Here is a 72,089-nt window from a genome sequence, read left to right on the forward strand (position 1 = left end):
TTCGGACCCAAGTCTAATGGGACCCACCATAAGAGAAACCATACCTGGACTTGATAAGAACTACATGAACCAGACCCAGGCCATACCCATTAAAATAATAACTCTATCATTTTTACATTGAAAATTTGTGGGTCTTAATTAGAACTCAGGTCTGGCCCTGGTCTGGTATAAAATTTCACAAACTATACCCGGCTCCATGTATTAATTGGACCTTTGCGTCCGGACCCAGGTCTTAATCGGGTCTTCTTATTTATCACCATACTCGGACCCTACAGGGTTTGGTATGGGTCGGGTAAACCGTACCAGTACCCCTTGACACACCTAATCACAGTATTGAAAGCCTCATAACTCCAAAAATCATATTTTTATGTCATAAAAGCTTGATCTAAGGTATGACCCATAGCAAAAAAAAAGCATACTAAGCACATCTATGTGGTGGGACTTTTCTTTTGAAAGAAATAAAAAATATTCCATAATGATCCGAAGAAATTAATGTACAATGGAAGATACCCGGGTGATTGAGTGATCATCCAAAATACCACCATAGGAAAATAAAGCTAGAAGATGAAGACATGACAAGGACAACCAGCATATCCTACCATTCAGGTCTGAACAATAAAGTGGGTCTTCAAACTTCAAATGGGACGGCCTATCCCAATCCCCAATCCAATACAAATCTGGATCCTGGCCACTTAGACTCCATCCTGCAACTCAAATCCCATCTGATCTTCATGGAAATGGTGCTGATACAGCAATCTGTGTCCCCGAAGAGGCGCTTGTTCCGTTCGAGCCAAACCTTTCTCCAAGTGAGGAACAACCAGGGGGCAGGGAGCCAAGATTTTAAAGTAGGGTGGGCACAAATGTATAGTAAAAAATAATTATTAATAAATTATATTAATAATATATTTTAAAAAAATTAAATAGTTATTCCAAAGCATACCTTTTACAGTAGACACCGTCAATTTTTCATATTTGAAAAAAAATCATAGTTGATTCATTTTGATAAAAAAATTAGCAATTGAAAAAAAATCATGGATCTCTCACTTATGCTAATTGATTAATCCTTAATATTCTAACCAAAATCAAGCATTTTATTATTCATGGATTCATGCTTAACGCTAATTAAAAAAAATACATAAAAACCTTAAAACCATAACTAAACATTCATACCAATTTATAAAAACAAAATCCAAACCCTAATTCCTACAAAAACCATAAATTATGCATTTGTACTAACTGATAAAAAACCCTAATATTCTACTAAAATCAAGCATTTTATGTCATGGTCATGGATTCGTGCTTAAATGTAATCAAAACAAAAAAGATGAAAAACCCTAAAACTATAACTAAACATTTATGCCATTATAAAAAAACTAAATTAAAACTGTAAACAGTTACAGACATCATTCATAAACATGCTTTCCCCAATTTGAATTCTAGAAAACCAAATTAAAAGCAGCTCATTTGTCCAAATAAAAAGAAAATGTCACTCCCAGTAGAGGGCCTGCATTTCATGCTACCTACCTCCCACTCAGCAATAGACAGAATTGCCATTAGTGGTCACATATTTGGACTGGTTAAGGTTTTTTCGGGACCCAGTGAATAAATCTAAACCAGATCCAACAGATAGGATGCAGATCAAACATATGTTACGAGCATCATGGTCCAAATCCTTGATCCAACCCATGCATGTTTGCTTCCAGTTGGATCAACTCCATTCTAGATTTAGTCTGCTATGACCAAGTCAGATAGTAAATTAGCCAAGCATACTTTTGTCAGATCTTGAGAGCGAGACCTGATCAGCTCACTTTTAAGTGGGTAGAACCTATGAAATGAATATGTCCAACTCTTTTACACCATGCTCCAACCAAATGACAATCTTGGTTCAGTTTTTTGGACCTGGACTTGACCCTAGATCCAAGTTCATACTAATCATGTCATGTATCCGGCATGAAGTTTTTTTTTTAACAAGATGACCATGTCATGCCTTGGTCAAGATCTGAACATTGTGCAACATATCTGTGAGTCTGCATCCGAATCTGAACTGGGTTTGTAATACTTGATAATTTTTTATAAAAAATTTATGATTATTAAATAAATTAAAATAAAAATTTGGTCTTAATGGTGGCTTGAAGTTGTATTAAGTATTTAATTTTAATTTATATTTAAATACTCATTTGAAACTTAATTGTGTCTAATATGGTATTTGGACTCAGTGGATACCCAAGTGTGGGATGCTTTGAACATCGACATTACTGTTCTGGCAAAAATTTTTGCCGATCAGTTGCTCATCAATTAAATTGGAGTTGATCTTGGTGTTTCTCATTTTGAGAGTATCAAAATCGACTATCTACATACCCAAATTAGTGTTTTATCATTGGTCGAAGTTCATACCTAATTGGAGGTAAAAAATCAATATTTTTTGGCACCGACTAAATTTTTTAGATGATTAATGTATGTTCAATTACATCTAAAACCACCACAATGATCTACGTTTCGAGAAATGTCGAATTGACTATTTAAAAGTTGAATTTAGTTGTCTTCATGTTGATAAGACTCTAGAAAGAATAGAATTTTCATCAAGGTAGAAGTCTCTTTAGGAGGACTTTAAAAAAATTTATAGAGAGGAGACCCCTCGCTCAATTTCAACCATCATTCTCTCTACCTTTTTTTCCTCAAACCCTAGGTCCAGACCTTTATTAAAGATTGGTGTAAATCCATTGATGGCGAAGCTACACACCAATATCCAACTATTTTCGATGATTTTTTTATTTTGTCGATTTTTTAAGTAAGAAACCTTTGACTTATGCATATGTATGTAGCACCAAAGGTGCATCCAATTGCTAGAATAAAGTTTTAAATATGTATTAGAGGTGATATCAGTCACAACCACGAGCTCAGACAACATTTTTAGAGGTCTACGAGACTCCAAAAGGTGTTTTTAACAAAAACGATTTCTAGGAAAACCTAGATCTTATTCATAATTCCTAGAAATCATGTTTAATATTTTTAGATTATGTTGAATGTGTATTTGATGTTTAAATCATATTGAAATTGATATTTATGGTGTTTAATTAAAATAAGTCTAAAAAAATAAAACCCTAAATATTGAAAATTGCTTTTGAGGATTTATGATTTCTTTTTGGAAAAGCAGGTTTAAAGGTTATTTGATATTATGTTTCAAGTTAAGATTCATATATTGTATGGTCTGAACCATGTTTATGTTATATTCATGATTTTATGCATGGCTAAATTTTAAATATCATAAATAAAATCATATAGTTTGTACCGATTAGAGTTTATGATAGTTTTTTTTTAGAAAAATAAATTATATGACTTTATTTATGATTTTGTGTTTGATTAATTCATTATGAGCCTATGTTTTATTAATCTTGCTAAATCTAATACATGTATGCATGATTCATATGTTATTCATAATTAAATTTTGTCTTTCTAATACGTATTTTAGTGTACGAGTGCTTATTTTTTAAATAAACTATTTATTGTGTATTTCAGATCCGATTTTATGCATTGAATTACTTCATATGCAGCATAAAATTATGGTGATATATGTTTAAATTGATATTAATCATATTATGGTGAATTGAATCATGAAAAACATGTTTATGTGGTTTACTTTGCAAAAATATGAAGTATGATGGTTTTCAGTGAAAATAGCATGTTGTCCTATGTTCACAAGCACATACACTTTTCAAGAACTTTATCATATGCCTAAATAGTTTTGCAAAAAATTCTCAAATTTTGGAGGGACTTTTCAGTCTCATATAGAAAGTTTCATAAAAAAATTTGGCTTCGTTCAAGGTCCGGATGAGAACATACGACCTTCAAAAGTCAAAATAAAATTTCATCCGAAAAGAAATTTTGCATTCAACTGCATTATTTTATAGATTTTATTTTTCTTAATATGTTCTATGATTATAACTAAAAATTTATGTATGTTAGACTACATATTAATGAAATTTCAATAAAAATTTGTTGCACAGATTCATTATGGTCTACGAGTTAAAAATCACAGAAGTTGGCTCTATAACTTGAAAATTTCTTGAGCACAACCTGTCCAAGAACATGAATAAGATGCAGTTCGTGAATTTAAATTCACAGCTCGGATGAAGTATGGACCTGATCTCTATGAGAAATGGTTTCAGATATGTCCATCTAGCTACAGTAATTTTTACAGTATTTTTCTCTTTTTATAAAGTTGTTGGATTGATGCTTCTTCGGAGTGACTAAACTGAAAAGGTTTGTTTGATAAACATAAAATCAATTTCGATAAATTAATTATTTATCTCTACTCCAAACTCTGATTAAGGCAAGGTTTGTGGCTATGTTTAACTAACATATATGTCTATTGTAAAAAATATATATATTTTCTTATTGCAGTTTGACCGTGACAGAATTTATACTGACTGTTAAAAATCTATCTCTATAATTTTGAGTTGGAACTCTTGTGGTATATGTGTTCGGGTTTTGAAAGAGTACCAGTTGGACAAGTATTGGTTTTAGAACTGAACCAGATGGACATACTAATGGTTAGAGACCACTGTGTATTTTAAATGATGTTTATTGTATGCAATGTTATACTTATTCTTATGCTAAATGATATTTGCAGTGAATGCATAATTTATTTATAGGCTTACATGAGTATGATATGCAACATATGTTATGACATGATTTATGAGCATCCATCACAATGATTAATTGTTGTTGTTACGTGCCATAATACATGAATTGCATGATGCATGATTGATTGTTCTTGTGTGAACTCACAATTTAGGAACTGATCGGTACTTGAGAACCCAAATTAATGTGTTGTATATACTCATGCAAATGTGCCTTATGTGTGGACGATTATAAGGATGTGGTCAAATGATATTTTTGTGTTGTAAGGCATGTGTGTGACATGCAAGTACATGAGACCTCTCAGTTGTGAGCAAAGAATTATGAAAACTCATAGGGTGTTGATTGTACACCAATTTATAAAAATATCATTGACCTATGACCTTAATAAAGATAACCCCACACTTGATGATTCTAGGTACCTTGACAGGGTACCAGAATACGCGGGATTCATCATCCTAAGTCTACCTTAGAGAGGGTACAAGGTACAAACTCAAAATATTATTGTTGTTTTATGGGGCAGAAGGTGTCACTTGGTCTCCAGTGACAAGAGTTAGGGGGCTTGACTACCAATTTGTTCTAGGTGGTATGTCTGTCTCTACAGAGTTTTAGAATTGATCTTGTTTGTGTTAAGCCTCTGAAGGTTTTTTCTTGGTTGTAAATTGCTTTCTTTAGATTATCAACTTTAGTTAGTCATTTAGGTTATTAATACAAAGCATAATAAACACTTGAGTGATCGCAGTTGAAGCAATGATGTGAGCCTAGATGTATCCGCAGAGGTGTAAGCAAGAGAAACAATGAAGTAGTTGAATATGTTCAATTTCTGATTATGTGATTACATTTACGATTGTATTTGTGTTATGAGGCTGCATTTGATGATGTTGATATTTAATATGTGATATATTATGATAATATGTCTTATGCATTTAACTATTGTAGTTATCTGTGTGATTGCATGATGAATGCTAATTGTTTTATGTATGTTCTGAAAGAATTATTTATTTCATGTGCATGTATTTTTTGTGTTATGTATATATACCTTGTTGTTGTGTTTTCCTACTGAGACTGTGAAAATTTGACCCTTATATCTTAAAAAAAACATATACAGAATAATTGAGCTTGAGCAATCGTGGGATGCTGCGATGGTGCCATGAGAACCAATTATTGATCTCTGAAAGACTTTGACTTTTATACTTGTTTATTTCATTTAAATTCAGACTCATGAACAATTGATTTATGAAATAAATGAGTTAGATTTGTTTATGGTTTGGTAAACATGTTTTTATATATCTATAACTCACCCAGAATGTTTAACCGATTTCAAAATAATGTTTCCGCTGTGATTTCGAATTTATTTAATAAAAATGTTTTATCAGTTGGATGTCTTACCTCGAATTCAATTCTAGAGAGCTAGTAAATGTCAGTTCATGCATATGCTGACTCTTTAAAGCTTGATTCGGTTAAGGCAATGTCATAGAAGAGACTCCGTATTTGAAAAATAAAATCTACATATTTTTGGGTTAAAATTTTGGAACGTTACAATGTCTAAGATGACAAAATAGAATATGGATTTAGACTTAACCTGATTATATGGGATTTGACAAGAAAAGGTTAAAAACAAGGCTTTTGTATGTAAAAAGTAAAAATGGATAAGATTTGATCTTGTTTCAAATATAAATCTCTTCTACACTGCCAATCCCAATATAAAATCTAAATTTAAAGTTGATCATATAAGCTCAAATGCGATCCAAATCTATATTTGGATCTCATTATAAGCCCAAATGCGATCCAAATCTACATTTGGATCTTATTATAAGTAGGGGTGGCAATCGGGTCGGGTTGGTGGGTTGGTGGGTCGGGTTGGCGGGTTAGCGTGTCAGCATACCTCAACCTGAACCCGACCCGTTTATTAAACGGGTCGGCTGTGGCAAACACGAACCCGACCCGTTTAATAAACGGGTAACCCGACACGACCCGCCAACCCATTTAATAAATGGGTTGGGTCGGGTAAACGGGTTTTCAGGTTCGCGGGTCGGGTTGGCGGGTTGACGGATCGGGTAGGCAGGTTGGCGGGTCGGGTTGGCGGGTTGACGGATCGGGTTGGCAGGTAGGCAGGTTGGCGGGTCGGGTTGATGGGTTGACGGGTCAGGTTGGCGGGTCGGGCAGACGGGTTGGCGGGTTGACCCACCCGCCTAACCCGTTTATTAAACGGGTCAGCCGGGTTGGCGGGTTGGCATACCCCCAACCGGAACCCGACCTGTTTAATAAACGGGTTACACGGGTCGACCCGTTTATTAAACGGGTTGGCTTAAGCCCAACCCGAACCCGCCTAAGAGGCGGGTTGGCGGGTCGTGTCAGAAATTGCCACCCCTAATTATAAGCCCCAATTCCTAAAATAGTGTGTAAAATTTGGATTGTGTATCTTATTTAAACAGATCCACTTGCATCAATTGGAAGTCATGCCATGGTGCAAATCTATCAACAACCAGTTTAGGTCCGACCCTTTGAGGCTCTCAAACAAGGGCAACTTCATCAATTGGCCTACCTAATTATAGCCTTATCATGAAAGTATGAACTTCAAAGTCATATGCTTGTCCATTCCCCCTTCTCGAAAAGAGTGGTATTTATGTAATATCATCAAAATTTCTACTGGCTTTTTAATCCCCACTAGTCAAAACTAAGTGACTATAGTCTCTTGCAACCTCTCTGACCATATTCTTCTTCTTCATTTTTTGCGCAAATTTTTTTCAAAAACATTCTCGAACTCGTTATTCTGGCATGAAAAATAGATCAGTTCGGGTGGTGTCCATCCTAACCCGATCTTTCATTGGTGGACAGTTTGGGTCAGGGTGGGCATTGCACACCTTGACTTAACCTCCCTTTTAGGGATTTTTTTGATCAGGGTGGTTACATGCCCACTCTAACTTCAATATGGCTCCGCCTCTAGTAACAACTAGGGGTGTCAATGGGCCTGGTTTACTTGGACCCAACCTGAACCAAACCCTATAGAGTTCGGGTATGGTGATAAATAAGAAGACCCAATTAGGAGCCGAGTCCGAACCCAAAGGTTTAATTAATTCACGAACCCAGGCATAGTTTATGAAATATCATACCCAACCCGAGTTTCGATTAAGACCCATAATTTTTTAATGTAAAAATGATAAAAAATATGATTTTATTTGGTATGGTTCGAGTTTGGTTCATATAGTTCTTATAGGGTCTGGGTATGGTTTTTCTTATAGTGGGCCTAATTAGACCCAAACCCGATACCATACCCAAAAATTTGGTCCAAGTCTAGTTCTACCTGGGTCCGAACCAAATACAATTGTTGACACTCCTACTAACAACCAACACCTCCAAACATACTTCCATCTCTTACCCCACCTTGAGAGCGGCATAGCAATGAGGACTTTTCCAAAGGGAACCTCGTCTACCACAGTTCACCTTGAAGAAGTGGCAGTCTGTAACGCACCCCCCATCGTGGAGGGGTTACAGAAGGAGGGGGAAACTATGCCCCTTCCTCTCCCACAAATCAGATCGTGGGAGAGGAAGAGGGGTGCCCCCATTTAATTCGAAAGGAGAGGGAACCGACACCCCATGGCTATAAAAGCCAGGGGGTCCTCCCCTTTCCCAACTCAAGCACTAGAGGAGCAGAGAGAGAGCGAGAAGCAGCAGAGGACCCACCGTCGGTCACCGACAGGTAAGTCCCCTCTTTCTCTCGTTATTTCTATTACAGAGGTTATCGGCAACCTCACGGTTGCTGGCGAGTTGCGGCAAAACAAGGACAAAGAAAACCCTGTCCCTGCATTATAGTTAAAGAAAGGGGGCAACAAAGGGGGTTTTCCTCTGTTATTGCCACCCACTAGTGATGAAAATGGGAAGGGAGGACCGACTGCTGCAAGGAGGTAGGAGGTCCGGCCGCTGCCCCCATCAGTGCAGGCACCAAGAAAAAAATTAAAAGAGGGGATGGTAGCCGTAGGCGATCGACGATCGCCAACGACACCGCCCCATCTGCAGAAACTACAATAGTTCAGCAACAATGGTGTTGCTAGAACTGTTGCAGAAAAAATGCAGGGCAGACTTAGTCTCCGTTTCCTGCAGACCGAGTCGCCACACTGATTGGTTTGGGCATGACTCAGACCAAGCCAGGTCAACGCAAACTGAGCCATGAGTGCTTTGACAGACCAACTCAGTCTTAACGAACTGAGTCAGGATTGTATACCGTGATAGACCGACTCGGTCTGTTAGAATCGGTTCAGGTCTTTTTGGCCATAGTAGACTGACTCGGTCTGAACAGACTGAGTCAGAGTTTGTTTCTTGATAACTCGGTATAGACAGACCGAGCTCGAATGATACTATGGGTCAAAACGAGACAAATCAGATACGTGAGGTATATAAAGATATGTGTGCGCGTAATTGATCGGATGTGGTGGAAAAATCAAAGTAGCAAAGACTTGATTTTTCCATTACAAATTGGACTCAAGTTTGGATCCCAGTTTGGACCCAAAACTCAAGTTAGATCTGATTAGACAACCCGATTTAGATTCAGACAAACCATTTCAAGCGGGTTTGGATCGAGAATACTGAATCCAAGAATCCAAATCGAAGTTGAGTTGAGGACCTAAGTGGTCCAATTTTAGTATGGATGTGGATCTTAAAGTAACATGAAGTAAAGATGACATAAGGGTCACTATTAATGGTTGAAAGAGCAAAAAGACTATTTTGCCTTTGACATGCCTACAAAATATACAAATCATAACTAACTGCTTCGAAGTTAGATTCATGTGATTCTTGAACCCATGGATTCTACTGCTTGAGTAGAATCTATTAGCAGGGGATGTGGGGACAAACTCTGAAAGAATGAAGTCAGAGTTTGACAGTTAAGTCTAAGGGTATTTTAATAATTTTGACAATGCTACGAGATATTTATTGATTTCAGATCAAAGGTTGTGTAAAACTAAAAATTTAGAATTTAAGCATTCCAGGTAAGTGAGCATTTGTAAATTCCTCCTTAGTTAATTAAAATACATGCTAGCTAGTTTAGGCATTCTTCAATATGATTTTAATGCTTCAAGTATGTTAGTTTTGTTGTTTTGCATGTTTAGGAATCTATAAAATTCAAGTGTGATGCTTAAACCTGATCTTGCAAAATAAATGTAGCACGGCATGATTGCATGTATGAGATTGATGTGTTACATAAAAATTGGGGGTAGAGTTCTAGAGTCTCAGGGTAGGTATTACCTTGGGGAATGCCACACTTATATCTTGGAAGGTGCATTATAAGTGTCATAAATTAATCTGTTGTGGGTTGCCATCCTTAACCGTTCAGAGATGTGAACATGTATTAAAAAGTAGTTACTCGACATGCATTGATGATTGTATAACGCTCTGACTTCAAGATGTGAATATTAAAAGAAATTTGTGTATAAGATGACTACACAAAATATGATGAGAAACTCTACTAGGAGGCATGGTCTGGGGCAATGTTGAGGTGTGTACCTTTTGAGCAACTTTTGAATACCTCAGATGTTCCTAGGTGACCCTTAGGGGTTAAAACATTGTCCACTAGACACATGTAGGATGTAACATGACCACAAAACCTTGGGGGCAGGTATAGCTCTTTGTGACACCTTGGGGGCAAGTATAGCTCCTTGAGACACCTTGGGGGCAAGTATAGCTCCTTGAGACACCTTGGGGGCAGGTATAGCCACACTGGCTCTTCGGCTAGCTACCGTTTGAGCTCATTTACTCCTGACTTGTAACCGACGAGCAACTGCAGCACTTGTGTTCGTAGTCTGGGTCGGTTTAGACTACGTTGTTGTGAGTGGTTCATATGTTTGGTCAACATCGTAGACTCTGAGTTGTCTACATGAGTTGCTGCGCTCGAGGAGACTATATCCAAAATAGTCGATTAGAGTAGAAGATGTGTTTGAGAATGATAATAGATATGCGGTAAAGGGGGTAAAATTCATAAATAACATGTGCGCATAAGTAACAAACTAAACTAAGACTAGGAGCTTAGAGCTCACTACAGTTGCAACGGTCGTGTCTATTTGTAGATGAAATCTTACTGGATTGTAGACTCACCATCTTCTTTTGGTTGCAACTGTAGGTTTAGGGACTGCTGCTATCACTCACAGGACTTAGTACGACTCTGCCACATCAGCCACACCAAAGTATGGATTGCTTCTACTTTTTATTCTGTTTATGCATTTGGATGGTCATTGGAAAAAAAAATGAATGTATGAACCTTTAATTATTAAATGAAAAAAAATCTGGCATGGTTTTGAATTGTTTTTTAAATTATTGTGTAATTTTCCTCTGAAAACTAACGTCCACGAACTCGAGCTCGAGAGGCCCCGGATCGAGTCGTTACACAGTCCCAAAACAAATGGTATGGTGATGCCTCGTGGTTTAGGCACATTGTACATCTCTACTCGCCAACTTCAACCCCCTCTTTTTACAGAGAGAGAGAGAGAGAGAGAGAGAGAGAGAGAGAGAGAGACATCTTGCATCCATGGTTTTCAACTCAAGTGTATACCTTCATTAGTAGCAAACATCTACCAAGATGTGAACAACAAAATTGACCGCATTATCGTGGTCCCCCATCTTGAGAAGCATATACGCATAACAAATTACTTCTATCGAAGACAAACAGCATGTGCTTATTTGCAGCCAACTCCAAATTTTGATGTTCAAATAGCGCATGTGTGTAACCTACAAGGGCTCTGCACATCTGTTCAGTGGATCAGCTTATGACATTCAGATTATGATGTTCCAACCTACAAAGGCTCCGTACATCTGGCTGGAAGCAGATCAGGTCATGCTGAAAACGAGCGTTTTTTGCTCATGCGGACATCGTGGCCGTCTGTTTGCATTTTGGATGAATGCCACGTGGTTTTGTTGACTTTTGAGCTTTTTAAAATGCAAATCGGATGGCCACGATGTCAGCACGAGCAAAAACGCTCATTTTCAGCATGACCTGATCTGCTTTCCCATCTGGCTAGTTGGACATCAAGAATGCACTACCCTACCCGAAGTTAGCATCCCTTGCCGCAACATCGAAACAATGACAAGACCTTGGCAAGCTCTGATTTTGAAACTCGCAATCTTAAAAAGGTTTTCAATTCTGACTTAAAACAAGAAAGTTAGTCTTGGCTTTTCAACGACTATAAAAAAGCAAGTTTTCGAAGTCAGAAATACAAATCTAAAAACAAACTGTTATGCAGAAAACAGTCATATTTAAGAAAAAAATCTCATAAAAAGTCTACATGGTTGAAAGGTAAGGACTTTTTAAAACCACATATTTGCAATTTTGAGAATAAAAAAATAGCAAAAATTAAACATTTCAAAAAAAAAGTGTCAAATTAATCTAAGGTCATTTTTCGCATGTACGATGAAAACAAATGTAGCATTGAAAAGCATTAACCGAGAGACTTAACTGTTACAGCAACACATCGCGACTTTAACGTACCCGGGGTTAATATATGTTAACACGCGTAACGGTTCGCTCTAACTCTCAATAATTTAAAGTCCACTAGGCACGCCTGGGAAGTGAGAAAATAGTAGAAAACAACAGATTCATTTTTAAAAATGAAAGTTTTCTAAAAAGTTTGATTTTTTATCCATATCTAAAGGGTAAAAGAATATCTTATCAAAAATTATTTTTGCATTAGAGACATCATCATTGACTGACAATACATCTCATTCCATGAGCTACTACAAGGAGGAGCTTCCTCCATCTTCATCTTCCTCTCACCCCACTATTTTCAAGTCTCAATCTCTCACGAAGGAAAGAGAAAAAAGAAAAACCCAAAAGAAGACAGAAAAATGCCCTGTGGAACTGAAAGAAACCACCTTGATAGAAAGTTCAGCTGAAGAAATAAACACATTTAGAATAAAAATTATTTGGACCAATATGGCCAACAAAGGAAACCACTACAAGTAAACAAAATTTGCAGTTTCTGTTGATGAAACTGTCCAGTGATAAAAGAACACCTGATCGTTGTTAAGTCCATAAATAAGCGTACACATCACATATTTCATATAAAAAAATTTCAACATATTGATTAAGCCCTTCAGATTATCCGCAAATGGGCCCTTGTTTTTCAGTATGCTCCTAAGTTGGAGGCCACACAGGATCCAGCATCTCAACCGTGGCTAATTTCACCATCCTGCTATCAGTTGACCCCCTCCTTATGCTTCAACTTTCCTAACCTGAATACTGTGAATTGTTTGTGACAGCCAGATTGGTTGCCGGCCACTCTGAACTAGAGCAACTTCTTCTCCTTCCATCACCATTTCATGGTCCTGAAATGTAAAACCAATGGGCAAGTTTACTAAGATTCAAATTTCAAAATATGCCTATGAGGTCATGGCACAATGGTTCAGCAACACGACATTACATGAAAATGCACATGGATCTTCCAGTAGTCGCAGTCTTTTGAAGAGATGAATATTGCTACAATCGTCCACACAATATTTTGTGATGTGTCAAAGCACAAAAAACTATGGTCCAGAAAATCAAAGGCATTTTATTTTCCCTCTGATCAGAAGTAGTTTTAGTGGTTCTAAACCATTACAATGCTGAGGGTACAATATCGAAATCCTGAACCATTTGGCCAGAACCAGAAAAAGGGATCAGACAAGCTAGAAGAGTAACCCCGATGGAATGGTATGTTGTTATTGTTGTTAAGATAGGTATCATTGTTGTTTTCGCTTGTAAAGCAGTTCGCAACATAAGGACACTGACAACACCACCAATATATTTTCAGTACTGCCATTATCATTAATACTACTACTACTATCACTACTATCAGAAGACATATATTGAGAGTGGAAAATTTTCAGCACAAGAAAGTTGGTCACCAGCAACAAAACCACGAATAATCCCAGATTGGAGTTTTTTCTCTTTTTCCTTTTTCGTCTCCTTGATTCACCCAGGTTTTTAGAACATTTGAAGAGTAATGAAACCAAATCACCAACAATGCCCATATCTAAACCTCAGTTCGAACTTGCCTCATCATCCAGGAAAGAAACCACTCCTTTCCCACCAAGAAAAACCGCTGATCTTTCAGGGAGTAGCACAGTATAGCAGTGACACACAAAGAGCTGGCAACAAGAATTATACCACTTACAATGCTTTTATATTAGATTTGATTCATTTGGGATGGATTTTGGTCACGGCTGCTCAGTAATTCTTTCATTTATTTCAAGGCACACAAAATCAGAGTATTCATTGCTATGAGGAACTAGAGAATGTTGGAAAGCTGATTTGGGAAGGTTTTTGGCAATTTTATATGAAAATATAGCAAGAATTGAACAAGGAAACGCGAAAGAAAACAAAAATAAGAAAAAAGTGACTTGTATACCTGTAAGAAAGACAAGGCCACTTTAAAAGTCTCTTCAGCGTCATCCAAGAATTCCATGCACATTGGGCACACACCTTGATATAAAGCTAATCTCTGCCTCACTCTCTCACTGCATGGACAATAGCAATAAATATGACACAACCTTTCAATTGAATAATGTGAAATAGATCAAATTAGGGCTGGCAAATGAGCCTAACGAACTGAACAGGGCATGTTTGGCCTTGGCTCGTTTGCCAGGGGACTGAGCTCATGACTCGGCTCGTGTTTGTGTTTAGCCGAGCTAAGCTCAAGTTTATGACGAGCCAAACGAACTGAACAGGCCATGTTTGGGCTTGGCTCGTTTGCCAGGGTCCTGAGCTCTGACTCAGCTCAAGTTCGTGTTTAGCAGACCTGAGCTCAAGCTCACGACGAGCTGAACAGAACAGAGATGCAAGCTGATCTTATCAGCCCTAATCAAATGATTTAGTTCTATGACATGGAGCTTAAACTCTGTACATGCATCAAGCGAAGCACCATGACACAATCAGCCACCTCAAAAGAGTCTGCGTCTGAGTTGCAAAAGCCAAGTGTTCCCTACCCTAAGCAATCAGATTTCATGTGTGAAATGCTTAGCATGATCTAGGGGAAATATATCCCAGGCATTATGGTTCTCAAAAGGTACATGTGCAATGATGGGCCTTTTATTTCTACTGCAATCGAGGAACATACTCATCAGTGAAAGCAAAAATGGTTCCAGAGGGACGATAGTGGCTCAGTAGGATCGCCATGTATCCAGTCCTTGTGAAGACCACAATATGTGTACGAAGAGTATTTGACATCATAGTTGCATGATAAGCAAACATGTCGCTCATATGGTTCTGCAAAGTACACCAGCTTGAATATATCAGGAAAAGGCAAAAGAAGCAGAGAAGCATGCAATTTTAAAGGAAATTCTTCAGGGATATGCCATACTGCTAACCTTCAGAGTCTGACCAACATTAGCAGGTGCTTCTCCAGCCAACATGTTGGATTCAGTTCTCAAAGCAACCGTATGCATTACCTTTACTGCCTTCAATGGATACCTGTATGCAACCCAAATCAATCAAAGATACGATTAACATATCTTACAGCTTCAAACAGAACAAGTAGAAATGGCAGTTAAAGCCATTAGACTCGGAAGTTCCTCAACTTAAGTAGCTTTTTGAGATGATAAAGCAACACCATTAGGGATGTGAATAAATAGGATTTGGATCCGATTTCTGACTGAATCGGACTTTATTTAATTGGATTCAGATTCAGTTTGAAGTTTTATGTCCATATTCAATGAGTATCTGAATATGAATATATGTAAATTTTTATCCAGTTAGCTATCAGCAGTCGACTCCGGACAATGATTAGGTAAGATTCAGTAATGACTACACTGAAACCAAATCAGACCAGTGTACATCACTAACACCCTTGACCAAGGTCAAATTACTATGAATTCAAGCAACTAGCAGAATAGGATGAGTTACTTCAATTAAGACAGTTGGAAAAAGCCATGGGAATGCAGACAAGTCGTGTTGGACTGAGTCATGAGAACATAGATACTTTCTCTTATGTTAACCCCAAAATATGACAAGCCAGTTCCCCCACAGGATTTCAGTTTACAAAAATAAAAGAAATCAAAATATAACCCAAGACATCTAGACGTTCAAAAATTTTGCTCAAATTGTAGAAAATTTACAAGGACATACTTCCCATGAGCCGTTTCCCCTGACAGCATGACAGCATCAGAACCCTCACGAACTGCAATGGCAATGTCTGAAACCTCTGCTCTGGTTGGAGTGGGGTGAACAATCATGCTTTCCAACATATTAGTTGCCACTATGACAGGTTTTCCCATGCTACGGCAGATCCTAATAATCTCTTCCTGCAAGTAGAAAGAGCCAAAAAGTTAATTTTGTGTGCAAAAACAATGTGCTGAAGAGGATGGAGATTAGGGAAGACAATGACTTAAAAAAAAGTACCAGGACTTTTATTTGTCCACAATACTAATTTTAAGGAAAGAGGCAATAACTATAGCACAGTCTAATTCCTCAAGCAAATCCTGCTTAGTACCACAGGTAACCGAAAGTAAATGCCGTTTTACTACATTTCAATACAATGGTCTGTTCAATTATTTAATTTGATGTAATTTTATACTTGATCTGATTACATAACATGTCGTTCACATTGAAAATAGTATGTGAGAAAGTAGGAGGGGGGGGGGGGGCATCGGGCTGGGCAGCCCGCAGGCCAGCCCGCCACAGGCCGGTTGTAGAATATAATATATATTTTATATACAATATAAAATATATTATATATTATATAATAGGCCCGGCGCGGCCGTTGGCCTCCCCTATGAGAAAGAAGGATTATAGAAAACCACAAAGTTGACTGTAGATGACAGATCGGCAGATCCATTCTTCAGATCCACCAGTACAAACATGAAGGTGAGTGCTGCATGGAATTTAATTGTACAAAAACTCAGGCAAATATACCAAGCAAACATAGAACAGAAACTACAAGATGAGTGTATGCAAATTTCCTAGTTATATGTGACAATGGGATAATAGATATTTTATCAAATGATATCCTTAAAGCATTGCAACTGGGATTGAAACCATTTTCTCAAAAAGTACTAGTATTAATGAAAAGAAAAATACCAGATCAAAGAGAGAGGTGCATTGTTGGAAAAGAAGCTAAGGTTCCATCACATTAAAGCATTAAACATGCTGAAAAGCATATTTCTTATTACGGTTTGCTCACTTAACCAACACAGTTGCTAGCTGTATATGTAAAAGAAATTGTTTGCACGAATTTCCATACCTAATCCCATTTCAAGCTAACAGCTATAATCTCCAGAGAGACTACTCTAGTGACATCATGCCAATACTTGATCCCTTGTTAAGTATTGAATGGAAAAATTAAACGGTCAAGATTGATCAATTTCTGTTTCTGACAGTACCTCAAAGCATTAGCTGAAATTTGTCCCATGTGAAAACCTATGTAACAGGGATTCGGCTAGCAGGGTGCCGCACCCATTTCGGTCCATTTTTTGGATTTAAAAAAAATAAAAAAATGCCCTATGAAATGGGCTGCGGAATTTTAAAAAAAAATCTTGGGGGGGGGGGGGGGGGGGGGGGGGGGGCTATAACCCCCCGCCAGGGGCGCCCCCCCTGGACCCGTGCCGGGGGGAACCCCCGGACCCCCCTCATTTCTCTCTCTATATATATACATTTTTGCCCCTGCCGCACCCAAGGTTTTTGAAAGTGCCGCACCCCCGCACCCATGTGACAGGTGAAAACAGAAAAATGTGCGTACCAGCAACACCACCAGTTAATCAACAATTTATCGGATGGGAGAACCAAGAATTGAAGGAGAAAAGATCAAGTACTTCTATGTTTATCCTCAGATGCTACAGTAAAACCAAAACTGAAAAGTAAAGCTTACCTGCAGTAGAGGAACCTCCTCAATGGGGAGCTCAGCTCCAAGGTCTCCTCTAGCCACCATTGCCTATTCAGATGCAGAACATATAAAATAATATAATTGTAAGTCAGCTGCTTGGTTTGACACATGAAGCATTATCAGGACAGGAAAAGTACACACTTATAAAAACAGCAGGGAAACATGGCAATCTAATTCAAACTCTTTCCAAATAGAGTCGAGTAGAAGTGTGGAAAATGAATATTTTTAAAGCAGCCGAAAACAGATGCCATAGAACCATCATGCAAGCATGCATCAATATCATAGTAAGTATCAACTTTACTGTCCACGGAACCTTCAGCCAGGGTGCATCATAATAACACAATGCAATGCTATACATGCAACTAAGATGCATCCTGAAGTGTATGCTAAATAGTGAACTCTCAATGAATTTGAATCTGACATATCATTAATACTTGTGCTTTGCTGTTTTCTTATCAAGTAAGGTCACCATCTATGCATGCTCCTAATGGATAATTAACTTATGAGATAGTTATGAAAACAATGCATACAAGCACAGAGATTCAAATGCATACCCCATCAGATGCAGAAATAATAGAATGTAAATTGGGTATAGAGTCTGCACTTTCAATCTTTACAATCACATGTATGTCAGCAGAATGTCCTGAAAAGCAACATAAAATTAGACAGAAATGATCTCAAGTGAAATACTGCCAGATTATATGCATCTGAATACTTAAATATAAAGCACCAGTAGGTAATTACGTCTGAGATAATCCTTCAATTCATGAACCACATCTGCATCTTTGACGAATGAGACAGCATAGAAGTCAACTTGATTTTCCACACCAAACTTAATATCTTCCCAGTCCTTTTCTGTGGTAATCAAAGCACTAGTTACTGTATGTTAAAGCCAAAAACTTATTCCATGAAAAATTTACCACTGAAAAAATACACAATAGAACGGAGATGCAAAATGACATAGGCTCTTATTCTAGCATGCAACATTATTTATTATACATCTTGATGATCTCACCAGTAATTGATGGAAGTGTTGCACTCTTCCCTCGAACATTAAGATGCCGCCTTGACTTGAGCTCTCCTCCATCAATAACTTCACACTTCGCTGAATCAGCTGTTTTTGACTTCACCATTAAAGACATCATACCCCCTAGAGACATAAATGCCCAAGTTAATCACTCCAAAAGTTTCAAAGATACATATAATTTTGCATGGCACTCTATCAGAAAAATTACCAAAAAATATCAACTGCATAAAGTAATTTAAACCCTTGAATTAAATGTCTATGCTGCTGCTAATTATCATTATTAACATTAGCATCATTAATGATGTCGCCACTGTTACCGTTACTGATGTTATTATTGTTATAGCATCATTGTCATCATTAAAATCATTACTAATAAGAATTATAATAATTAACAGTTTGGCAAGTAATGATTTATGTATTCCTGGCAGATGACAGGATCCCCCATTGACAAATCTAAGTAATTGATCCACTGTATAGTTCTGATCTTATGTCACAGGGATTCGGCTAGCAGGGTGCCGCACCCGCGTCGACGCGGGTGCGGGTGCGGTCAACCCGACCCTGGGTGCGTTGACCGCACCCAGGGTCATTTTTGTCCTTTTTTTTGGATTTTTTTAAAAAAAAAAATTTTCCCTATGAAATGGGCTGCAGAATTAAAAAATCATACAATTAATGCTGCCGAAGAGGCCCACGAAGCTCGAGACGAAGGAGAGGGCCCGGCCGAACTCCTCGATCGCGCCCTGGACCAACGTGGTGAGCCCGGCCAACTGGTCCGACTGCAGGCACTCCGGGCCGGCGTCGGGTGGGGTGGACGAGGAGGCGAGGGTGCAAGGAGAGAGGAGGAGAAGGCCGAGGAGGAAGATGGTTACTGATGGCGGTGTGGAAGGACCCATCCCTCCTCTTCCTTCCTTGTTGATCATTGCTCTCTCTTTCTCTCTTTGTCTCCCCCTCCGAGTGATAAAATCAAAGCTACGTGTGTTTAACGATCTGAAAAGTGATAGCAAACCAAAATGGGTCTCTCTCTCTCTCTCTGCTTTTCGGGAGTCTAAAAGGGGAGAGGGGGTGGGGGGAGTTTTGAAGAGGGAAAGGGGCAGGTAGGAGAGGACATTAATGAGAGCCAGTTGTCGGTGTGGAGGTGGGGGGAAAACGGCGTGGTGTTTAGGCGTAGGGCCGAGGGGTTGGGATCGTGATACAAGAGTGGTGGGTTTTTGCTTTTTCACCTTTTCTTTATTAATTTCCTCCTCTTTTTCCCCGGTGCATCGTGTGCCGCTGCCACCAATGGAAAGAGTTTCTTAATGCTGCCGCTATTCACCAGTAAAGCTTTACAGCCGAGCCGAGAGTGACCATCCTACTATTCTCCTCTATCTCTCTCTCTCTTCTTTACTCTGAGAACGCGAGTTCTTTCCCTTTTGTTGGAGGACAAATTCGCCTCATTTGGCTTTTGGTTGTCTTAGAGAGGAAGATGGAAATTATGAAAGTCAAAAGGACCGGATCGTGTAGTTTCCGCGTGGAGTGATAACATAATTAAATGACCAGCTTTGGATCATTGCATTCCCATGTGGTTGTATTTGCATGAAGTTCTTTCAAAACGGAGTCACAGAATGGATCCAGAAGGGGTCTCCCCACACTCAGTCTTGGTCGCCTGTGTGGCAGCGAGCCTAAGGGGAAGGTGCTCATCCCTTCCTCCCAGATTCGACTTTCACCCGCGCCGGGGGAGCCCCCGGACCCCCCTTCCTGCAAGGGCAAAAACAATGAATCAGGCTCCACAACTCATCACTTTCATCTTTGGGGTGAACGTGCTAACATGCATAAATGTCATGGACCTTAACAGCTACCATACATTCATACATATACACTATACAAAAAATATATATATATATTTTACATTTTTGCCCCTGCCGCACCCCCGCACCCGGGTTTTTTGGAAGTGCTGAATCCCCGCACCCGCACCCATGTGACATAGTTCTGATCAGAGTTACCAGAAGCGCGTAGCCTAGTGGGGAAGGGCGCTTCACCGAAGCGCGTTTGAAGCACCATTTTTTTGGGAAGCGTGTTTCTCTTTTATGGGAAACACGCTTCCCATTTATGGGAAGCGCGCTTCCCATTTATGGGAAGCGCGCTTCCCATTTATGGGAAGCGCGCTTCCCCGTGCTTCCCCCTTTTTCATTTTTTTTTGTATTTTTATTTTTATTTTTATTTTTGCTTCCCCCTCGCTTCCTAGGTCGCTTCATGTTCGCTTCCTAGGTCGCTTCTGAGACAATTCTTGATTCGCTTTTAAGTCGTCCCACGCTTCCCGCTTCCTAAAATTTTGAAAGTGCCACGCTTCCCACTTCTGTTTCCTGTATCGCTTCCCTCTCCCGCTCCCGCTTCCTCGACTGGCAACCATGGTTCTGATCATTACAACAAAAATTTCAACCCAAAAATGGTGTTATTGGTGGCAAATAATTTAAAACAAAATGTTTTCTAAAGAGAATGGTGTCATCCTAAAATCAAAACAAGAATAAGTAACAAAAATAAGATTGGCATGCCCAGACTGGTTAGACATGCATGCAATTACGCCAGAGCAATCAATATACACTATCAGCAGCATCTGCCACTTCCTAAAAGAATGTAACAGATCATAGTACAATTTCACACACAATGACCAATAAAATCTTCAATTTTCCAGCTGAAAAAACCCAGCTCGAGACCTTGGAATGGCTGTGTACAATAGGTAATAGAAATAGTAATGGAATTAATATCATATGTCCAACAAGGGCAGAGATACATGATAGCAGACTGTACTTGTTCTAGCTAAGAAAATGAGCCTAAATGAGACAGATTATGCTTTTACCATTAGAACCGATACCAAGCAGATTGAAATATTTGAGGCTTGGAATAACAAAAAAGTAGATAGTATATCCACACAATATTCATTTGAATTGTCACCAGACTGTTGACATATAAAACATACCATCAACAAGAAGCATATCTCCAACTTCGACATCATTAACAAAATCATCATAATTGACACTAACACAGTTCTCTGAGCCAATCCCTCTTCTGATAGTAAAAGTAAATTCCTGGCCAGTTGTTAGTGTGATTGGTTGAGGCAAGTCACCGCTTCTGACCTCCGGACCCTGAGGCACAATAGAAGTACATGAATCCAACAACATATTAACTAAAATAAAATAAGCAAAATCCAAAAGAGAAGGGTAATTTGTACTAAAGTATAATAAAGAAGTGCCAACTGATGGACAGTTAACCTCAGAAACATATGCCAATGCTTATGCAAATGTATGAAAAATCAAAATGTGATTAGGCTAATCTATTGGATAATAAATTTACTTAAAATAGATCATGTCATACTTGTGTGAAAATCAAAGATGACAAGATAAGCAGACGATGACATGTGATCTGGCATAAGGATGCCATGGTTTGATTTCAAATCACTTGGGACTGTGAACTTTGGTTGTAACATTATGAGGGAAATGATTGAAGACTCGAAACTGCTACCGTGTCTATTTGAAGCACAACTATAAAAGAATTAGAGCATAGTCTCACCAAAAAGACATCGCAATAACGATTTTTTTGCAATCATGAATTATAGAAAGACAATATGGCGTGTAATAATGGTTAAAAAAATCATTTTTCAATGCTGGAAGAGGAAGAAGGGAGATTAAGAGACAAGGAGCTCACCTTGGTATCAAGCATAATTGCAATCACATTGTCTTTCGATTGTGCATTGTACTCATTAACTAAATCAATAACCTTTTGGTGAGATGCATGATCCCCATGGGACATATTTAATCGAGCAACATTCATTCCCGCCTTAGCCAGCTTCCAAATCATCTCATGTGTGTTTGTGGAGGGACCAATAGTGCATACAATTTTTGTCTTCCGCGTAACAGTTGGCCTGGAGCAGGTGCCAGCCGATGCGTCCACGAGCTTCCGGGCATCCCTAAGATGATCAAAGTTAGCAATGCCCTGTCCAGGAAAACAAACAATCAAACTAGCAAAATCAACTGAAAGATAATCACAAATTCAAATTCAAATTCACATCCAACTCTACCTGGACAATATACAACATCATCTAGGCCTTTGAATCATATTTAATCGGATGGTCCAGATTTGATTTTAAAACTCAAATTCTCATAACTGTCAATTGTGGTTATCGATGTCGGTGAGCAATTAAATTCAACATGATATTTCAGTGAGAATCTTTTTTCCCTCAACTTCAAATCTTCATTTACTTTGAAACTCTCCGTTTTTACTGCCAAGATTTCTCTCCATTAGTTTGGCAAACAAAAGAGAACAACTGGATAGATGTTATTTATGATATTATGGCAATATCAATATCATCAGACATGCGTACATGCAAGCACAAACTCTAATTCACATCCCAAATAGCACCAAATTTGTGTGAAACCAGACCGGATCGAGCAGGGAAGCCTCGCCAAAATATATGGTAAACATAACACAAATTTTTTAGTTCTTTTTTAATTTTTCAGACATGGCGCCCACACAACAGGTTCTTTCTTTCATTCGTTTTTCTTCTCTTCCCTTTTTGTTTTCCCTCCTCTTTTTCTGCAGGACACCCATACGTTCAAATCCTAATTCATCACGCATTACTTTATTTTCCTAAAAGAATTGTTTGCCGCAAACCCCTGAAATTCTTCCCGCTAAAAGAGTGCCAGGAATTTGGATGAACCCGCTTATGCAGAAAAGGCTGGATAAGTTGAGAGCTCGCATTGCGTTCTGTAATGCAAATTCCCCACTTAAACACCATTATCTGGACATAGCGCCTGCGTCCAAACACCCCACCTACAAATTTTTGCATAAAACTCGAGAAGCCATTCTACATTTCGTGACAACACATCCCGTTTTCCTCCTCCTCTGAAAGTTAACAGAAAGCAACCACAAGAAAGGTTTTTTTAAAGAAAATTTACCTAAATCTGAGAAAATTCTGAAAAAAAGAAAATTTTGGCAGTGAGAGAGAGAGAGAGAGAGAACTAAATCCGGGAAAAACTACTACAAGAAAAGGGAATCTTAACAGTAGCAGCAGAGAGAGAGAAAGAACTAAATACAGGAAAAAAGAACCACAAGAAAAGAAATCTTAGTTGTAGAAGCAGAGAGAGAGAGAGAGAGAGGAAAAGAGAGAACTAAATCCGTGAAAGAGTACCACAAGAAAAGGAAATCTTAGTTGTAGAAGCAGAGGGAGAGAGAGAACTAAATCCGGGAAAAAAGTACTAAAAGAAAAGGAAATCTTAGCAGTAGCAGCAGAGAGAGAGAGAGAGAAGCAAATCCGGGAAAAAGTACTACAATAAAAGGAAATATTAGCAGCAGCAGAGAGAGAGAGAGCTACCATCTGGGGAGGCTCCACCGCCACCGCCGGGAGGACGGGGAGGGTCTCGGGCTCCGATTGCTTTGTCCGGAGGCTCGTCGCCGTCACGACGCTCCTCCGGTGCCTTCCTGCACCCGCATTCGCTGGAAAAACGAATTTCTCCGTCAGGTCTCCGGCGAGCGCGGATCTGGAGGAGGGATGGTTGCTGGGCGAGACGGTAGGTCCGTGGATCGATCCCGACGATATGAGCTGAGCCATCTCTTCCCTTCCCCCCTGCCCCTCTCCGTACGACCAAGCACCCCCCAGCAGCAGCGGAAGAAGCAGAGAAGACAGACGTCTCTCTCTTTCTGCGAAGAGACCGCCATTTTAAAGAGCAGAGAAGAGAGTCCTTTGGTTGTATCGAATCTGAGTGCGTGATTTGCTTTAATTAAAACAAATAAACAAAAGTAAAAATACAGGTTAGTCAAACATCTTGCTTTGCAGGTTTTTATCGGCTTTGCCAAACATCGCGTTAACTTGGAACTCTTTTTGTTTTCTGGAAACGTCACTTTTTTTTTTTTAATTCTCTCTCCCCAATTTCTCCTGTTTTTTTTTTGCATGACTTTCAGCGATTGCAAAGGAAATGTTTTAGGAACAAATTTTGCGGGATATGTTTAGAATATTGGACCTCTAATTTTATCTGAATTTTGTTCGAGTGAAAAAAAAATGCCGATAAATTTAGCATGCACTGAAATTAACGGCGATATTTGTTAGACTTAACCATGTGATCGTTTTAGGGTTTTTTTAGTTTAAAGTTTAGTTTAAACAGTAAGAGCACGTAGTCGTACGGTCAATTGATGCTTGCATCTGCAGCGTTGGATTTGATGGATCGACGGTGGAGCACTGGACCCATCTTCCGAGGGACGTGCGCCCGCGGTATTGACGAAAAAAAAAGCTCGAATTAGGTGTCCAAATGGATCGGGTTTGACCGGTTATCCGATTCGAACCCGATGCATTATTTTCGGATATGGATCTTTACATAAAATCTGAATCCATACTAAGTTGGATTAGGACTAATAATGTCTTTCAATTTTGAATTCAGATTTGGATCAATATTTTCTGTTCAATCTGTATTAAGTATGGATTATATCCGATCGTGTAGAAGTTCTTTGATGATCTAGGCCGATTAGATCTGATTTGGGGTTTCTCGGATCCGGGTCTTGTAGAGATTCTTCGGTATGTGTAGGGATGACAGTAGCTCGGGGAAAACAAGGCCCCGCCCCACCTCACCTCACCCCGTTTGAATGGGGGATGGAGGACATGAAATGGGGATGAATGCAGAGGTGGAGGTTAAAATCAAAATTGGTGTGGGGATGGAGGCGGAGATGGACTTATGCTTTTCCCCGCTTCGCCCTGTCCCCGTCCCGATCCCCTTCCCTTCCCCAATCCTTCTTTAAGGATGGCAATGGACCCAGGAGAAATGGGGCCCCACCCCGCCCCGCCTCACCCTGTTTGAACCAGGGATGAAAGACATGCAACGGAGATGGAGGTAGGGGTGGCAATCGGGTCGGGTTGGCGGGTTGACATGTCAGCATACATCAACCCGAACCCGACCCGTTTATTAAACGGGTCAGCTGTGGCAAACACTAACCCGACATGACCCGCCAACCCGTTTAATAAATGGGTTGGGTCGGGAAAACGGGTTGGTGTGTCGGGTTGGCGGGTCGACAGGTCGGGTTAGTGGGTTGGCGGGTTGACCCACCCGCCTAACCCGTTTATTAAACGGGTCAGGCGGGTTGGCATACCCCAACCCGAACCCGACCCGTTTAATAAACGGGTTAGGCAGGTTGACCCGTTTATTAAACGGGTTGGCTTAAGCCCAACCCGAACCCGCCTAAGAGGCGGGTTGGCGGGTCGTGTCAGGTTTTGCCACCCCTAGATGGAGGGCAGGGTTTTGAGATGGGGCGGGGGTGGAGACCTTGTCCCCTTCCCCCGCCCCAGTCCACTGCCATCTCTAGGTATGTGATTATCCAGACAGTTTAATCTTCTTTAAGTTTTTTGATAACCAGTTATGCAAAAACCCTCATCTGATTAAGATCCAAGTCCATTATTGTAAACTCCCAACCAATTTGCATAAATGGTTAATTGGATTTTAATAGCTGGGAGCCCCGCTGGACCAATTTCGTGTTTGTACCATATCTGTTCGAATTACTTCCATATCTAAATAATGACATCCACATCCCATACTGTCGTAGTTAGACTCATCGGTTCCAAATCCAGAACCAAACATGGAACAATTTCCATTGCTGCTGGATTTGGGTCTTATGAGAACTAACTAGATCCAAATCACCCTGGTTCGTTGAATTTATTTCTTCCAGGTGGACCAGTGAATCTGCGAGCTATTTTGTCTGATTAACACCAGGAGTTTAGTGGAGTTGCATGACCAATGTGCCCTTGACAAGTATAGGGCTAGGGTGCAAACGGATCAGACACAGGCCGGATCATATCAGGTCCAAATCAGAGCCTGAAACTCAAACAGTATATCCAAATCTGAATGTAGATCTGAAACATATCCACTCAGGTGTCGTTGAATCTGGGTCAAACTGGATCTGACAGAAAATATTTAAAAACAAACTCTTTTTGTTGGATTTAAAAAAATGCAATCTGGTCTGGTTTTGATCTAGATCTGAATTAGATACTACCTAAAAAACCCATTCAAAACTGACGATTATATGAGTAAGCAAATCCAAATTCAATCTGATGCATATTTGGATCTTGTTTTGAGGATCCAACGCCAAATCTGAAACAGATCCCAGTTTTACCATTTGTTTCACGGGAAAACACACCATTTTCAGTGGGTCATTGTTTCACAACGTGTGAAACAAACGCCTTCAGGGGAAAATGGAGGGTCCCACATGGCTTGTTACAGGGCTCATTTTTTCCTTGAGAAAGCCCTTTCGTGGACCCCACTAAGGAAACGTTTTCTGTGAGGGAAAAACGGCACCCATGAGGGAGTCGGTGTGTACTATTAACCTTTCATATGGAAAACCTTCCTGGAGAAATAAACGTGTTCTAGGTGAGACTCCAGATCATAAGAAAGTTGCTTGACTTGAAAATTGTGGCTTCTTTAGGTTTGCCAGCCGGGCTCAGCATGTCTAGCAGGAGCAGTTAGTGCACGCCACCTTGTGTTGAGATGTTGCAAGTAACTGGTGGGGGTCTGCCTAACGCTAGCTTTCTCTGTCTAAAAGAAACCCCAAATGGTATGGTTGTATTTGGAGGATTGATCATTAATGTCACTGGCATCTTATCTTCTGAACCAAGCATACTTTTTCTGTATTTTTCTTCATGTGCTTATGGATGACTGATTTCATTCTCCTGAAACAATTATGAATGGAGTGAATGAACAGTGATGCTTTCACCGAGGATGATTTTAACTTGGTTCAGCTGGTGTTGACTTTGTTTGGGAATCTTCTTGCTGTTCAAGAGCTGTCATTGCAGCAGAATGCATCTGGAATTTCTACACGGTTCTTGTGCTTGGCAGAGAGATTCCTTGAGCTCTATGCCACATGGGTGCGGGTGCGACAAGGGTGCGGGTGTGGTGCGACAAGGGTGCGGCGCAATTTCAAAAATATTGGACACGGAGACTCGGTTATATATATGCGTATATATTTTTTTAAATATATATATATAACAATAATAAGACTCAGTCAAAGTTGTGCTCATTAGGGGACACAACTATATTATGACAGTGCACGGTCTGCTAAAGACAGACTGTGCACAGTATGTGACTGTTCAGTTGCATAGTCTGTGATCGTGCAGTTGCACAGTTTGGCTATATATATATATATAATCGATTTTTCTAGTTTTTTGTCCTAAAAAATAGACAAAAATAGATTTGGTCAAAGTTAACTGAGTCCAAAATGTGGGCAGACTCGACCTCGATGCGTTGACCGAGTCCGACACTTGGTTGATCGTGTTCGCCCCATGTTCGTGTCTGTACTCGACCTCAGTGTGTCGACCCCCTAGCCGAGTCTGTGTTTTGCTTTTGTTTGTAAAGCATGTGGTGAAACACCTTCATCTCAAAGTATGTCACCTTCATCCCAGCTTCCAAGGAGTGCCCTGCAGAGAAAACTGCAGAGTTGTTCGTAAAGCATGTGGTGAAGCACTAAGGCATACCAAAGAGCATTGTGAGTGATCGCAATGCTCGCTTCACGGATAAATTTTGACATGAAGTATTTCGGCTACTTGACTCTGATTTGTTGTTTTCAACAAGCTTCTATCCGCAGACAGATGGACAGACAGAACGCATCAACGGGATACTTGAGCAGTACCTTAGGCACTTTGTTAGTGTCAATCAAAAAAATTGGGTGAAGCTCCTTGATGTGGCACAATTTTGTTACAATCTGCAGAAGAGCGAGTCTTCAGGCCACAGCTCGTTTGAGATAGTCACGGGGCAGCAGCCACTGACCCCGCACACTCTTGCCGCACAAGAAAAGGGAAGGTCATCCTTCGCCTATCAGTTTGTTCGCGACTGGCATGAGCAAAATGAGTTGGTGAAAGCATTCTTACACAATGCGACAAACAGAATGAAGAAGTGGGCGGACAAGCATCGACGACCCGCGGGGTTCCAAGTTGGGGACCAAGTGTTGGTGAAGCTATATCCTGGTCGTACAAGCATCTTCTGCGGGCGGCACCGCAGACTGCTCAGAAAGTATGAAGGACCTTTCACCATCACAAAGAAGGTGGACAAGCTGGAGTTGCCCCCAGACTTCAAGGTGCACCCGGTGTTTCATGTGTGCAACCTCAAGCAATTCCATCCGAATGATAAAGACCTGAAACACAATGTGCCACAACGCGCTCCCATCATGCAGAGGGCCCCGGCAGCACAACGGGTCGAAAAGCACTTCAGTCAGATCCTTCGCCACAAGGTCAACTACTTGGGGGAGACAAAGAAATACTTGGTGCAATGGGAGGAAACAGCGGAACCAACGTGAGAGCCTGCATTCCAAATGAACAACCACTACCCGGTTGAAGTCAGAGCTTACCACAAAACAGATGGCGCCGAGGACGACGCATGATTTGAAGGGGAGAGCATGTTCCCTTGCGACTTACATTGTACAGTCGCGCAGGAGGGGGGGGAGCCCTCGTACCCCCCCTTCTGCAAGGGCAAAAACTCTGAATCAGGCTCCACAACTCTTCAGCTCGACCCCTCCTCTGCACAAAGAGGGCGCAGGGAGGGGGCTCAAACCCTCCCCTGCAAAAAAAAAAATTTATTATTATTATTATTATTATATATATATATATTTTATTTTTAATTTTTAATTTTTTTTGCCGCACCCCCGCACCCAAATTTTTTTAAAGTGCCGCACCCGCACCCATGTGACATAGTTTTGACCTTGTTTTCTTTTAAATTTTATTGCTTGGTGCAGGATGGTTCTAAAATGTTACTCAAGGGTAAACCTTATATGGACCCTACAGAAAGTCTGTTCAAAACTCATAAGGTTCAACGTGGTTCTCTGAAGATAATCATGTGGGACGATGAAAGTTCGAATATGCCCAATGGGAATATTTCATAACTACTTCATGACTTCACAGAACAGTTCTTACCAGTAGGATATAATAGTGAGTGATTATCTTTACATAGCGTCCACCAACCACTATTTGATGTTTTATTTTCTAAAACTTCTTTGAGGTTATCATGATTGCATGAATGCATGGTTTGATCATACACACAGTTCTGATGCAGTCTGTCCATGAGGATATTGAACAAGATTATCATGCAATTCAGAATAGTGAAGTTGTGCATTTCTTCCAAGTAGCTCCCTTCTTCACTGCATATCAACGGTATAAGTTCTCATGTTCCAAGGTTAGTATCACCTGGCTTGCCTAGAAAGCAGAAAGTGTCATGTGGCTGGGTCAGTAATGCTTGTAGGCCTTTCTGTCAAAACTACAAAATTTTCTTTTGTCATTTTTTTGTTTAGCTTTTTCTTGTTATGATTGCTTATATTGAGAGGACTGTTACTTTGTGTTTTCTTATGTCATGGTATAGCCCATGAGGTTGGACACTGGTGCATCTGAAGCCAGCTCTATGGACCATCATCATACAGATGGAGAGATCTTCCATGGAGCTGTTTGTGGGCCAATGGCAGAAACGATGAATGAGGCAATGTTCACTTTGGTCCTGTCTAAGTGGCATTATGCTTTTGATAGCCTGAAACAGACAAATGACTACAAGCTTCTGTCATCCTCAGGATCCCTCATGAAAGAAATGGTGAATGCAGATCTTCTGTTCTGATGTACTAATGTGGTCTTTTAAAAATTGTACAAAGTTGCCCTACAACTCTCGTGTTTCATGCATATATAGAGACATTTCTGCATCATCATTTATTTATTTCAAGGGAAACTGTTATTTTTATACTGTATTAATTAGGGGATTCACTTTTTGCTGTGGTGACTAGTGAGAAGAGATAGTCAAACTTTCATCTTTCCTCACATTCTATGGTTACTGGAAGATAATGTGAATTCTGTAAGTGAGCTTTGACATCCTGAAAACAATAGCTGCTTATGGGATTCATATTTCTTGTTGTAGTTTCTTTAATGGATAGTCACCATGGTTTTCATCATGTTGCAAAATTTGTGTGCATCATATGCTCCTAAATCACAGGCCTGTGCATGTAGTTGTCGCATCAGTGTCAGCAATATTTTCTTTATGCCACCTGCCTAGTCATAAACGGGAATACAATTCACTCACTATAGTCACTTGCAACATCAGAATGTTCCTCAGGCATCAATTTAAATTTCCCCTTATATATGTTAACCTTTTCCCTTGCCACCCTTTTTTTATTTCCAGTGACCTTCTAGAACATTAGTTCTCTTTCATGTTGCTACCTTATCAGTTATCAATCTGCTTGAGAAGTTAAAAATGTTAGTAATTCTTACCATGTCATACTTTTTGTGTATCTCTTTTCTTCATCCTTCTCCCTATTTTCATTTCATCTGCATTGCAGTCCTATATGACTTGGCTGTAAAATTCCTCTAGCTTCAAGTGGTATTCTCTTTTGGCTCACTGCTGTGAAGAGTAAGTGGCTGAAACACATCAAATAATATCATTTTCTCACCACCCTGTCGATATTAGGATTGTGAAAGAGATGTTTGGTATAAATTCGGTTACAAATAGGTTTTGACTGAAGGTCTGCTCTTAGTTTTTAGTAGTGCTATAACTTTTCCTGTATTACATTATGACTTTTGCTATCTCACGTGTAATAAAATGAACACTGACTTCCAAACTTATATTGGCTGACCAAGGTAGAATAGGCTGATTTTGGTTGCTCGTGTATGTAATGTAGCAGGATTCATTTATTATTATTATTATTTAAATATCTGGGGAAGATAAAAGACCATATATTTTTTAGTTGGACTCGGTTACTGGAAGCACTATATGCACTTGGCAAGTGAATCTTCAAGGAGGCATATTTTTGAAGCATGAAACATAATGCTTATGCAGCACACAGAGAGAGAGAGAGAGAGCTTATTGGGAGGATGCTTTGGAAATGCATGTGAAGCATGCTTAGGCTGACCAAGGAAGCACATTTAGGAAAGCACTCTTTCCTTATTTGGGAAGCATGAATGCGAAGAATGCAGACTTCTTTGGAATTGAATTGCAACCCTGATTAGCTTTTGCTTAATTAACAATATCTTGTGTAAGAATTTACAAGAGCAATTTGTTGGAACAATTAATGTAGTATATAAAAACTTGTATTAGTGCCACATTTGTAAATACCTTATATATATATATATATATATATATATATATATAGTGGAAAAGTTAAGAAAAAACATTCTTAATGTACTTATTATCACTCTTAAAATTTGTTCAAAAAGTTCAATTTTGTTTCCTAAATGCTTCCTGATGCACTTTCCTTTTGCTTCTAACCTATGTCACATGGGTGCGGGTGCAGGTGCGGGTGTGGGTGCGGGGGTGCGGCACTTTCAAAAAACTTGGGTGCGGGGGTGCGGCAAAAATATATATAAATATATATATATATATATATATATATATAAAGTCCAAAAGTTGGACATAAATGACCTTGGGTGCATTGACTGCATCCAGGGTCAGGTTGACCGCATCGGGTGCGGGTGCGATGGGGGTGCGACACCTAGTTGAAGAGTCCCTGTGACATAGCTTCTAACTTTCTTCACATGGGTAAATACCCGCGTCTTGCTTCCGCTTTCCCTGCTGCCTCCTATTCTTTTTTTTCCTGGTGACCTTGATTTGGCTAGTTTTGCATGACTTGAATAATTATATATATATAGTCACAGATATCGGCTTCGGCTATATCTCGGCGAGGCTATTTCTTGCGATATTATAGGTTTGGTGATAAATCTAGGAAGAATCTTGGGAAAACAATAAAAATATATAAAAATTAACAAAAATAAGTAAAAAAATGCAAAATAAAGAAGAAAAACACATTTAAGATGCAAAAAATAAATAAAAACAATAACAATAAATGATAATATCATGATATTATCAAATTGGTGATATTTTCAAAATATCGTGATATTTTACCTATAATATCATTTGTTGAAAATACGACGATAATATCATGATATTTTGAAAATATCGCCGACATTTGTGACTATGATATATAATGTGTGCGTGCTTCTCGTGGATTGACTGCTGCTGTGAGCTTAGCAAGATTTATGTTTTGCTCATCTGTTGAATACCAATTCCACTTGGTAGTGTTTGAACAAGTTAACCTGAATAGGGAGACTTTGTTGCTTGTTTTATCTGAACTGGACAAGTGACAAATGATACTCAACACCCTGCCTTTTCTGAACTGGGACAAGTCACAAATGATACTCAACACCCTGCCTTTTCTATTGACACTGTTTGCACTTTGCAGTATGTTTTGATTGTGCTTTTCTAATGCCCAATGGATTTGACATATCTCAGTTCATTTGTGACTTGGCTCTTCCTATGGCGCCAAGTCCAGATGCAGGTCCTTGTTCATAGTCCATTATGATTATCTGCATCTTTAGTATATTCAACTGAGACTATGAATGAGTAGGAAGGGATGTCATTTTCATTTTTTGTTGCAGGAAAAAAGGAAAGAAAGTTCATCAGATGGCGATGAATGAAGGATGCACAATTAACTCAATGGAGGAGGCAGCAACTGGAAATGATTGGCAGCTCAGTCTACCTTTCATGCAACAGAATGGTAAGCTTTTCTATCTGGATGATTATTTCTTGGCCCTTTTTGTAGGGAAAGATATGCATTTTATCTTGACAACTAGTGAAAGTATGTCTAAACAGTCAATTGTTGTCTTTTATGTTGGTAAACATACTTCATTAAAGATTTTGATGAACCAAGTTTCGCATCCATCGTCCCCCTACCTGTGAAGATATTTTAGCAGTTCCTTTCTTTCTTGGAAATGTTTGTCATATAAAGCATGTCGAGTTAGATTAATTTTTATATCATATGGTGGTGAATGAAAAAAAAGCTTTGAAACTCGGAATTTTCAGAGAAATTCCAGAATTAAGAAAGTTTTCAAGGGTTTGCACTTTGAAAAAATGGCCAAAGATGAACATCTATTTCTGCAGAAATTGAAGTTTGAAGATATCATTTGAAAGCATCTACAGAATCTTGGAATGCATTATCTCTTGCTACTTTTGCATCTCATTACTGATAACTGATGGAAGGCAGAAGGGCCAAATTGATTGTGCTTGCTCTCGTCAACCCCAATGTTGTTGGAGCGTGATTTGATTGAGATTGGGTCTGACTAATTTCCTCAGATGCTCAAAGAATATAATAGATATTATTTGCATGCTTTATGGATTGCATTTTTATTTTTATTTTTAAGCAGGGGTCTTGGTCTTGTTTTAAATAAATATTGCATTTTTATATTTTGATTCTTCTTAGATTTTCCTTTTTCTAGTCTTGCCCCTGTGGGTGGATTGAAACCTATGAATTTACATGTTCTAACAGGGACCTTTTTCAGCAAAATGTTTATTGAGTGTTTGGCTTATGTTGGTTCTGTCTGAGCTCACATGGTTTAGTTGTGTCTTGACATGACGAGCTTTAACTTGATTCGGTTGTTCATTCAGGTCAGTCTATGTTCACCAACTCATTAACACTGGCCTTCAAGTACCTTAGGTCAGTTCCTCTTTAGGTTTAGCCTATGGGTCCAAGTCCAAAAGGGAGATATCATCTTTGGTCATGATAACAATTTTGACTTGTGGGAAGTTCCTAAAAAATCCTCTTGTTTTTCAAAATTCTATTACCTTGCATATGAAAAAGTACCAAAATACTGCTTAAAGTTTCGAAAATCACAGATAAGTCCAGATCTTTGAAATAAATATTCCAACTGAACCAACACTTTTCTTTCTTCGATATGGTGCAATAGGCTTGGATCTTCAATGGGGATTTGGTTTAAAAAATGAAAAAGAGAAAATAAAGGCATGGCAGGAAAACCGAGGGTACAAGAACAGGGAAGGACCGAGGAGATCTTACCTAAAAATCCAACTTTTTTTACTGGATCAAAAGAGGATCATATAAGAGAAATGGTGAAATGATAAAACTTTAGTAAAATATAAAGTAAAAGCAGATTCGAAGGGAAATTAGGAATGATGAGATGTGCCACAACAATTGAATAAGTTCATATATCTTTTTAAATAGAAAAACGCTCCTTTGTAAGTATGATAATTTTGTGCATTCATTCATTAACATATCAAGGTGGAAAAACAATCAGAAAAAGAGGTGAAAAGAAAAAAGGCATTTCTGGTTCATAGTACATTTGTGTGAACATACAGTGATCATGGTGAGAAAGAGCTTTTGTGGTGGTTTAAGAATGGTCAATGAATATTCAATCTGGTAAATTAATTCTTTGTTTTCTTATTGGATTTCTTATTCTCAAGTTATTTCTTAGTTTTAACTTTTAATTAATGAAAATAAACAGATCAGGGGTCTTGGGTGAAACGATGCCTTGGGGGTATGAGTAGAGATCATGTGCTTTGCACCAGCCTAGTTTTTGCCTTATTTTTGTGGGTCAAAAAGCAAAATGCATTGTTTTTTTTGTCTCATCCCGCTGGCAATTCTTTCTCTGAATAGCTGTCACATTTGATATTCTCTGAACTGGACCTTCTGTAATTGATTTATTACTATTCGAACTGAGCCCATTAATGTGGGAACATGTCTTACAATTTTGTCATTGTTCTTTTTGTAAATTTGCTTGTTTTGCTCAGTTGATTACTTTGCCTTGCTGGGTTTTGCTACAGCACCAGATGCTCTCTCACATGCATGCATGCAGACCCTTAACGTTATGCTTGCATGCATGCATGTGTTATGTGTGTGTCTGGTGTAACTTTTAGGGATGTTGACAAGCTCATTCGATTTGGTCTTAATTTTTACACACTAGATGTGGCCTTTATTGGTTAAATGATGTTACAGTAAAACCCCTTGGAGTGCTACGATGTGTTCTATGAATTGTTTAGAGCAGAAACAGTTGCTGGGCTGAACACAAGAGTGTTTGTTCCCCTTGTGCAGTTGCAACTTCACTGAGACTTTAGCTGATTTTTGTTTTTCTTTTCTTTTTTGGTTGGGTAGGGATGCAGTTGTTCAAGGTGAGGAAATGGACTCTTTACACGGTCTACCAATGCCTGATCACACAAATTATGGCGGCTCACCTGACGAGCAGAAAAGTCTGGACAATGACAATGGTGGTAATGATTATTTGGAGCAGGAAGAGGCTGATATTGGTAGTCCTGGTCAAGCTGATAAAACAATGACAAGGGGATTGTTGCACAAATAAGCAGAGTTTTCAGATCGGGAAATGGATTACAGTCTAGCAGATGAAATAGCAAACTTGGAAGATGAGGTGGATTATACATCCAGGGATGTGAAAAAGGTGTATAGTGTTTCGGGTCTGGATCCTATACCAGACCCGAGTTCATTCCATTTTATGTATTAGTGTAAAATTTTAAGTGTAGTGTATTTTTTTTTCTAGATTCGGATATTACATTAGACCCAACCCGACCCATGTACACTTAAGTGCATTTATACAAAGCATTAGGTCACGATTTCTGATATGCAGAAATCGTGACAACCGCAGTTGCCCCCTTTTGGTTTTCTCTTCTCGTTTCTCTCTCTCTCTCTCTCCCTCTCTTTCTCTGTTTTCTCTCTTAATGCAGGTGCAAATGAAATTCTATCATGGTATTAGAGCGTAGATCCTTCTAGAGGCAAAAAAAAAAGGAACTCTGGCTCCTGACAACGATAAAAAAATTTGAGTTTTTTCGCTTCTCATTTTCTTTCTGTTTTTCTTTCTCCTTCGTCTCTTTTCTTCCCCCCTTTCTGAATCTTCCTGTGTACTCACACCTTACGTGAGTTACATCTTTGTGAATCTGTGATTCACGGGAACTCTATTCACGTGAATCCAGATCGTGGATTGACTGCATTTCACGTGAAGCATCGGTCTTCTCCCAGATCATGGGTTAACAACTCTTCACGTGAACTCGTGAACTGATTCACGTGAGATATTAAATTTGTTTCTATTAATCGTTTGATTCCCTTTTCCATTATATCTTTTCCAAAGTCTCTCTGCATATTCAGATGTTATAGTGCTTCCCTTTGATTCCCTGTGCTCTGCTGGACATTATTATTCTTGATTTCCCTTTACTGAAACAGTCAAAGGAGGGGTTTTTTAACGTGAGATTATTTCTTAACGTGTGATTATCTTTTCACACAAGCCCCTTTTGGTGCACAGAAAGGCCAAAGTTTCTTCATTTTCTGATTTTAACAGTCTGTGATTCTCAGACAAAAAAAAAAAGAGTGTTGGGAGAAGGTTGAACTTTTTTTGTCTGTTGATTCTTATTCTCTATGGATCCCTACCACCCTCAATCAAATCTTTCTTCAAGTTTTCTCAACCAGCTTGTTTTTGAGAAGTTGAATACCTCAAATTTCTTGATCTGGAAGAGGCAAATTATTCCTTTCATAAGGAGTCAAGGTCTCTTAGGTCACCTGGATGGAACCACTTCAGTTCCACCAGAATTTAGCACGAGAGAAGAAAAAGACGATAAAGGGGCGAGTTCAATCGTGTATGTCAAAAATGTTGAATTCCTCAATTGGGAAAGAAAAGATCAGTCAGTTGTTGCATACATCACATCCACCCTATCTCAAGAGATCCTTCTTGCCATTCCTGACAATTGTACAACTCTACAACTCTGGGAACGACTAGTTCAGACATATTCGCAGGTTTCTCAAGCAAGAGTAGTTTTTCTAAAAAGAGAATTTCAGTTGTTAAGGAAAGATTCCATGACCATCATGGAATATTTGAACAAGATGAAGACCATCACAGATCAACTTGCAGTTATAGGGTGTGCTGTTAGTGACAGTGACATGGTGCAACAAACCCTGAGTGGATTGGGATCTGACTACAATATGATAGTCACTTTACTATTGTGTCTCCCTGTTCTTTCTACCTTTGATGAGCTACGAGCCAAATTGATCCAATATGAAATGACTCTGAAGGGATTCTCTGAAGAAACTCATAATCATTCAAATTCTCAAGAAGTTTTTGCTACAGGAGTGACCTATGGTAGAGGACGAGGAGGACAAGGGCGAAGTGGACACAGAGGGCGTGGTTTACTTCCCACTCCAAACACATTTACTCATGCGCAGGGAACAAGATTCATCCCTACCTGCTTCCTTTGTAACAAAAAGGGACATATCAAGGCGAACTGTTGGCATAATTCAGAGAATAAAGGAAAGAGTTCACATATAGAAATCAAGAGAAAGTTCACAAATATCAGAGACAGTGGAGAGATTAAAGATTTGCTGATATCTGTCTTGTCAGAGTTAAAATTGAAGCAGAATGATGAAGGTACTTGGTTTGTCGATTTCGGGGCAACGACTCATGTGACAGGCGATGCAGGTAAAATTTCTAATCCTATTCCTTATTTTGGAAAAAGTAAGATTGTCACTGGAGATGGATCCCACCATCCTGTTTCCCATGTTGGAAAGACTGTCATCCCCATGTCACATTCCACTCTTACTCTTTCTGACGTTCTTCATGCCCCTGACACTAAGAAAAATATTATCTTTGTCTCTAAACTTATTGATGATAATAATGCTTCAGTTGAATTCACTCCCTTCTCTGTGCAGGTCAAGGACCTACGCACGAGGGAAACATTCATTGAAGGAAAGAGACGAGGCAACATGTATGTCTTTGAAGAAGCTCCATGTCGTGATGTTCGCCCTTCTCACCTGATTTCGAAGCCTTCATCAGAGTCATGTTCCTCATCTTCTGCTAGTGTTTTTAGTATCTCTGAATGCAATAAGCCATCCTTATGTCATAGTAGGTTAGGACATTGTGGGAGTCATTTTATTGAGAAACTTATTTTTAATAATCTCATTCCAAAAGAAAGTCTTAAAGGGGATGAGAGCAATCATAAATGTTTCAGTTGCCTTTTATGCAAGAGGCATGTATTGCCTTTCCATTCAATTAATAGGAGAGCTTCAAAACCTTTTGAGATCATTTGTTCTGATGTGTGGGGACCCGCCCCAATTGTCTCTGGGTCTGGAAGCAGATATTATCTAATCTTTGTTGATAGCTATTCTCGATACACTTGGATATATTTCATAAAAAATAAGTCAGAAGTCTTTTCTTTGTTTCAAAATTTCTTTTCCTTGGTCAAAAACCAATTTTCTGAGTCCATTCAGTTTTTTTAATGTGATGGCGGTGAGGAATTTTCATCCCATGATTTTATTTCTTTTCTTCGAGATAACGAAATAGAAAGAAGGGTTTTCTGCCCTCACACTCCTCAACAAAATGAGATTGCTGAACGAAAACATAGACATATCGTTGAAAGTGCCATGAGTATGCTTCATGACAACAATCTCCCCACCAACCTATGGACATAAGCCTTTCATTCTGTCGTGCATGTGATAAATAGATTGCTGATGGTCATTCTGGAAAACAAGTCTCCTTATCACTGTCTCTTTGGAGCTCATCCTAGTTATCATGATCTGCGTGTTTTTGGATGTGTTTGCTATGTGCATGTTGATCGGTCCCTGAGAAACAAGTTTCAAGACAAGGCCTAGAAGTGTAGGTTTGTGGGATACGCAGATAACTACAAAGGATATAGGTGTTATGATCCCACCAACAAACGTATCAGAATCTCAAGAAATGTTGTCTTTGATGAACAAAATTTTGATGACAAAGCAGATACAACGAATATACCAACTGAAGTTTACTATCCTTGGTTAAGTTAAGAACTTTTTGCTAGCTCCAGCGAAGCATGTTCACCAGATTGCGTGCAGCAAGAAGAAGAGATGTCTGAAAACACTGAGACGTCGGGGTCACAGAATTCAGAAAAAATACCTGACAGATACAAAGGCATTGTCTATTCCAGACAGAGACTGATGACACCAAGCCATTCAGATCATGCTTCAGTCAGCAATTCGACCCCTTCTCACACTCCTGAGATCAGAAAATCGAGCCACATACGACATCCCATTGACAGGTGGGTCAGCTATAACAACTTCTCCTTGGATCTTCAGCTGTTTTTAACTGCTCTCAATAAAGAAGATGAGCCCACTATGTACTACCAGGCATCCACTTCTACCAAGTGGGTAGAAGCCATGAATGATGAAATGCAAGCTTTGCATGAATGTGGAACTTGGGAAGTCGTTCCCAGACCGCCTGACAAAAATGTTGTTGGATGTAAATGGGTCTACAAGATAAAGTACAAGCCAGATGAAACTATTGAGCGATAGGAAAGGCTCGTAGCAAAAGGATTCACTTAAGAAGCAGGGCAAGACTATGATGAGACTTTTAGTCCGGTTGTAAGAATAGGAACAATTCGGATTATTATATCTCTGGCTGTTGAACATGGGTGGAAGTTGAGTCAGCTTGATGTAAAGAATGCCTTCTTGCATGGGAACTTGAAGGAGGAAGTGTATATGGAGCAACCCTCTGGATATCAAGAACAAAATTGTAAAACCCATGTGTGCAGGTTAAAGAGAGCTATCTATGGTCTGAAGCAAGCATCTCGCTCTTGGTTTGATAGCTTCTCACTAGAGATTCAGAAACATGGATTTTCGCGTTCCATGCTGGACCACTCATTGTTCTTTTTCAGAAGCCAGACTGTGACCACTCTGTTATCAATTTATGTTGATGATATTGTTATCACAGGAAACTCTGTGGTCCACATCCAAGAAGTGAAAGACTTACTAGGTCAGAGGTTCAAAATGAAAGATCTTGGAACTCTACGCTATTTTCTTGGTGTAGAAGTTGATACTCAAACTCATGGCTTGACACTCACTCAACACAAGTACACCGTAGATGTTCTCCGCAAGGCTGGTATGAAAGACTGCAAACCTTTGGGAACTCCGAGTGTGCTGCATCAAAAACTTAGTGTCCATGATGGAGATTTGTGTGATAACCCCACCAGGTATCGAAGCATAATAGGAATGTTACAGTATCTGACCTTCACTAGACCAGATATTGTTTATTCAGTCAATCAAGTATCTAAATTTATGCATGCGCCACGTACTGGACATATGAAAGTTGTCAAGAGGATCCTTAGATATCTGAAAGGGACTATTGAGGATGGATTGACATACTCACCACAGTCATATGGCAAAGATGAGCATGGACTCACTGTATATTGTGATGTAGACTGGGCTGGGGATCCTGATGAACGAAGATCTACATCAGGATATTTTGTCTTCATTGGAAGAAATTTAGTCTCTTGGAGCAGTAGAAAACAAAAAGTTGTTGCTAGATCAAGTACTGAGGTTGAGTATAGATCTATGGCTGCTGCTACTGCCGAAGTCACCTGGATCAGACATCTACTGACTGAAGTAGGAGAAAAGATCTCCCATACTACCTTGCTATGTGACAACCAAAGTGCTATTAACATGTCATTCAATCCAGTACATCACAGTCGTGCTAAGCACATTGAGATTGACCAACACTTTGTGAGACAGAAAGTTAAAGAAAAAGAGATTGAGCCTGAGTTCGTCAATATCGAACAACAAGTTGCGGACCTACTTACGAAAGGATTAACAAAGGATCATTTTTGGACGCTCAAAGACAAGTTGTGCATGGTTCATAACCATGATCAACTTGAGGGGGGGGGGGGGTGAAAAAGGTGTATAGTGTTTCGGGTCTGGATCCTATACCAGACCCGAGTTCATTCCATTTTATGTATTAGTGTAAAATTTTAAGTGTAGTGTATTTTTTTTCTGGGTTCGGATATTACATTAGACCCGACCCGACCCATGTACACTTAAGTGCATTTATACAAAGCATTAGGTCACGATTTCTGATATGCAGAAATCGTGACAGCCGCAGTTGCCCCCTTTTGGTTTTCTCTTCTCGTCTCTCTCTCTCCCTCTCTTTCTCTGTTTTCTCTCTTAATGCAGGTGCAGATGATATTCCATCAGGATGTTGGATCTCGTAAGAGGTACAAAGTGGTATTTGATTTATAAGATGGAGTGAAATAATTTTTGTATCGTTGGTTGTTTGTCTGGCTTTGAGAGAGAGAGAGAGAGAGAGAGAGAGAGAGATAGATAGAGAGAGAGAGAGAGAGAGAGAGAGAGAGAGAGAGAGAGAGAGAGAGAGAGAGAGAGAGAGAGAGAGAGAGAGAGAGAGAGAGATTGAACCTGCCGGAAATACAAAAAAGGCCCAAGGCAAGCCTAGAAGCCCAGAAAAGAAAGCAAGATACAAATACAGATGATCGACAAGCGTCACCCTGGTTCAGGTGTCAATGGATGTTGATTGCGCTGAAGCTCAGGAAGGTTGATGCGTAGAATGACGTACATGTTTGCCAATATCAGGTTCACTAGTTTATTGAAAACCGTTGGAATATGCTGAAAAATGGCATTGTTGTGGGTCATCCAAATGGCCTACCAGGACGAGAGAAGCCAAGTTCACCAAATAATCTGCCAATTGTTGCACTGGCGTACTGGTTGAGGACCCCACAACAAGCCGTTGGTGAACGATTCCTGGCGTACGCTGACCACAGGCTTATTCCAGGTGACCTTAAAGATGTTTTGAAATACAGTGCACTCTCAAAAAAGGTGAAACGCAGTTTTTTCGGCCACCTCGCACAACACACATTTACTCAGAAGCTGGAATCCGATGGTTTTAAGGAAGCTATCAGTTTGCACCCGATCGTGAAGGATGAGTCATGCCAGGAAATGAGATCTAGGAGTCGGTCCCTTGCCTCAGATAAGGCTTGCCGGGAACCGGTCCACCCCCGAAGGAAGGAGAGAGAGGTAGCATTCTTTTGCATGGAAAGAGTCGTTAGGAGCAAAGGTGCGTCCTAAGAACTGGGACTGTGAGTCAATAATGCCATTATTTGAAAGAACCGCAGACCAAGCTTGGATCCATGAGCGACGAAGCTTTGACAGTGCTTGTTGATTCATGCGAGTGACCCCAACCAACGACTCTACACCTTCGTATTTAGCAAGAAGAATGCTTACGCACGGGGACCCATGTTGGTGCGCAAGCCAGTTCTGCTTCACGACGAGAATCATACTCCTCAATTTGGGGTCCTTGATTCCCAAACCTCCCTATAAAGAGGAATCCTTAGGGTTTCCCACCCTATCAAGTGGCGCTTGTTGTTGGGACCACTTCCAGACCACAGGAAGTTCGCCAAGACCCGAGATAGCTTCTTACCAACCCCCACAGGCATCCGAAACATTGACATAACAAATTCTGGCATGGGGTTTAGGATGCGCTTGATGAGAGTCAGTCTACCCGCGAAGGAAAGGTTGGAAGCTTGCCAGGCCAAAATTTTATTCTGAACCCTTTGAAGAGTCATGCTCCAGGCTGCCTCTGTGACCCTGCTTAGCTGAAGCATCAGACCCAGATAAGAAAAGGAGTTGTATGTTACCATGCATCTAAAAATCCGTTGGCCCATGGCTAGCATCAACTGAGGGGCATTTACCAAGAACAAACAACATTTATCGTAGTTCATAGATAAACCTGATATCGATAGAAAAAAAAGGATAAGCTTGAATCTTAACATTTGTTGGATTGAATCTCTTTCAAAGATAATCATATCGTTGACGTAGGTTAGGATATGACATGGGAACTTCGGTATACCGAGTGGCTCAATTAGACTACACTCCACTGCTCTCTTAACCAAAATCACAAAGCCCTCAGAGACTACGTTGAAGAGTAAAGGAGAAAGGGGACAATCTTGCCGAATACCACGACCAAGTTTACACGGAGAAAAATGAGAAGAATTCCTCATAGATCTGCCGAAGAGGGAGCGAATCGGGAGAAGAGGGATCAGGGGAGGAGAGGAATTCAGGGTTAGGGTTTACCTTCTCTCTCTCTCTCGTCTTCGCCCTGGTAAACACGGAGGCGGAGAAGACCAGTAACAAGAGAGTGAGAGACCGACCAGAGAGAGAGAGACTTTGATGCATTTTTTTTGTCCTTTTCATTCTTGTTATTTTGTAATAGGGGAGGGGGTGGATCACAAATCACAAATCACAAACAATTATGGACGCGGCGGATGTGCGGAACGCCGTCCACCGCATCCAATGTTTGTTGAAAATCGCTGTTACAAACATAACCTTAGGGCTTGTTTGATGGCTTGTCGGGATTGGATGAAATGAATAAAAAAAATGAGTGTTCTGTTTGTGCCATAACAATTGTAAGTACAATGTTTATTTGGACTGTACTTAGATGCTGTGTTTCAAATGCCCGTTTGATGATGATTTGCAGACAGCTTTTACAGTCATGGATAATGAGTTGAATTATTTCATTTTAAATCATAACCCGATCTGCTCAACCATATAAGTGTTTTAACATGTTTGACACAATGGTAATCTCCACGACCAACACTGCCATGTTTGGCATTAAACTTGGAGACAGTCATCAATTCTCTGAGTTGCAATTCCAACTAGTGAATGCACCCGTTGCACAAACAATCTTAGTATCACAGTCATTCTCACACCATCTAGATTGGCAAAATAACTTAGCCAACTCACTAACCACATTTCGTTTTCCACCGTTTACGTTATTGCCAATTGAAAAAAAAGCTAAGAATGATGTCAATCTATGGCATTTATAGAAATTGGTAAAGATAAGCAAAAAAGTACACAAAAAATAATTAGGGTTTTGCTTCGTGAAAAGCCTTCTGATCCCTCGCCAAAGCAATCGACGGAGAAGAGAGAAGGAAACCGAAGGATAGTACCTTGGTGATGAAGATGGTGGGCTACTCGGCCTTGCAAATGCAGCAGCACTTGTCGGAGAGGACGAAGCGAAGGTGGATGACGCACGTCGAGCAGACATCACGGTGGCCGCAGGAGCCGTATACCTGCGCCATCCACTCCATCAACTCCACGCACACCGTGCAACTATCATTCATCGTTCCTCAGGTGGCATAGCTTCGGTCGACGATGAAAGAGAGAGAGCCCATAGAGGCAATATTTGTTTAAACTTCGTTCCCCTGTCCTGTTCTTTTCGTAACAGGGAATGAAACAAACAACAGACATTTCGTGCATTAGTCGCGTCCAACATTTGTTAAAAATAGTAATTTTTGTTTATGATTTTCATCCTGTGTTATGCATGGGACGCGCCATCAAACGTGCCCTTAGGGTCTAGCTTTTGTGGTCTGAACAAAAGCCAATAGGCACACCTTAAGGGTATATTTGATGGCACGTCCTGTGCATTCCACAGGACATAAAGCCTAAAAAAGCACATGCTTTTTAACAAACATGAGATGTGGCGGATGCTCGAAAGCTGTTCGTCGCATCATATTAGTATGATATTTTCGTTCTACCTCTGTTACATAAAGAACGAATATGGGAAGAACGAAGTTAAAAAAAACATATGCCTGGACGGGCACACCACTCTCTCTCTCTCCCTCTCTTGTAAGATTAGGGGCTTCTCCACATGGCAACTGGTCGAGATGAGGATGACAACGAGGAACCCCATTCCATTGAATCCGAGCGTGGGATAAAAATGGTTGGGGTTGTGGGAAGGTGCCGGAGCGAGGGGAGTTCAAATGAGGGTTATGGGGTTTTGGTTGGTAGTGGTGGAGTTGATGAAAACAAAGAGATTTGTCTTTTTGAAATGGTTTTGGAACCTGGGGAAGCTGTAGAAGATGGAGTGTTTGCAATTCTATAAGAAGAGCTGGAGAAAACTAAGGTTCATGAAGTCTTAGTGGGAGAGGGGTAAATTGGGTTTCTTTAAATTTGGGGCGATTGATGCAAAACGTGTTGGGGGTGTTTCACCACCGGTTCGAAGTCGCCGGCGCCTCTGCTATAAGCCGGTCGGAGCCCCTGCAAAATCAAACACACAGAATGCGTACCTGAGGCGGCCATTGCCGGATTGCGAAGGATGTTGCCAGAGAGGGGTTTCCTTCAACTCAGTCGGTCTGCAGCCACCACAAGCGCAGGCCTCCGAATGCCACCAGTGAGTCAACCTTTTTCCCTCTTTCACTGTGTTTTTCACTGTATACATAGATTTGTTTTTCCACTCTTTTTCCCGTATGAGGTTGCTCATGAAACCTCCTTTTTATAGACAGAAAATGAGAACGGTTGTGTAACCGTTTCCCCTTATTTGTGCAGGTTTAATGGAAGGAACATCTTCAGAGAGGGAACGTTACCCACATCATGGGTAACCACCACCAACGTGGTGGTTTATCTCAACATTCTCCCACTTGTTCCGACGATAAACCCTTTAACCAAAAACCTTATGGGAATAACTTGATGAATAGAATGACCTTTTTATTCTATTATATAGGTCCTTAGTTGAATCTTTAATCCTTATGAGATTAACAACAACCATAATAAGAATAAAAAATTGAAAGTGATCACTTTATTTATGTGCATATGTCAAAAAGAGTTTAACAATCCCATCCTCATTACATGTTCAGAACCCTTTAGTAAGAGGATCAACGATCATCTTTTTTGTACCAATATTAACAATATACACTAAATGATTCTCCATCCTTTCTTTAACAATAAAATACTTCAATTTCATATGCTTATATGACGTAGTACTTTTGTTGTTGTTCGAAAAGGACACCGCAACTTCATTATCACAGTAGACCTTCAGTGGATTCCCAATGAAAGCGTTGTGAGCCCATAACCCATTGTTGGGGGTGTTTCACCGCCGGTCCGGAGTCGTCGGCGCCTCTGTCACCAGTCGGTCGGAGCCCCTGCAAAATCAAACACACAGAATGCGTACCTGAGGCGGCCATTGCTGGAGGGCGGAGGATGTTGCCGGAGAGGGGTTTCCTTCAACTCAGCCGGTCTGCAGCCACCACATGCGCAGGCTTCCGAATGCCACCGGTGAGTCGACCTTTTTCCCTCTTTCACTGTGTTTTTCACTGTATACACAAATTTGTTTTTTCACTCTTTTTCTCGTATGAGGTTGCTCATGAAACCTCCTTTTTATAGATACAAAATGGGAACGGTTGTGTAACTGTTTCCCCTTATTTGTGCATGTTTAATGGAAGGAACATCTTCAGAGAGGGAGCGTTACCCACATCGTGGGTAACCACCACCAACGTGGTGGTTTATCCCAACAAAACGATGTATCCTTTGATTTGGATCTTGCGAAAACATCTAGTGAGGTGGATCATGCAGAAAAAGAGACACAAGTTGGAGAATTTTCTTGCTCAGAAGGGATACTAGAAATTAGTGGTTCTTTGGACTCTGAAGAAGCTGGGGTTTTGCCTGTGCTCCAACAGAGAGAGAATAGGAATTATGTTGATGTAAAAGGACAAGGAACCGAGGTTAATGGAGATCAGCAGCAGGATGAAAGATGGATGGGGCGGTGCCAGTTTGAGGGTGATGACCTTTCTGTTCATCAAACAATGAATGAAACACATCATTCGATCATTCGAGTATGGTCCAAACAAATGTTGAACTTGGTACAGTTGTTAAGGAACAAACAAAACTAATGTTCTGTTCTTTTTTTTTTGTTCACACAAACCATCAAACATAGCCTAAAGAGACACAACAAGATAGTTAATTGGTGTGTCCATGTGACAATAGGCTTGTCGAGCTTAGTATGAGACTATTTCATGAACTCAAGTGAGCTCATTACCAAGCCAAGCTGAGCCAAGTTAATTTAACTCCCTCTGTTCATAAGAATGCTTTCCCAAGATATGTTTGTCAACTACATAACCTTTATTAACATTAGTTTATGTAACAAAAGCTTGTCTAGAGAGCCTTTATCACTATCAGTTCATGTGACAAAGCATCTTTATTGGACAACCCTTCCTGGATATCAAGCACACAACTCAGGTATTTGCTTGGTTTGCACCCTCAAGCTTGAACTTGGCCAACTTCCCAAGCTCATCAACTGCATCGACCAAGTGATCGAGCCGTGCCACGAATTCAATGACCAGATATGTGAATGTTGCAAGCGACAGTGCTGTTGTGCTCTCTAGCGTCCTCATCCTCGGCAGGGGACCTCCGCCGGTGCTCTCTTCCTCGAACTCGTCAACTTCTCTAGACGGCCACGAGTAGAGCTTCCTCTGCTGCTTCCTCATGGTCTCATGGTATGACTCTGAACTGTTTGGCGTGTTCATGTTGGAGCTCTTAGGGGTCTCATTGAGGTGCTTGGAGAGGTCAGAGGCCACAGTGGTGAGCTGGGTAGTCTTCTCGGATCTATGGTCAGCCACAGGGGTGAGTTGGGTAGGCTTTCCGGATCCATATTCAGCAGTGAGGAGGTAGGAGTGGGTGTAGATGCTGCGTTGGAGCCTCTCTGTTGAGGAGTGCATCTTCTTTAGGAGGCTGGCCTGCAGGCTGCGCTTCATGGTGCTGATGTCCTTGCCAAGGCTTCTCACAAGCTCAGCTGCATGGGAACTCGCATCTTGGATCTCGGATTGGAACGCGATCCGAAGATTGTATGGTGCCTGAGCAAATGGCAGGATCAAGACTTTTAGGGACTTGTGTTCTTAGATGATAGAACTGCAACTAGGTTCAGAAGAGTGATGATCTGCATTTGGGTCTGATCATTGGGATCAAACATGTTCAACATGAATCCAAGCCTAGATTCATTTGGCGTTGGTAGGATCCAGTTCTGGATCCAACCAGGTTGGGCCAGGTTAGAGTCATGAGAGAAGAAAAGAAAGAAAGACTTGCCTGTATTTCAGAGTGAAGGGAACCATGGAGAGCCATGACCTCATATGCGCAATGCCGGAGAACGGCACTGACCTTGACGTATTCTGCCCATGGGTAGAAAAAATGCCGGAACCTCCCGTGTGGTGGCTCCCACTTGGCTGAGTTTGCCTGCAAGAGCAATGAAGTTTTGGGGTCAGAGGAGAATCCATGCATGGAGGAGAGTGCTTGCTTTTAAACTTTTGCAACTTGTAAACCCATTTGAGGCTTTAGTTTGGAAAACTAGTAGGGTCCATCGACTTGTCCGAATGTTGCAAGGAGAACAAATCAGGTGATATGCGGAATCACCAACCATCTGTGACTGTGAGTGTGGCTACGCTCGTGGCCATCGATCACCATAATGGATGGTGACGATGGCAAAACGCCAATGGACGCTGATTTGGCATATCACCTGATCCGTTTCTGTGTTGCAGGGGCTTCTTCTAGTCTATACATCCAGCCCAGATTTGATGAGTCAATCAAGTCCTTACCAAACTTACATATAGTATAATCCCGTGAGAGAGGATTAGGAGATCGGTTCAATCATCCGGAAGGTGATCTAGCCAATCATATGCAAGCATGTATACTCCTTACAGAGGGATATCAGAGAATTAAACCTTTGAGTGGCTGACCACCAATCACACGAGGAACTTATGTCATGAGCCTCATAGTTTATTTTGGGGCCCAGGGACACATGTTCTGCTCTCATTGGCTTTCATGTGCTCGGACCAGGTCACTTGGCCAATCTCCTAATATGATTGGTTTTATCATCCGCTATGATTAGTTAATATAAACTAGGTTTAGTCAGCTTGGTCCCGTAAGTTCTGGCTAATACTTTCAGATTTTGTACTATCAGTGTTCCTCTTTTCCTAGCTAGCTAGTTCAAACACATACCAGAGAATCAAGCTTCGCCGAGAGGTTGAGAATGGATCGGCACCGTTGAAATGCAGGTTCATCGCAGAACTCGTCCATCACCGTCTTTTCAAATTCCGGCTGGTCCGAGCCATCTTCAGACAGGTACTTCTTCACGCACTCTGAAGCAGAAGAAAAGCCAAACAGGCTTTTGGGTCACAAATTTTTTTGAGAGAGAGGTCACAACATGACTATTGAAAGAAACCAGCGGGGCTCCGCGTGGTTGGTGGGAGATGTCAGTGCATGTCTCCTTTTGGTGAGACGTTGCAGGTGGCCCTTCGTGTTTAATTAATATCACAATAAAAATATGATATTTTCAACATAGGCGATACTTTGCCAAAAATATCATGCTTGTTGACAATATTTTGAAAAGATCATGATATCAATCGTAATATTTTGGAAATATAACCTATATTTGTTAGATAGATCTTGCCTAAATCAGTATGAGTCGCACCTGGATCCAGTATGTACTGGAAGGCAGATCTAATCCAGATTTACTGATCCACAAAGCCCTGACCCAGTGGCCAGCCCTGACTGCAAGTACACAAGAAATGGGTCTCGGACCTAGGCCATGTGGGTGGGCAGTACACCTAAACAAATCGGGTCCAACACTAAGCAAATATGGGTATAGGGGAAAAGTGCTAGCCGCCTACCACCATCCTACTGGGAGTGAGTAGGTGTTCTCAAGTTGTTTTTGGTAAATCTGACCCTGCAGATGTGTTCGACATGGTTGATTTGCTAGAAAACTATACTTGGATCTTGTTTTCTCAAAAAATAAAAATGAATTTTTAAGCCTTGAATATTTATGAAAATTTTAGACTGTACATTTTTAAACCTTATAAAAACCTACCCATGTGTTGTAATAGGATGTTTCAAGAGTCAATTCTTATAAAATCAAGAACACATCTGTATGAAAGCACAGTAGGCTGATGGCAGGCAGCTACCCAAAAAACAAAATGGATATAAGAAGGGATGAGTGAAGTGAAAGCCGAGAACCGAGTGCTAAAAAAAGTAGTACAAGAAAGGGGGATATAATTGTGAATCAACTATTTAAGCACATGAAAAGTGAAAAAGAAACTCATAGAAAGAAATATTGAGTGCGGGCAAAAGCAAATAAAAATTGACATAAAAAACAAATATACAATCATATATAACTAACTTGTAAACTTGTGATAAAAAATTATTACTTTTTAATATGAAAAATTTTAAAAGTCAGGGAAAAACAAGTGGAAAGTGACAGGAAGAAAGAGGAAAATGTCAAAGTGAAAAAAAAAAGAAGAGGAAACAGGCTTGCCAATAAAAAAAAACAAGTTTCCCATATTTTGAAAGTGGTTTCCTAAGCTTCTGTTTTTGGAATCGAGGAACTATGCTATTTTCCAAAAAAGCTTTCAGTAACGTTAATACAACTACCACCTACTCTCGGTTTGTGATATATGTAAGATGATCCAACCCGTTGACAAGAGAGCAGTGAACTTACCTTCAAGGGAGTCAGCGACAGCGTTGAAGCTCTCGACGAGTTCTGCATGGAGCAGGTCGCCGGCCCAGATGGGGGAGATGAGGACGTTGACGAGGAGGGTGACGACGCCACCGATGGCGATGGAGTAGAGGCGGTCCATGGCCGTCCTCATGGGGTTGCCCTGCCCGATGCGGTACCCGGACACTATGATTAGGCAGAACGTGAACAGCGTCACCCGGAACCCGTACTCGTATGGCACCATCGACGGCCATAGCTTTATGAACGACGTCGCCGCCCCTGCAAGTTGTAATTGCGCATCTGTCAGGGAAAGAACTACCCACTGTATATGTGTGTGCAATTGAAATGCAGAGTTATTTATAGTTAATGTGAACCTATGAAGAAGATGCTGAAGCCGATGATCACCGGCTCTCCGACCCGGCCAGCATGGATGGCTATCTGCGCTATCATAACTGCGAATATTCCGGCGAACAGACTTCCCAGGGCTCGATTGAACCCTCTGTTGAATGTTGCACCTGTATTAATTTGGAAGTGGAATGATTAACTACAAGAGCTCACTTTTTTTTTTTGGTGGAACGCAACTACAACACTACTAGATAGATGCAGTTCCAGAGAGGTTCAGGTCGAGCTATGGACGAAACAAAAAACTGTGGATGCCGTTCATCATACTACCAAAAGCACCTTGTTTTGGACGATTCTCAGCATTCCATTGGTGTCATTCATCTAGAAAGTGCACCGCATCAAGAATTTTTTGTGAAGCCCGTCTAGGTAAAAGCGGGGGCAGATCAGGTGCAATGTGATTCCACACTTTTAGTGCTGCTGCACCTGATCACCCACAGTTGAGATACATCCTGTCAGTCAGCTGTTGGGCCCAACAGCAGATGGTGGTTGATCAGGTGTAGCAGTACACAAAGTGTTCCATCACATTGCATCTGATCCTTGGTAAAAACTTTTGGATGAATTTTGGGTGCCACTTATCTCTATGATGAACGGCATCCAGGTGCCTTGAACAGTTTTTTCATTAAATCTCTTTGGACCCGATATATATATATATATATATATATATATATATATATATATATATATATATATATATATAGATAGATAGAGAGAGAGAGAGAGAGACATAAATTGTCCGATGAAAATGAGATGCTTTTTGGCTGCTGACAGCAAGAGATCAACGAGGAAACATGGTTCTTTTAATAAAAACATCATTTAGTCACGACTGTCGATAAATGCGGTTTTCTGTCCAGACCTTTAGAGTGGTAGTGACCGCCACTAAAGGTAAAACAACAACAAAAAAAATGAATGCGTCAGGCTCGGCCGACAAACGTTCGATGAGAAGGGCGTCCAATGTGACACATTTTCCTCTCTCTCTCTATATATTCGCATGTAGTTTGAAGAAGACTCAATGGCCATGGCACTATAGCATGTGGGGCATTCAATACTGTTTTGTGATGATCGTCCAATTAGCTCGATGGTGTTACAACCTAGCAATATATCCAGCAAGTTAAGAATAGAAAATCTTTTGCCATCAGAATCCAACGCCTTTCACGTGTCCATCTCTTTTTGGTGGTATATCCAACACAACACAAACAGCATGATTATGGGGTGGCACACCCCAAACTCCAGGAAGAAATAAAGGGCGAGGAATTTGAGTCACCTCTAGGCTTAAGATATATCCAAAAAACACAAGCTAGTCTTGGGATTATTTGGGTAAAAGAAACATGGATTTTGGTCATACAGACTGGTTTTTTAACTTGAACATAATAAAACTCTCTAAAAAAAACTTGAACATAATAAAACTAAAACGTAGTTGTAAGATAGACTTGATAATTGCAACTATTGAGCCCATGGTTCTAAAGAAAATGCTACATATATATCCTAAATGAAAAAATGCATAAATTAAAATAGCTAGTAGTAGAAGAAATAAAAAATTTGTTGCATACCCACAGTATATTCGAACATGATGGCCACAGTAAGGATTGCCCATATGATGTTGGTGCCAAAAACCTCATAGGGTGCTCGGATTAGTATCAAGAGAGAAACAAGAAGAACGGCCACACCAACTTTCAGTGAGAAGATCACTCTGTTGATGTCTTCTTTGCAAAAATCCCACACTCTACAAGCCAAACTTAGGTATAACGATCCAGCAACACCAGAATTCTTGCCGGTATCCGGCACGGCAATCTTACTAGGGGCTACATGAACATCAATGGCAATGCTCCCCTTCTTCCCATTCATTCTCCACACAAAAATAAAAATTAATACAAAGATTGCCAAAATGAGTGTATGAAATTTAGGTGGAGGCTAAACGGCTACGCCCGTTCACCGCCCCGGCCACCAGTCAGGCCACTGAGGATTCCAACTCGATGAACAGATATAATCAAACTCTCTGTAGATCTTAGAAAGTGAGTTTAGAGAGGTAGAGAACAGTAACATAAGAAAGCTCCTATTTGCTGGCTCCAATAATTTAAAACCTCCTGCCAGATATATATCACTGGAATGAAGCGCACTTCCAACAGGCTTTCAAGTCGGAGAATGGCGAATTCTTTTGGTTAAGGACTAATTGGGATTGGTGTTAGATGGTGGGGGAAGATCATGATTTATTTAAAGAGAGAAAATTGAGAGTGGTACAAGTAGGGGTGATGTTGAAGTGAGAATTTGAATAGAATTCGAGTAGATAGAATTATGGGATGAAACGAATAAGTACCTTTAAAAACAATTCAAGAAAATTTGGAGTGAAATCGTTCTGCCCCATAAGATGCTGCACCATTATAGCCTGGAAGAGAGAGAGAGAGAGAGCAAGTGTAACTTATACGCATGGTGGTTCCAAGGTACGTTGCTTGTTTGATCAACCAATTTGTGCTAATATGTGGAAGGGAAAGCACGTGTGTATACAATCAAAAGTGACAATCATGAGCTCATGGAGATGCTCGCTCTGTCTCTCACGCACGCACACACACAACACCTACAAATGCATGTCAAAGAATGCACGTACATGTCAGTTCAGCAAGCTGATTGCAAAACCCATGTCACAAATCTTGCAAATATTTTGAAAATAACGTGATTTAATCATGACAAATTAAGAACACCTTTTGTGGTATTTGATCTCGCTGAGATTTTCCTTAAGTTTGTGACATTTTACTCACTAGAAACCATGTCTTAGATTAGGTACCTGTCAAGCTTCAACGTGTTTGGATGTTAATACAAAAACTTGATGATAAAATATTCAGTTTTTTTATTAAACCAATTCAATTCAAAGCATCTATGAGTAATGATAAACACATCTAATTCAGATCAAGGGAAAAACACCTAAACTATGATTTTTGAAGGGTCCTATGATTCCCTCTCTCTCTCTCTCTCTCTCTCTCTATATATATATATATATATATATATATATATATATATATATTATGGTGCTCCCAGAGCACCTACTCCCACCTAATAAAAGTTTCAAATTTTCAAAAATTTGAAGATTTTTTTGTTGATCAGAACCTATAAATGTGATCTAAAAACATTATTTAGTAGCAATAAAGTTTTGGACCACGAGATTGTGGCATACATGCAGGTTTTTTAAGAAGTTCAAAAATCAATAGCTCATAATGTACCAAAATTTCATAACTTAAAAAACCCTATTTGTATGTCCAAAAAAACATGACCCAATACATGATTTCTATCAAATAAACTATGTTTATTAGATCTTTTATTATATCTATAAGGTCTGATTGTTAAGATGCAACCTACAGCTAAGATTTCTAGTAGGTGGGAGTAGATGCTCCTGGAGCACAGTAGAATTATATATATGGCAATGGCGCTTCCACGTATCCACCTTGGCATAATCCTCAGGACCACTCTGCTCTTTGACTGAGAAGTATGCTCTCTGCTGTCAATTGTTGCTGGCTACCGTTTAACCAACGTAATAATGATCACTCGAATCTGACGCACAAAGCATCTTCCTCTTATCCAAATCAATGTTAAACCTCCCCTAGTCCAAATTAAATGCAACAAAAAGTTCACACCTTAATCCAAGAGATAAGAAAAGGGTATCTGGTGCCCCAAAAGATGTGAAATCTCTGTTTAAATTTCCCATACTCTTGGTCCAATATGACCAAAATAGGCCATATTAGTGTGAGGTGATGTCATATTGATTGATGTCATGAACCACTAGGCAACACAACTAGGTGCATCTCAAGCTAATACGTCAAAGCCAACTTGGGGTTACTTTGGGTTCCACCCATATGAGCGCAAGTTATGCCTTCACATGATGAAAAGAGAGAATTAGGAAAGTTGGAGGTGATCACCCAGCGATGATCAGGTGCAATGTGATTGTACATTTTTAGTGTGCTGTTGCATCCATTACCCCCATCATCTTTTAGATACAGCCTGTCAGTTATGGGACCCAATAACAAATGGTGGGGGTGATAGTAGGGTTCAGCAGTACACTTAAAAGTGTGCAATCACATTTAGAGCATGAACATTCGAGTACCACATTCTTTTGTGGCTTTTGGGGGGTCAGTAGGTCATGTTGTTATATTACTCTCCAACCCTCTTATGCCATCCTTTTTCATGTATATTTTTCTTTCCCCTCGTTCTTTAAAATCTAGTTCCTTAAAAGTATATCGTTGCCGGCCTTCAACAAATATTCAATTTATTGCATTTAACTGTGCCATTTCTCAAAGCATCACCAGCTAGATATCCTTTTCCTTTCATCCAACCCCTGCAAATAGGGATGTCAATTAATCGGATTTATCTGATATCCGACCAAATTCGGTTCTGTTTAGTTGCATTTAGTAGGCCAAAACTATATCAGATTATAATAATCAGATGCTGATGCAGATATGATTTTTATATTTTGCTACCAAATCGGACAAATATCTGAATTTGATCTATATCCGAATTCGTTTACATGTAAAAAAGTGGATCTGGCATAAGCTTTTCACCATCCAAGTCAGAACACGATTTTGAATCCCTATAGCCAACATCAAATTAATTGGATATGATACTCTGAACGTTATTATTATTATTATTATTATTATTATTATTATTATTATTATTATTATTATTATTATAAACAATCAAGTTAGGTTAGAAATAACATGATTAGGGGTGGGTTGGGTTTGGTTTGAACCCAGGTGGAACCAGACTTGGACCAGATTTTCCGGTATGGTATCAGGTCCAGACATGGGTCTAATCCGGTCTACTATAAGAGAAATCATACTCGGACCCGATAAGAACTATGTACATGAACCAGACCCGGTAAAATAATATGTTTTTATTATTTTTACATTGAAAAATTGTGGGTCTTAATCGGAACTCTGGTCGGGCCCGGGGCTGGTATAAAATTTCACAAACTATACCCGGGTCCATGTATTAATTGGACCTTCAGGTCCAGACCCGTGTCTTAATCGGGTTTTCTTATTTGTCACCATACCCTGACCCTATAGGTTTTGGTCCGTATCAGTTCGGGTAAACCAGACCCGTTGACACCCCTAAACATGATAAATGGGGGCAGCCGTTGCTTTATATATATCTTCAACCCGGAGTTTTACCTTGCAGGAAGGAGGGCCCATTAAGTGACCTGGTTCTGAGTGAGGGTTTTTCTTCGTCATAAAAATAAAAAATAAAATAAGGATGACTCGTATTGCTTCAGGGAATATATTCCAGTAAACACACAGGTTTCGCCAGAAAATGGGACCATGGAATTTGCCACAAAATAAGGGACCAAAACAAAAAAGGTTTAGAAAGAATAGAATGGGTTTTAGTGAGAATGCAACTTGGAGTCCAAATTAAACACAAAATCGTTCTCCTCCTGGCCATATTGGCAAAAGCTCTTTATAGTTTATAGTTGATTGAATTGTGCTCTAGGCCTTGAGCTAACAGGGAGAATGTGGTCACAGCCTTTGTTCCAGGGGATGCTACTTCCATAAAGTGAAGGATATATAGGGATATTATTGACCTTTTGAAAATATTTCCTGCTTTTTGCAAATTGAAAAAGATGAACGCGGTTTTTATCTAGAAACATGACAAGATGCACGGCATGCTGTGATACGTTTGTTGACACCACGATTGTATTTTTTAAGAGTTTATTTTATTTTATGTCGATTTTTAATATATTTATGCTTTTAAGAATTTGAATTTTATTGCATGCGTCCATGTCATTTCATTTTCGCAAAAACTGTGTATTGGTGTCTCGTATCCATATTCATCTCTCTGTGGCAGATTGACGGGAATCCCTGTTAAATAAATGTTTTTCAATTGAAATCATAAAACTGTAGAAAATATGGCAAGGCCTTCACTTGAAAATCAGATTTTCTTAGACAATTTATTGGTGTTAACTTAATATTAAATCAGAAAAAAATTTATAGTGAACAAGCTAAGATATCCAGCCTTGAAGAGCCTCCCAGCCCTGAGGGCAATCAGGTCATATTGAATATAATGAATTGATAAGCTATATTTTATATTAAGTTTTCCCCCAAAAAAATTAATATAATAAAAAAATTTCTCTCCCTAGGTATGAGACTAAACATATTTTAAAAAAACTTTTAGCCAGAAACAATAAATGAACCAAATCTTTATAAAGAGCAAGCCATATGTAAATTCCCATAATAAAAAATAGTTTATTTTGAAACTTTTTCTAACAAAATGACCTACTTCCATGAGGACATGCTCAAATGCTTATATTATTAGTTTTCCCCTAAATATGGTACTAATGTTTCATTATTAATTTCCTTCATAATTTGTCCTACTGCTAGAAAAAGATATGCATGGCACTAAGTGTTGACGATAACCCTTCTCACTTCTCTCTCTTTGATTTACGGGATCTGATCTCGACGGTTACAAGGAATATCTTGCGTATCAAGTTGGTTATGGAAACTGTATATCGTACCGCTATGATTTTTTCCAAGTTAGTTATATGTTGTGTATTATAAATATTGTATCCCTGATGATTCAAATAATAAGAGAAAAAAGGAGAGCGAGAGTGTTTGTCGTGGATATAGATCTAATATGACCGAACCGCGCTAATTCTTTCTTGTGGCAAATCGTGTTCGTGATCCATCTGGTACACTGTATAAATCATTACACAGTGATATCTGCAAATCGCTTGCTATCTACATATCGCTACATGATGGTGTGAGTCATCTCAATAAATTGCTACATGGCGATTTCTCATAAATTGCTACATGGCGATCTCTCATAAATCACTACAGTGGTATCTCTCATAAATCGCTACACGACGATATATCGCAAATCGCTACATGGTATTAGAGCCTAGTTGATCTCTGGCTGCTGCGTCTTCCTCTCATTCTTGTCAAGTGTTTCTGGCAACTATGTGTGATTCCTCTTCATGGCAAACAGCTCGTCAGAACAACCTCAATCTCCATCATCAACAAAAAAAATCTTCATTTAGGATCAGGTACCTAATACAAAAATCACATCGATATTATTGAATGGTACAAATTATCTTTCGTGGTCCAAATCAGTTTTCCTATACTTAAGCGATAGATCTAAACTTAGATATATTAATGGAGAAATAACTAGGCCAAACATAAATGACCCCAAATATCATGATTGAAGGTCTGTCAATGACCTTGTTATGTCTTGGCTTCTTAATTTGATGGAAAATCGAATTGCTAAGGGTTTCTTATTTTTAAATACCGCTCAAGAAATATGGACCACTGCTGAAGAAATGTATAGCGAGCAAAACAATATAGCTCGTATGTATCAATTGTTTTGCGAGATTCATAACCTCAAGAAGGATACTCAAGGTTTCTCTGACTTTTTTGAAAAAATGAAGCGTCTATGGGATGAATATGAGTCATATACATCCACATGCACAGATATGACTTCCTTTAAAAAACTTCATGACAAGGAAAAAACATTCTAATTGCTCGCTGAACTTGGGAATGAATTTGATCAAGTTCGAAGCCAGATCTTGTTATCAACCGAATTACCATCGGTTAACAATATATGCTCTATCATAATGAAAAAAGAAACTCATCATCGAGTAATGAATATAGAGAAGTCTCTCCCTGAAGCATCCGATAAAGCTCTTGTTTCTGATGATGTAGCTTGTGCAGCAAAAAACTGTGAGTCATCAGGACATAAAACAAGAAACAAGATTTCTTGTACCTTTTGTAAAAAAACTGAACATACCCGGGCTAGATGCTGGAAGCTTCACGGTAAACCAGGAACTGCTCCAGCTCGACGTCCCCATGAAGCCGCACCATCTAGTCATGCGACTACCACTTCAAACCTGAATGATAAAGTTAGCTTAGAAGATGTGTCTACTCAATTGAAGAATATTGTCGAGCTGCTTCAAACCATTTGTTAGAAAAATGATCAAGTAGCTATGACGGCCTCCACATCCTCTCCTTCAAATCCAAGTAATATTTCTGCTCATCACAATGATAAAAATTTGATCATTGATTCGGGAGCAAGTGAACATATGTGTTCGACCATAACTGATAAATCTAGGCTAAAACCAATTTGCGGCTGCAAGCATGTTCTCATTGCGGTGGAACAAAAGTTGAGGTAACAAGTATTAGTAGATTCCAGCTTTGATAGTGCAAAAGAACTGGATGTTATGGTAGTCCCAAGCCTATCGGCCAACTTATTATCTGCGTCAAAAATTATAAATGATCTTAATTGCAATATCGCTTTCTCACCATATAATATGATATTTCAGGACAGGGCGACGAAGAAAGTGATTGGTGAAGGAAAAATTTCAGACGGTCTTTATGTGCTTGGAAGACACGAAAGGGACATGCTTGCTGGAAAATATGAAGGATGCCTGTGGCATAAACGCCTAAGACATCCATCAAGCCAGTCATTGAACATTTTGTTTCCTGATTTTTAATTTGATTGTTATTCGTGTGATGTTTGTAGATATGCTTGAATGACTAGACTTCCCTTTCCTAGATCAGATAATATTATTGAAAAACCATTTGATCTAATTCATACTGATGTATGGGGACTTTCTCCTGTGACGTCTTACTCTGGTTTTAGATATTATCTAACATTCATTGCCGATTTTTTAAAGGCTACCTGGATCTATTTACTTAAGACAAAAAATGAAGTCCTTGATAAATTTAAAGAGTTTTTTTCTATGGTAGAAAACCAATATGATACAAAAATCAAGATCCTAAGATCTGACAACAACACTGAGTATAAGAATACTCAGTTTGATGAATTTGAAAAACAAAAGGCTGTAAACCATCAATTTACCTGCGTAGATACTCCTCAACAAAATGGAGTAGCCAAAATGAAAAATCGTCATTTGCTTGAAGTTACTAGAGCCTTGTTATTCCAAATGAATGTTCCAAAAATATTTTGGAGTGATGTTGTTTCGACTGCTTGCTATATTATAAATTGTCTGCCTAGCCAAATTTTAGAAAAACACTCTCCTCTTGAGATTCTAAAGGGACATAAACTCAATTTAAATCACATGAGAACCTTTGGATGTGTTGTATTCATAGCCAAACAAGGATCAAATAAACTTAGCAGTCGTGCTTCCAAATGTGTCTTCTTAGGGTATTCTGCGTCTCAAAAGGGATATAAATGTTATAATGTAGAAGAGCAACGTCTTTTTATTAACAGGGATGTCGAATTCAATAAAAATGTTTCATACTTTCAGCAAAATCAATGCCAAGGAGAGACAACATCTGGAGACATATTTGAGAAAAACTATTCTCAGGAAGAAGTAGTTATGCCTGCGACCGACTCATATGAAGAAATTGCAACCAGCATAGGAAGAACTTTGGACTCATCGCAAGAGGCAAACTCTGAAACAGAAAATCAACCTTTGCTAAGAAGGTCAAAGCGTCAATCCAGAGCTCCTACTCATTTAAATGATTATGTTACATTCTCAGTTATGTACCCTATTGAAAATTATATTGGGTATCACAAAATCAGCAGGACTCACAAAGCCTACATCAGTCACATTTCTCAGATTAAGGAGCCATCTACATATGAGGAGGCTAAAATTGACCCAATATGGGTTCGAGCTATGAATGAAGAGCTATAAGTTCTTTATAAAAATAAGACCTGGAAAGTTGTTTCCTTACCTATTGAAAAAAAGGCAGTCGGATGTCGTTGGGTATATAAGATAAAATATAACAGCGACAAGACTATAGAGAGATATAAGGCCATGTTGGTGGCTAAAGGGTATACTCAGACTCAAGGTCTTGATTACGATGAAACACTTGCTCTTGTTACCAAAATGATTACCATCATAATTCTCTTATTTGTTGCTTGTAATTACAATTGGCCTCTCTATCAATTAGATGTTAAAAGTGCTTTCTTGCAAGGAGACTTAAAAGAAGAAGTGTATATGAAACTTCCACCTGGACATCCTGAAGAAGAAAATATTGATAGAGTATGCAAACTACATAAAGCTATTTATGGCCTGAAACAATCTCCCAGGGTGTGGTACCATCGATTGAGCAGTTGCTTAGAACAACATAAATTTGTCAGAAACAATGTTGACAATTCAATGTTTGTCAAAGGAGAAGGTAATCATTTGGTTATTATCTTGGTATATGTGGATGATATCATTGTGACAGGCACAGATGATGAAGGCATTCAAGAAACAAAGAGGCTTCTGCATAACACCTTTGACATAAAAGATTTGGGCAAACTTCGCTACTTCTTAGAAATTGAAATAGCTCATTCAAGAAAGAGTTTGTTTTTATCTCAAAGGAAATATACATTAGATCTTCTTAAAAGTGCAAGAAAAAATGGGTGTAAGCCCGTTGAAACTCCGGTGGAAAGCGGACAAAAATCTATTATCTCTCCTGATGATGTAACCATTAATAAGGAAGGATACTAGAGATTAGTTGGAAAACTAATCTATTTAACTATTACTCGACCAAACATTACATATGCCATCAACCTCGCAAGCCAATATATGCATCCTCTTTAGAAACTACATTGGAAAATCATAAATCGAATATTGCAGTATTTAAAAGGAACGCCAGGCCAAGGGTTATGGTACAAGCGGAACGATTGTCATCAAATTCAAGGGTTCACAGATAAATACTGGGCAGGAAGTTCAGGCAGAAGGTCTACCACAGGATATTGTGTTTTTGTTGGTGGCAATATGGTTACCTGGAAAAGCAAAAAACAAGGGGTGGTTGCCAGATCTAGTGCAGAAGCCGAGTATAGGGCCATGGCAACTACTGCCAGTGAAATAACCTGGGCCAAAACTCTCCTAACAGAAATGAAGAGGTCAGTTGATCTACCTATTTCCATGTTCTGTGACAATCAAGCAGCAATACATATTGTAGAAAATTCAGTTTTTCATGAACGGACTAAGCATATCAAAATCAATTGTCATTATGTTTGTGAAAAGGTTCAAAGAGGAGAGATCTCTACTCCATATACTAAAAGTGAAGAACAACTTGCTGACGGATTCACCAAAGGACTGAGTCGAGATCATCATTGTGACCTTCTCGACAAGTGGGGTTGTGCAAACATCTACACCCCACTTGAGGGGAATGTTGACGATAACCCTTCTCACCTCTCTCTTCTTGATTTACGGGATCTGATCTCGACGATTACAAGAAATATCTCGCCAAGTTGGTTATGGAAACTGTATATCGTACCACTATGATTTTTTCCAAGTTAGTTATATGCTGTGTATTATAAATATTGTATTCCTGATGATTCAAATAATAAGAGAAAAAAGGAGAGCGAGAGAGTTTGTCGTGGATGTAGGTCTAATATGACCGAACCACGTTAATTCTTTCTTGTGGCAAATCGTGTTCATGAACCACGTTAAGGATGTGGGGTCTGAGACCCAAGGGGTTTGACATGGTGTTGCCTTGGCTGCTTGACATGTGGTCAAGGTTCAATTCTCACGGACTTCATCCCCTTGCATATAAGAATGGGCGAGGATATTATTGTTAGGATAACCGCAAACAAGAAACAACCGAAGCAAGCAATAAAAAGAACGATTAAATTAAACACAACAAGAACACACAGATTTAGGTGAAAAAACCTCCCCTCAAATTCGAGAGAGAGTAAAAAACCATGTCTGCCCAAAGGAAAAACTTTATTGCTCTTCTTCGTCTATTACAAGAGAAAGAAAAGAAAGAATTTATACAAGGCAAAGGGAGACAACGCTAAACTTAAACAAATCTGGTATGATCCAATAAAAAACCGTGTCTCAAACATAAGCCCTAAAAAAAATCTTTCGAGGGGCGCTGCCCCCCTACGAAACCGGGTCTGAATCACTATGAAATTTTTTTGACAGTCATAGAACACATATATGCATGATTAAATCACTATGAAAATTTTTTGACAGCCTTAGAACACATATATGCATGATTGAATCACTACAATATTTTTTGATAGCCTTAAAACAAATATATGCATGATTGAATCACTATAATTTTTTTTTTACAGCCTTAGAACACATATATGCATGATTGAATAACTATGAAATTTTTTTGACAGCCTTCAAACCCATATACACTTGATTGAATCACTATAAAATGTTTTTGACAGCCTTAGAACACATATATACATGATTCAATCACTATGATTTTTTTTTACAGCATTAGAACACATATATGCATGATTGAATCACTATAATTTTTTTTTACAGCCTTAGAACACATATATGAATGATTGAATCACTATAAATTTTTTTTGACAGCCTCAGAACACATATATGCATGATTGAATCACTATAAAAATTTTTTGACAGCCTTATAAGACTGTATATATGCATGATTGAATCACTATGAAATTATTTTGACAGCATTAGAACACATATATGCATGATTGAATCACTACAAATTTTTTTTGATAGCCTTAGAACACATATATGCATGATTGAATCACTATGAAATTTTCTTAACAGCCTTTGAACCCATATATGCATGATTGAATCACTATGAAATTTTTTTGACAACCTTCGAACCCATATATGTATGATTGAATCAATATAAAATTTTTTGGACAACCTTAGAACACATATATACATGATAAAATCACTTTGAATTATTTTTTGACAGCCATAGAACACATATGCATGATTGAATCACTACAAAAATTTTTTGACAGCCCTCAGACCCCCTTTCTACAAGGGCAAAAACTCTGAATCAGGCTCCACAACTCATCAATCTCTCACTTGGAGACTGATACAAAAAAAGTTTCTCCATCTATCTTGTCTTCCCAATCTCTTCTCTGCATCTCTGGAACGACAACCCTCCCTCATGCTCAATGAAGGAGTCCAATTGAGGCAATGCACAACCTCAGTTTCTCAGTGGTCGCACCCTTTGTCAACATGTTTGCTGGATTCTTGGCACTAAGAATCTTTTCTAATGACAACGTCACATCATTTATCATCTCTCGAATGTAATGATACCTCAATTGAATATGCTTTGTCCTTGAATGAAATACTGGATTCTTTACAAGGCATAAAACACTCTGATTGTCACTGAAGAGAACACTTATGTCCTGTTCCTTGTCATTCTCCTTCAGAAAATTCTTCAACCACACCATCTCCTTTCCATCCTCAGAAATAATAATATATTCAGCTTTTGTGGTTGAAAGGGCAACATATTTTTGAAGTCTTGACATCCAGCTGATCGCGGTGTTACCAAGTGTAAACACATATCCGAAAATGCTCTTCCGTCCATCCACGTCTCCACCAAGGTCTGCATTTATAAAACCTTGCAAGTTTGCACTTCTCCCACTGAAACAAAGTATCATACCTGATGTCCCCTTTAGATATCTCAATAGCCACTTCACAGTTTCCCAATGCTATGGTCTGGGATCTACCATATAATGGCTCACAACTCCCACTGCATGAGCAATGTCCAGTCTGGTGTACACCATGGCATACATGAGACTGCCAACGGCTAAGGCATATGGGACCTTAGCCATTTTCTCTCGCTCCTCGTCTGTCTTTGGTGACTGCTCCTTTGAGAGTTTGAAGTGACTTCCCAGCGGGGTGCTTCTAGGCTTTGCATCTTGAACTCTAAACCTTTCCAACACTTTTTTTAATGCATTTTTCTTGTGATAGGTTTAGAGTTCCCTTCTCTCTATCCTAAGTGATATGCATACCAAAAATCTCGTTTGTTAGGCCTAAGTCCTTCATCTCAAACTTTTTTGACAATTATCACTTAAGTATGTTAATTTCCTGCATGTTAGAATCTGCAACAAGCATATCATCTATATACAAAAGCAAAATAATGTAAGACTCATCAAAGTTCTTGTAGTAACAACAATGGTCCAACTCGGATCTGGTGAACCCACAGTTACACATGAAGGTGTCAAACTTCTTATATCATTGCCTAGGGGCTTGTTTTAGGCCATATAAACTCTTCTTTAGTTTGCACACCAAGTATTTTTTCTTCAGAGCCTTGAACCTTTCCGGCTGCACCATATAGATTTCCTCCTCCAAGTCTCCATGAAGAAAAGCAGTTTTCACATCCAACTGCTTTAGGTACAAGTTTTCTCCAGCCACAATACCAAGAATTGTCTTGATAGTAGTCAACTTTACCACAGGGGAGAATATCTCAGTGTAGTCAATCCCCTCCTTTTGCAAGAATCCCTTGACTACCAATCTTGCCTTGTACCTCTTGCTGCCATCAAACTCATCTTTCAATCTGTACACCCATTTGTTCAGCAGTGCTTTCTTCTCCTTCGATAATTTGGTTAGCACCCAAGTCTCATTCTTTTGCTAAGACTTGATTTCATCTTGTATTTCTAACTCCCACTTAACTGAATCTTTCACATGCATTGCCTCAGAAAAATGTTTTCGCTCCCCAGAGTCAGTCAACAGTAAATAGTGTAAAGATGGGGAATACTGAATCAAAGGTTTAGGTGCTCTAACAGATCTGCTCAACTCAGGTGCAGGAGTGGTTGGCTCTATGTTAGAGTCTACCTGGACTGTCTTATAATTAACAAGGGTATTTGTTGAGATTTCCTCCAAGTCAATCTCTCTCGTCATATCTTCCTATTTTGCTGTCTCCTCTAATTCTACACTGGACCTATATTTGTAAAACACATTCTCATTAAACGTTACATCATTAGTTATTATTATTTTTCGGTTTTGTTTATCCTGAAAATGATAACCAAAGTAATTAGAACCATATCCAATGAAATAACATTTTTGGGCCTTAGCATCTAGCTTATCCCTATTATCATAATCAATGTGTACATAAGAAACACAACTGAAAATTCTTAAATGAGATAAATTTACCTCTTTCTTCATGCATTCTTCTTTTGGCAGTTTCAGATCCAATGGGAATGAGGGACCTCGATTGATTAGATAGGCTGCAGTATTGATAGCATCAACCCAGAATGCCTTGGTCAAACCCGCGTGCAGTCTCATGCTCCTCGCACGCTCATTGAGAGTTGTATTCATCCTCTCAGCAACTCTATTCTGTTGTGATCGGTTCAGAATAATCTGACTCATTTTAATTCTATTTTCTGCACAAAATGCTTTGAACTTTATACTGTCATACTCTCCTTCATTGTCAGACAATAGGCCCTTCACTTTCAGCATGATCTCATTTTTCACCTCTATTTTTCACTTCTTAAAAGTGGTAAAAATATCAGATTTATTCTTCAAAAAATAAACCCATACCTTTCTGGTGGAATCATCAATGAAGGTCACATAGTATCATGAGCCTCCAAGGGAACAAACATGGGCTGGTCCCCAAACATCAGTGTGCACCAACTCCAATTTCTCTACCGTCAGTTCTCTTCTGATCTTCGAGAAACTGACCCGTTTTTGTTTGCCTAACACGCAATCCTCACAAAAACTAGTGTGTACTGACTTCAAATCTAACAATAGTCTCTTTGATGCTAACACCTTCATCCCTTTCTCGCTCATGTGCCCGAGTCTATAATACCATAACTTAGCATCTGCTTCTGAACTCACCGAAGCAATAATATATCGGTTGTTATCAGTCATGTACAGAGTCCTCAATTTTCTTCTCTGTGCAACAACCAAGATTCCTTTCATAATTTTCCAGGAACCATGTTCAAATACCATTTTATACCTGGCACTATCTAAATGACCTATTGAAATCAAATTTCTCTTTAGGTCGGGTATATAACGAACATTATGCAACATCCATTTGGACTCACTAGCAGTCCTAATATGCATATCACCCCTCCCCATGATATCTAACTACTCATCATCGGCTAGATAAACCTTATCGAGCTTTTCAGCCACAAAATTATGCATAAGCTCTTTGCACAGAGTGGAGTGAAAAGATGTCCCTGAGTCTAGGATCCAGGACTCAATTAGACTATCCACGCTCAAGATCAAAGCGTTTTCAAAACATGTAGTTTCTTCAACCGTCGCATTCACGGACTGATCATTGTCTTGGTTCCTCTTCTTCTTAAGGGCTTTGCAATCTCGCTTTAGATGACCCTTCTTATCGTAGTTTCAACACACAAGGTCACCATGAGGTCTTGACTTACTCCTTTCCTTCGACCCTGACTTGCCATGGTTTGAACTCTGGCCCTGTTGGAAGTTCCTCCCTTTGCCTTCGAAACTCAAAGCAGCGTCTGAGGATTCTTCTGACTCCTTTCTCCGAATATCCTCACTAAGAATTATATCTTAGATTTCCAAAAGTTTCAACTTCTTCTGGCCAGACAAACTGCTTACCGCAGTTACCGTCGCACCCCAACTCTCGGGTAAAGAGGAGAGTAGAATGAGGGCTTTTACCTCATCATCAAAATCGATGCTCACCGAACTCAATTGACTCGTGATGGTGTTGAACTCATTGATATGATTGGTCACAGAAGCACCTTCAGCCATCTTCAGATTGAACAGTCGCAGTCGCTGCATCATATACACTTTGTTAGAGGCAGATGACTTCTCGTACATGTTTGATAGGGCTGCCATCAAATCCGTCATCGTTCTCTCATTCGCTATGTTAAACACAACATTGCGAGACAATGTGAGGTGAATCACACCTAGGGCTTGCCGATCCAACAACTCCCATTCATCTTCCCCCATCATTTTCAGTTTCTTTCTCGATAGGGGCTGATACATTTTCTTCTGATACAACAGATCCTCGATCTCCATCTTCCAGAAACTGAAATCCTTGCCGTCGAACTGATCGATCTTTATCTTTCCCTCTTCCATTCTTGCTTCGACGAACGTGCCTCTGATACTAGTTGTTAGGATAACCGCAAGCAAGAAACAACCGAAGAAAACAATAAACAAGAACGATCAAACCAAACACAACAAGAAAACATAGATTTACATGAAAAAACCTCCCCTCAAATATGAGAGAGAGTAAAAACCCACAGCCGCCCAGAGAAAAAACTTTATTGCTCTTCTTCGACTGTTACAAGAGAGAAAGAAAAGAAAGAATTCATATAAGGCAAAAGGCGACAACCCTAAACCTAGACAAATCGGGTCTGATCCAATAAGAAATCGGGTCTCAAACATAAGCCCCTAAAAAATTCTTTTGGGACCCGCACCGGGGGGAGCCCCGGACCCCCCTTTCTATAAGGGCAAAAACTCTGAATCAGGCTCCACAACTCATCAATTATGTCCCTTTCTTGTGCCAAAGCAAGGCAACTCCATGGGGAAAGGGGTGAACTACGAGTTTACACCATCGGAAAAGTGACCATGAGCATTGGCGGAGCCAAGATTCTAAATTAGGGTGGGCAAAAATACAAAGTAAAAAAAATAATTACTAATAATATATTTCAAAAACCCAAATCAAAACCCTATGTTCTATAAAACATCATAAATGATTCATTTATGCTAGTTGACAAAAAAAATCCTAATATTTTAATTGAAATAAAATCACATAATATTCATGGATTTATATCCAATGGTAATTAGAAAAAGGAAACACAAAAAATCTTAAAACTATAAACCAAATATTTACGTCATTAAAAAAGCCCTAATCCCTGCAAACATTATAAATTATGTATTTTTTATTAATTAATAAAAAAATCTTTAATATTCTAACCAAAATCAAATCACATAATATTCATGCATTCATGCCTAATGGTAATTACACACACACCTTAAAACCATAAACTAAACTTTTTCGCTATTCTAAAAAACTAAATAAAAACCATAAATCCTAACAAACATTACATCTAATTGAAAAAAAAAAAAAACAAAACAAAACCCCTAATTAAATATCTATGTCTGAAAAACCAAAATAAAAGACAAATCCTAACAAAAATCAAAGATTTAAAAATTTGATAACCAAAATCAAGCATTTAATAACGGAATCATGCTTAATGATAATTAAAAAGAAAATACCAGACAAAAACCCTAAAATTATTATTATATATTTAAAAATATTTTAAAAAATCCAAATCAATAGCCAAAATCCTAAAAGAAATCACATATTAATGCTAATTTAAAAAGAACAAATAAAACCATTAATATTCTAACAAAAAATCAATCATTCATTTTTCATGCATACTGCTAATTAAAAAAGTACACACACAAAACCCTAAAACCTTAATTAAACCTTCATGCTATTTCAGAAAATAACTAAATAAAAAACCTAAACCCTAACAATACATTCTGCTAATTGAAAAAAAAGTAAAACCAAATCAAAACCCTAATTCCTATAAACATCATAAATTATGCATTTATGCTAATTGATAAAAATCCTAATATTCTAACTAAAATCAACTTTCATTATTCATGAATTCATGCCCAATAGTAATTAGAAAAAAAAAAACCTAAAACCTTAGCTCAACATTTATGTCATTAAAAAAACAAATCAAACTTCTAAATCCTAACGAACATCACTCATATATATACTAATTAAAAACTAAAACCCCTAAAATTCTAACTAAAATCAAGCATGAGTTCATGGAATCATGTTTAATGTTGATGAAAAAAAACACAAAAAATATCTAATTAAATATTCATGTCATTTAAAAAATTTTAATAAAAAAACTTAAATCCTAAAAAAATCAAAGATTTAGGGGTTTGATAAGTGATACCTAAAATCAATCATTCATTAATAGAATTATGCTTAATGGTAATTAAAAAAAAGAACACATAAAAGAACCCTAAATCCTAAGTTAACATTTACGTTATTTGCAAAAATCCAAATCAATACCCTAAATCCTAAATGTTAATTAAAAATGAAAAATGATCGTACTATACGACAAATATGATGCATTTTCCGAAATGCCTCACAATTTCCCCCTTGTCCAAAATTATAAATATCTGATTTTAAGACGACCTTTTTACACTTCGCACATGTGATTTCCTAAATATATGTGAATTTTCTCTCAACTATGTGATTGTTTTTTGTAGAACAATCTCTATTCTTAGATTTGTATCTCTTTAATTCAACACAAATACATTTTTATAATCATTAGAAAGCTGAGACATAGGCCTGTAACTTTCATGTTTTGAGTCATAATCGCAAACCCTTGTAGAGTTCTCATTTCTGCATTCCAAAACTAGAATAGAAACATGCTCTGCATACTAAAACAAATTATGCCTTTTTTATATGTTATATGCTATTTTTCAGCTACATACACTACAAATAAAGAAAAATAGAAAAGAAGACAGAGATAGATCAAGATGTTAGCTTTCTAACACCACTAAGATGACCTTGATCTGATGAGCGGTTAAGGAAAAATGTCATCTGAAAGATAGATTGTTCGGTTGTTCCAGTCTGCAGAGCATGCTTCTATTCCAGTTTTGGAACTCAAAAAATGAGAACCCTAAAGGGGTTTTCAGCTCTGACTCAAAACAAAAAAGTTATAGGCCTATTTATTATCTTTCTAAAGACTATAAAAATGTAGGTATAGACCTTAGAACATAGATTATTTTGCAAAAAATATATATGCAAATTTTGCACATATTTTCTATGATTTCCTCTTAAATATATGCAAAGCTCCTTTTATATAAGTGATTTCCTCCTAAATATATGTGATTTTTCTCTAAACATGTGATTTTCTCCTAAATATATATGATTTTTCTCCTATATATGTGATTTTTTGCTTAAATATATGCGATTTTCTCTTAAATATTTGATTTTCTCTTAAATATATATGACTTTTATGAACAAAAAATCGCATATATAGGAAGTCCGCATATATTTAAGGGAAAATCACATATAGAGAAGAAAAATCACATATATAGAACTATGCATATATTTAAGAGGAAATTGCAGAAAATATATGTGAAAATCACATATATAGGAGGAACTCTGCATATATTTAAGAGAAAATCACATAAAATATATGCAAAAATCACATATATATTTTCTGCAAAATAGTCTATGTTCTAAAGTTTGTATTTCTCCGCTTCGACATAAAAAACCTACATTTTTACTGTTGTTGGAAAGCTGAAATATAGGCCTATAACTTTTCTGTTTTGAGTCATAGCCGAAACCCCCTCTAAGGTTCCTATTTTTTAGCTCTAAAACCGAAATAGAAGCATACTCTGCATATTGCAACAATCGAATACTCTATCTTCCAGATGATGTTTCTCCCCAATTGCTCATCAAATGAAGGTGATCTAGGTGGCGTTGAAAAGCTAACGTCATGATCTATCTTTGCCATTCTTTTTTATTTTTCTTAATTTTCAGTGCATGTGGCTAAAAAATAGTATAGAACAAATAGAAAAGGCACAACTGCGCATGCTTCTATTCTAATTTTATAATGTAGAAACGAGAACCCTAAAAGGGTTTTTAGTTTTGACTCAAAATAGAAAAGTTACAGGCTTATGTCTCAACTTTTCAACGACTATAAAAATGTAAGTTCTCAATGTTAGATCAGAGAGATGCAGATCTAAGAACAGAGCCTGTTCTGCAAAAAACAGTCACATATTTTGAGAGAAATTTTACATATATTTAAGAAATCGCATGTGTAAAGCATAAAAAAGTCTTTTTAAAATTAGATATTTATGATTTTAGACATGGAGAGAATAACAAAAAATGAAAGGCATTTCAGAAAATGCATCATATTTGTTGTACAATCCTTTTTTAATTAAAAAACCCTTAATATTCTAATGAAAGTCAAGCACTCATTGCATGCCTAATGCCTAATGCCTAATGTTAATTAGAAAAAACCCTAAGCCCTAATTAAGCATTCATGATATTTAAAAAATAAATTAAATCCTAAAAAACATCATGCATTATGCTAATTGCAATATATATATATATATATATATATATATATATATATATATATATATATATATATATATATATATATATATATATATATATATATATATATATATATATAACCCCTAAAATCAAAACTCATTTATGATTTGGAAAAACAAAAGAAGAAGAAGAAGAAGAAGAAGAAAAACCCAATGGCCAGCCACCAAGGGTGCATTCTTGCATGTAAAAGAGGAATACATCGTCGAAGGTCCACCACAACCTGTCGGTAATGCCGAAGGATGAATGGGCCATACCACATGAATTAGATATAGTGGGGGGGAGGGGGGGGGGGGTCACAGGGAGGGGTGCATGTGCCATGGGGTTCGGTGAGGGCCAGACGACGAAGGAGGGCCAAAGAGATAGATAGAGAGAGAGCATCGTTAGGGTATGAGGGAGCCCAAAGGTCGTGGCTCCCTTTGGGTCAGGGTGTCGAGCATGAGTGTCCACCTTGGGTCAGGGTGGACACTACCCACATATCCTGTGGATCAGGGTGGGCAGTGCTCACCCTGATCCATACCCCTTTGGGAGATTTTTGTGGGTCAGGGTGTGCGTGTGCCCATCCTACCCACAACGTGGCTCCACCACTGACCATGAGTACGACAGACTTAGCTAGAGTGACTATG

The 72,089-nt window shown here is 39.0% G+C and overlaps 3 protein-coding genes across 3 annotated transcripts; all 3 read right to left on the minus strand.

The window, feature by feature from the left end:
• Positions 1-12,529: 12,529 nt before the first annotated feature.
• LOC149836635 (pyruvate kinase isozyme G, chloroplastic-like) lies at positions 12,530-24,162 on the minus strand. The gene is made up of 12 exons (XM_090007059.1): positions 23,846-24,162; positions 22,180-22,467; positions 21,455-21,620; positions 18,493-18,627; positions 18,222-18,332; positions 18,032-18,120; positions 17,463-17,525; positions 15,725-15,900; positions 14,968-15,070; positions 14,718-14,866; positions 14,010-14,118; positions 12,530-12,948 (listed from the first exon to the last, which is right to left on the minus strand). Exons 1-12 carry the CDS (start codon positions 24,080-24,082, stop codon positions 12,835-12,837), a joined length of 1,740 nt encoding a protein of 579 aa, XP_089863185.1. The 5' UTR covers positions 24,083-24,162; the 3' UTR covers positions 12,530-12,834.
• Positions 24,163-47,072: 22,910 nt separating this feature from the next.
• Positions 47,073-47,955, minus strand: LOC149836636 (aluminum-activated malate transporter 9-like). The gene is made up of 2 exons (XM_090006963.1): positions 47,920-47,955; positions 47,073-47,690 (listed from the first exon to the last, which is right to left on the minus strand). Exons 1-2 carry the CDS (start codon positions 47,953-47,955, stop codon positions 47,073-47,075), a joined length of 654 nt encoding a protein of 217 aa, XP_089863089.1.
• Positions 47,956-50,210: 2,255 nt separating this feature from the next.
• LOC149836637 (aluminum-activated malate transporter 9-like) lies at positions 50,211-52,564 on the minus strand. The gene is made up of 4 exons (XM_090006964.1): positions 52,270-52,564; positions 50,695-50,835; positions 50,324-50,599; positions 50,211-50,215 (listed from the first exon to the last, which is right to left on the minus strand). Exons 1-4 carry the CDS (start codon positions 52,562-52,564, stop codon positions 50,211-50,213), a joined length of 717 nt encoding a protein of 238 aa, XP_089863090.1.
• Positions 52,565-72,089: the final 19,525 nt, after the last annotated feature.

This window comes from Nuphar pumila, chromosome 5, assembly GCF_984573655.1.
Source record: "Nuphar pumila chromosome 5, dmNupPumi1.hap1.1, whole genome shotgun sequence".
NCBI lineage: Eukaryota > Viridiplantae > Streptophyta > Magnoliopsida > Nymphaeales > Nymphaeaceae > Nuphar > Nuphar pumila.

Bases quoted from the DNA above. Each gene is read 5' to 3' on its own strand.
- LOC149836635 (XM_090007059.1), bottom strand. From the start codon at position 24,082: ATGGCTCAGCTCATATCGTCGGGATCGATCCACGGACCTACCGTCTCG. The intron at 21,621-22,179 runs GTGAGCTCCTTG...ATTGTGCCTCAG, and splicing joins CAATTATGCTTGATACCAAG to GGTCCGGAGGTCAGAAGCGG. The intron at 14,867-14,967 runs GTTAGCAGTATG...TGTACTTTGCAG, and splicing joins ATGTTGGTCAGACTCTGAAG to AACCATATGAGCGACATGTT.
- LOC149836637 (XM_090006964.1), bottom strand. From the start codon at position 52,564: ATGAATGGGAAGAAGGGGAGCATTGCCATTGATGTTCATGTAGCCCCT. The intron at 50,836-52,269 runs GTATGCAACAAA...AAATTAATACAG, and splicing joins CATGTTCGAATATACTGTGG to GTGCAACATTCAACAGAGGG. The intron at 50,600-50,694 runs GTTCACATTAAC...TACAACTTGCAG, and splicing joins CTTCAGCATCTTCTTCATAG to GGGCGGCGACGTCGTTCATA.
- LOC149836636 (XM_090006963.1), bottom strand. From the start codon at position 47,955: ATGGCTCTCCATGGTTCCCTTCACTCTGAAATACAG. The intron at 47,691-47,919 runs GCAAGTCTTTCT...CCATTTGCTCAG, and splicing joins CCCTTCACTCTGAAATACAG to GCACCATACAATCTTCGGAT.